This window comes from Miscanthus floridulus, chromosome 11 (genome assembly GCF_019320115.1).
Source record: "Miscanthus floridulus cultivar M001 chromosome 11, ASM1932011v1, whole genome shotgun sequence".
Classification (NCBI taxonomy): Eukaryota; Viridiplantae; Streptophyta; class Magnoliopsida; order Poales; family Poaceae; genus Miscanthus; species Miscanthus floridulus.
This window is the reverse complement of record NC_089590.1, coordinates 52,158,790-52,230,475: the sequence shown is the minus strand read 5'-3', so window position 1 is coordinate 52,230,475 and position 71,686 is coordinate 52,158,790. Positions and strand designations below refer to the sequence as shown.

Genomic DNA, 71,686 nt, shown 5'->3' with positions numbered 1-71,686 from the left:
AGTTACCCTCCAAGTCCCATGGAGATGGCGCCGGCGGCGACCTCTTCGAGTCCGGCGGTGAGGACGAGCGAGGAGGGCGCGCTTGCGCCGGAGAGCCCCGCGGCGAGGGCGAAGGGCACGGTGAGGCCGTCGGACACCCCCATGATGACGTCGCGCACCACCTCCCCCGCCGTGAAGTGCCGCTCCCGGTGGATCAGCCGCTTCTCCAGCATCGGCTGCCCCCGCGTCGCGCCGCCGCCGTCCATAGATTGCCCGACGCCGGTGGAGAGGGAAGCGCGCCCGTGGCGGACGGGGCTCCGCAGTGCACGCTTGTTCGAGTTTCGGGTGGAACGCTGCGTGCGTGGGCGTGGGACTGGTGGTGGTTTCTGAATTCTGAATCTCCGTCTCTTTGTTTATAGTAGGAGTCCATGAAACCGTGGGTTTTTGTTCCTTAGTGGACCTTTGGTTGTGTCACTGGGCCACAGGAAAGATGATGCATTTGCTGTCGGGCCTCAAGCCGGCCGTTCTTTTTAGGGCATCAAGCAACTGATTTGTTCCCGTACGGCCCGCTGCTAGGACTGGGATGCATTCCGGCCGCAGGCGTGCAGAACAGCAGAAGTTACTGCGGCACCAACCACCAGCACAGAAACGGTCTTGCTATCGCCAGAACTCATCAGACAAAGATGTGCCAAGGCCTCCCTTGCCGAAAATTACCGGATTTACTTATATTCATCTAGAGAGCACCAACACCAGTGCTTATTTGATCAGCTGGACTTTATTTCGAAATTCGGTTCACACCAGATTATGTTACCACGAACACAACGAATTAAGAGAGGAAAAGGCTGTTTCCTAGCTCATTTCCACTGCAAGCCCCGGGAACTTCGCAGCTTCAACTTCAAGCGCCTTGGTCTCTGCCTCTGCCTGATCTATGAAACACCCATGGAATCTACCTCCACTACGAACGCTGCTTCTCCAGTTCCTCAATGAATCTGACGAAGTTGAGGATGATTTTCTTGCCTTCAGGGGTGATGATGCTCTCCGGGTGGAATTGGACACCCTGAAAACAGTAACCGTTACCAGTCACTATAATACAAGTCCAGAATTAAGGAGAACATAATCCTCGGTGGGACTCAAAAGGACAGCATATGCATCCAATGGCATGCACAAAACGTTGGGAAATAGGTGTACCTGGATGTGCTTGTACTTCTTGTGGCGAGCAGCCATGATAAGTCCATCTTCAGTCCATGCAGTAGCCTCTAAAGCATCATGTGGGAAGGTTTCTTCCTCAATGACCAAGCTGTGGTACCTCGCGGCTGTAAAAGGGCTGTACATGGAAGCAAAGGGTGGTGTCAACTCGGAAGGTTTACTTGGGAGTACCATAAACTGAATTAAATAACTGGCATTGAATTCTAACAGAGGTTTTATAATAATATAAGTGAAATGGTATATATTACCATCTCCTTCAATAACTCAAGAAAACATTTATTTTAAAGAAATAAGAGGTTAGGAACTTCTCATACATGGCTGAATGACTTATCAATAAAAAGCAGAATGACCCACAGAAACTGAGTTAGTTGCATGGCATGTTGTTATACAAAAGGCACTCCATGAAAACTAGCAATAAATTATGCCAATTTAGAGTCATGAACAGTATAACAAGCCACGAGAATCGGTAAGAATAGTGAACAACAACAAACAAAATAACATTCAGATGATTCAATGGTTCAGAAATTAAACCATATTGAATATTTGCTTTCTTAAAAGCAGAGCAAAACTCTTTTGTTTAAAATAAGGAATTAAATCATACTTTGACAAGCCATTGAATAAGGCCTTTCCTAATTCCTCGTCGTAATAAACTGGAGAGCTTTTCCCATGCATCACTCCAGAAGGAGCACGGATAATCTTTCCTGCATATTCATGTCATAAATGTTTGAGAGACAAAAGCAGAGGGCATTAAAAAACTAGTAACCTGTTATAAAGATAAATGTTACCCCCAAATGCCTCCCCAATGCACTGCAGGCCCATGCAAACTCCAAAAATTGGGATGGTTGGACCTAATTCAAGAACAGTCTGCAATGATATTCCTGAATCTTGTGGTTCACCTAAAGAACAAATACGAAAGTATTTTATTACACTCAGAAGCTAAACACTTGTGATATTCAATAAGATTAAACTTACCAGGCCCTGGAGAAATAAGTATTCCTCTTGGGTTCTTCCTATAATAAATGAAAAGGGACCATGTTCATCAAACTGAGATTAGTTGAAACAAAGTATAACAATATTTTTTTTCTCTTTTTGGTATTGGGGGGAAAATAGAAAGCCGCTATATCAAAATTGAAAATGTTCTCAGAGAACTAAGTATACCTCTTTACATCTTCTATGGTCAGTTCATCATTGCGGTATACTTCAAAGTTCAATCCAAGCTCCCCCATATACTTCATCGTTAAACACAAAATGTCAGCAAAGACATGTTTTGCTCATAGCATATGTTTCTTTTCTTTTCTTTCTCTATATTATGTTTCAATAAAGTGTAATACGAAATTGTGTTTCAAAAAAAGGATAAATAGATGCCACCTATGAGGTACAATAGAAATGCACATTACTTGGCCTAATCGTCATTAATAGAAAGTAAGAATCTCACAAAGCAGTATGTCATCCTACATCACACAAACATTGCAGCATTGCAAAAGCCAAATTAGCTATGCCAAGTGAACTTGTCGGTATTAGCAAAGTCAACATTCGAAACCAAACCATGTCAAGTACCCTGGTAAGTGGTAAGTTACTTGACAAAATAGTAAGGAAAATTTACAGAGGATTCAATAGTTACTGATTTGTCTCACAAAACACACTTCTGAACAAACAAACCAATTGCTTAGAATGACCTCTGCATACATACTTCTTAACAATGTTGTCCTTTTAGTTATTATATAGTGTTCTTCAATTAATGGGCACCACTGCTGACCAGGGACGAAGCCAGGAAAAAAATTAGGAGGGGCTGAACAAAAGAATAGAGGTTTTTTTATCTTCTCTTAACCTTAGCCCCTCCTACCTAATACATACATGCATAAAATTTCAAGGGAGGGCTTAGGGGGGCTCCACGTGCCCAGTATCGGTAGGGGGGGCTAGAGCCCCCCCAGCCCCACCGCTGCCTCCATCGCTGACTGCTGAAGAGCCAAGAGACGCTGAAGCGCCATTTCCAAGCTTTTTACTTCCACACAAAAATGGCATTGTAACACTCAAATGCATACTTGCCCACAACAACAACAATAACAAAGCCTTTAAGTCCCAAACAAGTTGGGGTAGGCTAGAGTTGAAACCCAGCAGAAGCAATCAAGGTTCAAGCACGTGAATAGCTGTCTTCCAAGCACTCCTATCTAAGGCTAAGTCTTTGAGTATATTCCATCATTTCAAGTCTCCTTTATTGCACACTTGCCCACCAAAACAAAAATGCATACTTGCCCACCAAATGCATACTTGCCCACCAAAACAAAAATTATTTTTCAAACAGCATGCCTTTTATAGCTTTATTGCAAAGGAGCAAGCCAATATCAATATTAACGACTGTTTTAAAAGGCCATCTAACCTGACTAACCGCTGGTCGTCAGCCTCCCACCTAGTGCCTAATTGCCACCTATGCATATGGCTCACCCTGATCAGAAACTAGGAGACACTCCATTGGCAACTGGATCCTAACCCTTTCGATATCTAATCCCATGAAAAAATAAATGTACACTAAGGTGTTGTTTGGTTGGCTTGTTTTGTAGCGTGATCCAAATATCCGATCACACCGCTACTCGATTGTGTTAGTTATTGTTTGTTACACGTACGGTGTAACCGGATTGCACGGGAATAGATACGGCCACGTTGATTACGCCCAATCCTGGGCGGTAACCGCTTACGCTCACGTCAGCGTCAAAACAAACTTGCTTTCCGATTGCCGCAACTGGACCAAACAAAAAAAGTAAATTATTGATTCCCTTCCTGTTCCCGCCGTGTAGCCATTCCTTTTACGTTGTCGTTGCCTTTGCAGAAACAAACAGTACCTAAGTTCCAGTACAAAGCTATTCGGCCTGTTCGCTTGGTTGTAAACGATCGTAAATTTTCAGCCAGAATAGTATTTTTCTCTCACACCAAACCAGCCAGTAGTAATAATCCACGATCGTATACGATCGTTTCAGCCCCAGCCGAACACGCTGATTCTCGGCAGAAAAAAAGAAAGGTAGCAAACACTTGAAGATACTCAACAGAAATGAGCACAGAATCTGTTAAGTCGATAGCTACCAAACAAATCTAGTGTTCCTGTTTTAAGTCCAAATTTTGCAATAAAGGAATGTTATAAGCATTCTGTGGAAAAAAGAAACATAATAACACATGATCCACACATCGCCAAGAATAAAGAATGCACTTATGATTCTGGTTTTACCGTTTTAGTATAGACATAAAAGTGCAATTCAAGCAATGTAGATATAAAGTAGAGCTGTGCCTACAAAAGGTTTCTTATACAACTTTGTTTACACTTTACAAAGAGTGACAACATAGTCGTTTAGGACTTTAATGTGACGACAACATAGTCGTTTAGGACTTCAATGTGATGACAACATAGTCGTTTAGGACTTTAATGTGACAGATAGGTATTTCCCGCCAAGTATGGATGCCTACTTAAAGCAGATACGAATTCCATATAAAGGTTCATATAATGTATAACAGCATCATGGAATACATTCCTAGCATCCTTGTGATCATATATTCCATCAGTTGATCTCAGCAAAAGCATAATTGAAAAATGAAAGTCTTGGGATATTGCAATTACAAAACTACAATAAAAAAATCATATCATTATCACGAACAAACAAAATTACTCAAAACACAGACAAATAATTGCATATATATGCATCTTATTATTCTAGAACTAACATCGTGAGCAAACGTGAAAGAAACTATTCCACCTGCACATAGCAATTCATCTTGCAAATATTCTTGAACTAACATCGTGAGAAACATGAAAGCAACTATTCCACCTGGGCATAGGAATTCATCTTGCAATAATCAAACACTATTCAACTCAATGGGAAAATGTTCAAACAATTATCCTGAAAAGCTTGTTACAACTGCAACCAGGGGCATAACCGCAAACAAAAACTATGGTACGTGCGAAGTATGAACCCACCCACAGGCCACAGCCCGCAGGCAGCCGCCACTCATCTCCAGTCGCAAGGATACCGCACACACAGATCACATATAACCAAACAATTCGGAAGGGAACACGCCCCAAAACAACATAGAACGCCAAAATACCTGGCAGAGGTTGTAGGTAAAGCTGTCGTAGTTATCGATGACAATGATGGGCTGCTTCTCCGTGGCCGGGCGGCCGTCCAGGTCGGCCACCGGCGCCGGGGCCGCGGCCGGCCCCGCGGCGCCGACCAACGGAAGAGCCGCCCTGTTTCCCTTAACCGACAAGCCAGCGCTCGCAAAACCTGCGAGCGGGAGAAGCAGACACAGGCAGCCCGTCAACAATGCGGCGAATCAGGCCAGGAAGGGGGGCGGATGAGGTGGAACCGGGTAAGAGCGATTCGTACGAGGCGTCGACCGGAGGCGCGCGAAGGCGGCGGCGGCTGGGGAATGCGCCGGGGAACGAACCAATGCGGCGGCGGGGGAAGAGGCCCCGGCGGAGGCGAGGCGGGAGCAGGCCATCTCGGCGGTGGCGGTGAGAGTCAGGGAGCGAGGGTGGGGTGGAGGCGGAGGTGCCGCGCGGGGGGTGTCACGTGTTGGAGGTGTGGGCGAGGTTTGCTTGCCTCTATATATAGAATTTTATATACAGATCGAAAAAAACATTGTTTTTTGTTTATGTCGTTGGGTCGGACACGGAACGGTACGGAGTACTACTCAGTCCCATTAAAAAAAACGGAAATTCTATACAACACTTATTGTTTCGGTCTATTCTTCTCCATCTCTTCTCCTCTGGCTATAGCGAGCTTACAAAAAGGAATCAGGGGAGGCAGGTTAGGCCGTAGAGACGAGAGAGACAGCGGTGAGGCGGAGGCGGCAATGACACCGCTCGAGCGAGCGGCGAAGTAGGCGACCGAGCTAGGTTAGGATGGAGGCGACCATGGCCATAACGGCGGCGGTGGGAAGGAAAGGAGGAGGTCGAGTGTCCAGCGGCTTTAAAACACTCGATTACTGTGTACTACGTGGACAGTAAGAAATCGCTATGGAAAAATATGCTGGTCAAACTTTTCTTAAATTTAGCTAGGTTTGTAGAAAATATTAACAACATTTATATCTTAAGTAAGTTTATATTATGAAAATATATTCAACGACTATCTAATGATATTAATTACGTACCATATATGTTAACATTTTTAATATATATATTTGGCTAAAGTTAAAGTGTTTGATTTTTTGAAGCGAGAATGATATTTTTTTTATAGGACGTTGAGAGTATTTGGGTAATATTTTCTGACGTAGGAGTAGCAAACAGTGATATCTGGACCTTTATCTAGAGGAGAAAAAGGAGACTGGAAACGGTGGATATGAATGGATGGAATTACTCGTCGTCCGCGCGCGACAGATCGAGTACGAGCCGCGCCGCGTTTCGCCCGTTTTCCACCTCAGGCCCGCGCCGGCGCCGTGCCCGTGCGTGCGTTGGCGTCCGGAACAGAGTCAGCGGCCTACTCGGTCCGGTGCCTTGGCGTCCGCGGTCGACGGCCCCAGCGGCACACAGCGCCCATGGGGGGAGGAAGACGTCGCTCTCAGGTCAGCGCCCAAGCACATGCTCCTCGTGGCGGCGTTGCACTGTTGTACAGGCCACGCCCGGGCTCTGCAACCGGACGCATCACGCGTGTGGTGTGTACCCGCCGGCCGCCGGGAAGAATCCAACGGTGCTGGTGCTGCCTGGAAGGGACCGGTAAACACCTGCGGATCTCTGGTGCTGGTGCTGCGACGTCGCGGTCAAAACGGTACCATGAGCGAGTGATCTCGCGTGAGACGCCGGTCTTGCTCCGCTACACATCTTTATTTGCAACAACGAATGAATGGTGCTGGTAGGTGGCGGGGGCAGAAGGAATGGGATTTGCGTGGTGAGATTCGTGATTGCGGTCCGATTCGGGAACGCACAAGTACGTAGAAGGTCGGGTCAGATGCGTGTATGCATTCATCGATTTCTTTTTAAGCGCGCGTTTAGCTTAAGGAAGTTGGAATTTTGGGTTGCTGTAGCATTTTCGTTTTTATTTGATAATTAGTGTTCAAACATGGACTAATTAGGCTCAAAACGTTCGTCTCGCAATTTTCCACCAAACTGTGCAATTACTTTTTTTTATCTACATTTAATGTTTCATACACGGACCACAAACATTCGATGTAATAACTATTGTTGCACTTTTTAGTATTTTAGGTTGGAAATAGACATGGGCTAAAATGTTCAGGGGGCTGGAATCAATCGATTGTTCATGCGACCTCTATACAATAGTCTGTATCTGGATAATAATTTAGGCCGTTTAGATCCAAAAAATTTTGGATTTTTTTTCTTACTGTAGCACTTTCGGTTTTTATTTGATAATTAGTGTCTAATTATGGACTAATTAGGTTTAAAAGTTTCGTCTCGTGATTTCTCACTTAACTGTGTAATTAGTTTTTGTTTCGTCTACATTTAGTACTCTATACATGCGCCGCAATATTCAATATAATAGGTACTGAGAAAAAAAAATTAGGTTTTGGGACATCTAAACAGGCCTTAGTATCACGTCGGGACCCTTGAAGCAATTATGTCAAGCACTGTACATTTGCAGAGAAACGTGTGGAGAGTATCTCAGCGCGTATTCAGTTACCAAAATTTCAAAAAGTGCTACAGTATCTATCATATTGAATGTTTGCGGCCCGTGCATAGAATATTAAATGTAGACGAAAAAGAAAACTAATTGCACAGTTTGGTGGAAAATTGCGAGACGAATATTTTAAGCCTAATTAGTCCATGTTTAAACACTAATTATCAAATAAAAACGAAAATGCTACGATAGTTCAAAATTCCACCTTCCTGAAACTAATCACGCTCGTCTCGCAAAGTTCGCACGGTAGCATTTTGTTTTTATTTGGTAATAATTATCTAATCGTTGACTAATTAGGCTCAAAACGTTCGTCTCGCAAAGTACAACTAAACTGTGCAATTAATTTTTAATTTCGTCAACATTTAGTACTCCAAGCATATACTATAAATTTGATGTGACGGAGAATCTTCTTTTTGGATGGTGTCAAAGTTAGGAATTCGGTAAAGCCCAGGTTCCCAGGTTCCAACAGGCGCACTGTATGCGAGCAGCTGTCCCGTCACGGACAGGAAAAGCACGTCAGAGATTTTGTGGTGCCAGATGAATGAAAATGACAGAGGAAAGTTCCGCAAGACACAAAAAAACAGAAAGTGCTTGCTTACTTCGTTCGCCGATGAAAAGCAAAAATCTATTCTTCTTCATGCGAGGGTGTTGGTAGCTAGCCTAAAAATTAACACATCTTATGATAATGGAGCTAGCAAAATTCAAGCAGTCGGATCTATCCACCTAATTATTTAATGTATTAGCTCGAAAAAAACTAGTTAACAGCTAAATATTAACTGGATAATAGGTGAGACATTAGTTGACCTATTGATTGATAATCCAAACATGATCTCAGTATTTTTTTATACAACAGCATGATCTCAGTTAAGCTAACTAGTAGCATGAGATAGATCCAAATAAACCCTAAGATTTTTTTACTTATTTATATTAGAGCAATAACATAATCATGTAATGGATTTTTTTTAAAAGCAAAATTATACAGTGTCCGACAAAAATATGCTATTATTTTATTGAATCAATGTTTTACAAGCAACATTTAATACTACCTCAGGTTAGTTTAAAGTTATGATTTCACACAATGAAACAAATTAGAAAACAAGCTACTTCCTCCGTTCCGAAACATATATTCCTAGTTGTATCAAACACATCTCCTTATCCCATAGAGGTGAAAAATAGATGAGATGTTTCACAGAGCTCATGTCAGATTGTAATCTCCATGACTTAGGATATACAAGACTGCCATGGACGTATGACAATAAACAAGGGGGGTCCTAAAAACGTTTAAAGTCGACTTGACAGGGTTGTAGCTTGCCTAACCTAGTCTTTTGGCACTCACAGATGCTTCCACATTCCAGGTTTTCGGTCTGTTCATCTACCTCTCTTGCTCAATTTGTTAAAATCACATGCACATTGGAAGTTTAAGCAATGTTACATATATGAGGCCTTTTGGGAGAGAGAATCAACTCTAGATGATACTAAAATAAGTTTGGCAGAGGAGGGGGTGAGAATCCAGGGCAAATCGCATCAACGCTACAAGGGGTTATGACGTACCTCAAAACCTAGAGTGAAAACACAATAGGGCCAAATCCAAAGAAATTGAACAATTAAAATGACTAGAAGTCCTGGCAACAAAATATGACACCAGCAACCACAAAGAAGCAAAAGGCTCCTAGCTGAGATGGAGGAATTGCTATACAGAAAAAGAAATTTTATGGCAACAACACTCTAGAGCCCTATGGCTTAAAGGAAGGAGATAGAAACACCTGATGTTTCTGTTGCGAGTAATTGCAAGTAGAATGTAAACAGAGACAAGAGGAATGACAAATGAACTCGTAGTTTATTCCATTGATCATAGGTGCTATTTATACATAGTCAGGGAGAGGTTACGAGGAGGAAACTCTCCCGTCAAGCAACCACGACGCACGTCCCATGGTGGTGGGGAGTTTCCCGTTTGCATGCGGTCAAGACGGGGAGAAGCTCCCATGTACGAGAAGAACGTGCGGTTGGGCTTTGACGAGGGGAATCCCAGGAGGCGGTTGAGATCACCCCTACGTGAAGATATTTGTAACACTCCCCCTTGATCGAATCTGTCCTTGAGATCAATGAATGGTATTGTTCCTACAAAAATTGATGTAGGATAAAAATGAGGAATAATACAGGTAGATATGCCATTAAAACTCCTTAAAACCCAGTGGAAAAACAAGGAGAAAGATATAGCATATAATGATTATTGCCTCATTGTAAACTTATACGAGAAAACCTTTTCAGGAGAAAACTCGTGTATAGTTTAGAGGACAATATATGTCTTTGATATCCCTTAAAAAACCCTATAGGGAAAAACAAGGAATATGACATATGCTTATGTTAATATTGCCTCATTAAAAACTTTATATGAGAAACCTTGTGAGGAAAAACTCATAAAAGAAAAAGTGCAACATGATGCTTTAGACAAGCTAACATCTAGGAGATTTCTCCCCCTGAACCTTGCAAATCTCTACATCGTCGCATACCAATTCTTTTAACACATTTCTCAAATGAGGAAGCTGGTAGGGACTTAGTGAACAAATCAACGAGATTATCACATGATTTGGTTTGCAAGATATTTATTTCTCATTTCTGTTGTAATTCATGAGGATAAAAACAATTTAGTAGAAATTTGCTTGGTGATGTTGCTTTTGATATAACATATCTCCATCTGTGTAACACAAGCCGCATTATCTTCATAGATAATGGTTGGTGAATCGATGACACCAATACCACAAGACTCTTGTATGTGGTTAATCATTCTGCGAAACCAAACACATTCACATGAGGCCTCATATAGTGCAACTATTTCAGAATGATTTGTGGATGTAGTCACAAAAGTTTGTTTGGAAGACTTCCACAAAATGGTTGTTCCATTGTGTAAAAACACAAAACCTGTTTGTGATCTGCCATTGTGGAGATCAGATAAGTATCCAGCTTCAGTGTATCCCACCATATCAGAATTTGGGTCCCTTTTGAAAAATAGTCCAAGATCTCTTATGCCATTAACATATCTGAGGATAATTTTTACTCCTATCCAATGTCATTTGGTAGGAGCAGTGCTATGTCGAGCTAGCAAGTTCACTACAAATGCAATATTAGGCCTAGTGCAATTTGCAAGATACATGAGTGCTCCAACGGCACTAAGATATGGAACATAAGGTCCCAGAATTTCCTCCCCCTCATCCTGTGGTCTGAATTGGTCAATCTCCATTTCTAAAGACCGAACGACCATGGGGGTTTTGGATGGATATGATTTGTCCATATTGAATTTCTCCAATACTTTCTGGATATAGGCATATTGATGCACAAAAATCCAGTCAGAAGGTGCTCAAGCTATAGGCCTAAGCAAAATTTGGTGTGACCTAGATCCTTCAACTCGAACTCCATCTTTAGATGATTGCATGCATCATCAATATCTTGTTGGTTGCCAATGATATTTAAATCATCAACATACATAGATATAATGCAAAATCCTATTTGGGACTTTTTGATGAAGACACATGGATAATCATCATTGTTAGTGTATCCCTTCTGTAGAAGGTATTCACTAAGTCAATTGTACCACATCCTTCCCGACTGCTTTAAGCCATAGAGTGACTTTTGAAGCTTTACACAATACATGTTGCGACTTGCGTTTTGATTTGGTATAGAGATTTTGTCAGGAACCTTCATATATATGTCCGAATCAAGTGACCCATAAAGATATACAGTTACTACGTCCATCAATTGCATAGATAGATGATTTTGTACTGCTAGAGATATAAGATATTAGAATGTTATTCCACTCATAACTGGAGAATATGTCTCACTGAAATCAATGTCGGGTCTCTACGTGAACCCTTATGCTACAAGCCTCGCTTTGTATCTCACCACCTCATTGTTCTCGTTCTATTTTTGGATGAAAACCCATTTGAATCCCATAGGGAACACTCTTAGAGGTGTAGGTATTGCTTGAGAGAATACCTTCCTTTTAGAGAGCGAGGATACTTCTGCTTGGATTGCATCCTTCCATTGATTCTAGTCCGAGCGCTTTTTGCACTCTACCATGGTCTTAGGATCTGGATCATTTTGAAGGAGTTTAGCAACCATTGCGGAGAAATAAATGTCGACAATTGTAGTCTTTCGGTCATATGAGTCTCCAAACTCGAGACAATTTATGGAAATTTCATGTACACTTTCTGATGCATCGTCATCTCCCAAAATGGTTGCATTAGGGCATTTTGATGTCCCAACATCAGTAATTGAGTGCACTGTTGACGCAGGATGTGAAGGTTGAACCTCCACAGGGTGTCTCTCAACTTGAGGTTGAGTTGCATTTACTGGGTTGGAAGATTTGTTCTTCTTTTTCCTTTGCTTGCTAGAAGCTGCATCCGTGGAAATAGCCGTACTTCTCCCCCTCTTACTTGAGAGTTGAGTAGTTTTATTTGGTACCTCTACTCTTTTTGACGCATTTCTCATAGGATTATAGGATTTTGTAACACCCCTATAATCACTAAATGCATTTGGCGTATTATTTGCAATGTGTTGCAAATTAATGATTTTCTAAACTTGGAGTTCAGTCTCTGAAGTATGTGGATTAGAGTTGGAGATGTCTGTGGCATCGCAATTAATTTCCTGGCATTCTTTGTGGTTGTTGAATTCTCCCCTTGATACCGAGAAATGATCTTCATTGAAGATACAATCAGCGTACTAGGCCATGAATAGGTCCCCTATGGTGGGCTCCAGGTATTTTATGATCGATGGAGATTGATATCCCATATAGATCCCCAATTTCCTATGTGGGCCCATAGTTGTACGCTGCGGTGGTGAGATCGGTACGTATGTAGCGCAATCGAACTTTCGTAGATGGGAAATGCTTGGGGGATTTCCATGTACTAGTTGCAATGGCGAGGTTGCATGGTATGCAGTTGGACACAATTGAATCAAGTCAGCAGCATGTAAGACTATGTGACCCCAACATGAGATTGGTAGATTGCAATTCTGTAGTAATGGTCTTGTAATAAGTTTAATTCTCTTGATGAGAGATTCAGCCAACCCATTTTGAGTATGGACATATGGGACTGAGTGCTGAACTTGAATTCCTAAGGCCATACAATAATCATTGAAGGCATGAGAGGAAAATTCAGTGGCATTATCCATTTGAATTGACTGGATTTGATGTTCAAGATGCTGCGCTTTAAGTTTGATAACTTGAGCGATAATTTTAGCAAATGCATGGTTCCGTGTGGAAAGAAGGCACATATGAGACCATCGTGTGGATGCATCTATTAGAACCATAAAGTACTTGAATGGTCTAGACAAAGGTTGAATGGGACCACATATGTCTCATTGAATGTGTTCAAGGAACTTGAGCGGTTCGGCTTGAATTTTGAGGTAAGAGGGCCTCAAAATTAATTTCCTAGAGGCACATGCGGTGCACGTAAAATCCGAAGATTGAAGAAATTTGGCATCACTTAGAGTGTGACCAACAAAATTGTTTATAATTTTCCGCATCATCCCTATACCAGAGTGACCAAGGCGATCACGCCAAGTTTGGAATGCATTGACATTCTGGAAAATTACTTTGTACGCAACATGTTGTACGTGTTTAATATATGTATAGTACAATCCAGACGAGAGTGAGGGAACTTTTTCAAGTGTCTCTTTGCCATATCCGTTGTCCTTTGTAATGAGAAGGGACTCCTCATTATTGTCATAATGAGTTTCAATATGGAACCCATTTTCCGGATATCTCTATAACTCAATAGGGTACAAGTTGAATCGGGATACAAGAGTGCATCCTCAATTGTAATCGATGTACCCATAGGGAGCATAATAGTGGCCCTTCTAGAGCCTACTATTACAGCATCACGTCTAGCGATTGTTAAAACATTTCCTTTATTCTTTGTAAGAATTTGGAAATATTTTATTTCCCTGAGTATAGAGTTAGTGGTACCACTGTCTACTAGGCACATTTTCTCCTCCATCGGATTGACTCCCGTACAATCTTAGTAGCAGATCAACCTCGGTTTCCTAAGAAGGATGCTCTAATTCTTCCCATGGGAAGAAGAAGGCGAAGAACAAAGTGCTGATAATGTGTTGTGAGCAATTGCGAGTAGAATGTAAACAGAGACAAGAGGAATGGCAAATGAACTCGTAGTTTATTCCATTGATCACATGTGCTATTTATACATAGTCAGGGAGAGGTTACAAGGAGGAAACTCTCCTGTCAAGCAACCACGACACACGTCCCATGGTGGTGGGGAGTTTCCCATTTGCATGCAGCCAAGATGGGGAGAAGCTCCTGCGTACGAGAAGAACGTGCGGTTGGGCTTTGACGAGGGGAATCCCAGTAGGTGGTTGAGATCACCCCTACGTGAAGATATTTGTAATAGTTTCCACGGGAAGGCTTCCTGGAGGCTAAAAATAGGATTTTTAGCCTACAAGATAGTAATGACCATATGGTGACAAATGAAGAACAAATGGAAAGCGTACAAATGGCCTCTTCCCAAAGTTGTACATGAAAGATGACTCAATAATACCCCATTTAATTATTGAACACCCGTAGATGAAAGTAAATGCAAACATCAACATAAATCTCTACAAGAGTTTCTCCAATGAGGAAATAAGTGATGCTCGATTCCAAATAGGACTTCTAAAAGCCCTAGGTTCTGATGGTTTTTGAACTAGATGTTTCTAAAGAAATTAGGATTGTCGGGTTCATAAACCCAGGGTCCCTTATGGACTGGCTTCCCAACAAAGGCTCGGCCCAGCAGACAACATTGCGAGCAACGCATAACTCATGGGCCAGCCCAAATACCTAGATGATAGGTCAGAAGGATGATTCAATCTCTGACCGGAAGGCCTGGCCAAGAAGGAACGGCACCGCTTCCGACTCTGGCCCACCTCTCCGATCGGAGCGCTCGCTTCAATCTCCAACCCGCCTTCGGACGACCTCTCCAACTGGAAGCCCTGGCCAAAACACCACTTCCTACTCCGACCCGCTGAAAGCTCTAGTTTGGTTTTGGTGAATTGATGAAACCCTAAGTGCTAACCTAGTTTATCAAGTGATCATAACATAGGTAGCACACTTCAAGTAGAGAAGCTAATGAAGATCATAGCATGACAATGGTGATGGCATGGCGATGATCAAGAGCTTAAACTTGAAATGAAGAAAGAGAAAAAACAAAAAGCTCAAGGCAAAGGTATAAACCATAGGAGCTATTTTGTTTTGGTGATCAAGACACTTTGAGAGTGTGATCACATTTAGGTTTGATAGCCATACTATTAAGAGGGGTGAAACTCGTATCAGAATACGGTTATCAAAGTGCCACTAGATGCTCTAACTCATTGCATATGCATTTAGGATCTAGTGGAGTGCTAACACCCTTGAAAATGTTTGTGAAAATATGCTAACACATGTGCACAAGGTGTTTGCAAGGCGGGAGGGAGAGAGGGACCCAAACCCATCTCAACCCTGCAAACACCTTATGCACATGTGCACAATAGAAAATAGACATTTCATTTTTCCGAAAGCTCCGAATCTCGCCTCGCAAGCTCGGCGGGATTCAGAGCTTTCGGAAAAATGAAATGTCTATTTTCTATTGCGCCGGATGCAAAATTCTTGGTGGTTGGCACATTTGAGCAAGGGTGAAGAAGTTATAGTTGAAATGGAGTTGGTTGAAATGATGCTGGCGTCGGTCTACTGACCGGACGCTGGGTCACTCAGCGACCGGACGCTGAAAGACTATGTCCGGTCGAGCTGTCAGACGGCACAGTGGGTAGGGTTGAGCACCGAACGCTGGTCTGCGTCTGGTCAAGGTGGACTGGACGTGTCCGGTCAAAAAAACATGCCTCGGGGAGCTTACTGGAAACGACCGGACGCTGGGGCTTCAGCGTCCGGTTAGTTTTGACCGGAGCGTCCGGTCAGCTTCGTAGTCGTTGGAATCTGACGAACAGCGTTTGAAGCTGATGACGCGTGGCGTCCATCGGGCGACCGGACGCTGAGGGCCAACGTCCGATCAGTATGACCGGAGCGTCCGGTCAGAGCGCATTTTGCCTAGTGAAGGAGTATAACGGCTCTATTTGATTGGGGCTCTATTTATAGCCCCATGGCCGGCTGTGGCTCAAATCTTTGGCCATTTTCATTGACATAGCAACCTTGTGAGCTAAGCCAAAGCCCTCCCACTCATCTACATCCTTGATTCATCATCATAGTGAGATTGGGAGTGATCCAAGTGTATTGCTTGAGTGATTGCATCTAGAGGCACTTAGTGATCGTGGTTCGCTGCGGATTTCGCTTGTTACTCTTGGTGGTTGCCGCGCACCTAGATGGCTTGGAGCAGCGAGGATTGTCGAGCGGGGGTGGTGATTGTCTCCGGCTCCGATCGTGGTGATTGTGAGGGGTTCTTGACCTTTCCCTGGTGGAGCGCCAAAAGGTACTCTAGTGGATTGCTCATGGCTTGTGTGATCCTCATCTTGTGTTGGTTGTGTGGCACCCTATTGAGGGTTTGGCGTGTGAAGCCAATTAGCGCGTGAACCTCCAAGTGAGTGAATCGCCACAACGAGGACTAGCTTGCCGGCAAGCAAGTGAACCTCAAAAAAAAATTATTGTCTTCATCATTGATTCTGAGGTGATTGGTCATCATTGTTATTCATCTTCGTGATTGATTGGTTCATTCATCTACACGGCGGTATAACCCTCTTGATTACTCTCTTTACTTTACCGCAAACTAGTTGACAAGCTCTTTAGTGTAGCTAGTTATGAGAGCTTGCATGCTTGGTTGGTGTGGCTCTTTAGTTAGCCTTTGAGAGCACACTAACATAGGGTAGTGTCATTGCTCTTATGTGAATTGACACTATCTAAACTAGAATTGTGGTAGGTGGCTTGCATTTTGAGTAGGCTAGCACAACACTCTCTTCGCCTCATAATTGTCTAACCATTTGGTTAAGTGTTGTTGTAGAAATTTTTATTAGGCTATTCACCCCCCCCTCTAGACATTAGGACCTTTCACCCGCTTCTCTGACCAGGAATGCGCCAAACCCCTGCTTACAACTCCTCTCTGACTAGCGCTATCAGAGCCAACTAGGACCAACCGACCAAGGACACTCGCTCGGTAAGGACCAAGAAACAGACTGAGAAAGTAAGGTAGCGCACTCAAGTCAACCGCAATACCGAGGAAGTACCCTGTGACCTCCCTGATATGATAGGACCCAAGCAGTATTGTAGGCGCCGACATTTTCCCCTATATTGTTGTGGGCGCCATCAACTCCCATACAGACAAATACGATAAGGCTCCCCACATGCCTCTGAGGCATCGATAGTGTTGTGGGCACCGACATTTACCGTACCAGGCGAACATGGTAAACTCCCTTACATGCCTCTGGGTATCAACAGTGTGGTAGGCACCGATATCTACCATACCTAAAGAAGATGACACAACCTCCCATGTGCATCTAACATTAAACAGTATTATGGGCGCCTACCATCATCTTGTACCCACCGACGTGGGCAGCAAGACTTAGTAGCATACGTACTCTCTCCCTCTCACTTGTAAGGCCATCCCCTTCATCTATAAAAGGGGATACGCTCTCTCCCAAAAGATGATTCATTCAGATCGATCAAGTTCACTAGTACACAACAACAGAACCAACAAGTTCAAACCTCGAGCACACACTCGAACACACAACACATAGCAGAGCTCCCATCACTCTCGGCCCTTCTGACCAGAGTTTGATTGGACCTCTTATACCCCCCATCTTTCTCCTTCTCATTTATAACCCCACTGCAAACTTCGAGCACCTGGGCTCAGGAATAAAGTCACCGACCAACTCAAACTAGGCATAGGGCACGTTGCCTAAACCAGTATAAACCCTATGTCATTGAGTACTAGGCCACCTCCGATCATAATGTATAGCAAAACTACAAATATTTACGTATTGGTCACTTTCTACACAGACAGTTGGCGCCGTCCGTAGGGAAGACGTTATACGTTCAACATTTTTTGGTCATCGGATGGCCCACTTTTCTGCCACCTTCTCCATGGCGGGCTAAAGTGATGCGACTCGCTTCGGCTCACTAGAGTTTCCCGCAACCCCACCTGTTGGGATGTGGGTTCCACCCATCTTCAAGCCATCCCAGGCATTTCTCTTTGGAAGCCTGGACTTCGTCGCCGACTGGCTCAGCGTACTATACCTCCATGAGGAGGCACTCATTCTAGTGTCCATTGGAGGGGCACCCTCCATCGGCTCTGGGATGCACGACGACTTCAATGATGAGGCATCTGTGCTTCATTCTAAGCAAACTCTCTGCTCAAATCCCGCTGTGAGTAATGTGCATACTGTTATTTACTCTCTATTTACTATCTTCCACCGATTATCCGGAGGGACCATATTGTTCGCACCGCAAACACCATACGACTGGTTCCCCTACTTCCTCGCGTCTCCCATGGACGCGTGTGCTCAAGGGCTCCGAAGGACACTGGCGCCGCCCCCTCTCACATCCGAATTCGTGGGAATGGCGAGCTATGCTCCCACCACTCTCCAAGAACTCCTGGATGATGCGGTTGAGAGCGATGGCTCTAGCATCAGCGACATGGTGCCTAGCCACCGTCCGTCTCGGGAGTGTGCTATGGCGGACGCCCCGAGGCAGCCGTCAGTGGTTGCGAAGTCTATGTAGACTCACACCCCTCTAGACCTACATGCGGGGCCCTAACACTTGTGTAAGAGCATGCCGAGGAACTACGACGACGATGGCAGAACCAGCCACTGCCTGCGCCGGCTCGCTTGGTGCAGCACGTTGCGCCCCATACGCATGACCCAGCGGGCGGTGCCTGAGGTCACGCCCGCCAGGTCCAACACGACATCATGAATGAGGGGAACAGCCCCCCATAGTTTACTTGGGCTAGCCAGAACATCGCCGCTGTGGCAATGCTTCTACGCGGCGTTCCCGAGCCCATCGACCCTAGGAGCGGGCAGTCTACCGGAACCTCCGAGAGCTAGTAGAAGCCGTCGCCATTCAATAGGTGGAAAGCTCTACATCGTGACTCCAACATGCGCCCTCTCTCCCCACTAGGGATGTGGGGACACACTAGATAGATCGCTCCATCCACTCACCACTACAGTTGCCAAGCGTGGCTTGGGAGGCAGCGGCTGCGCCGCGGTCCGACCTAGCGCTTGCTTCACACCAACTGTTAGTACGTGAATGGCCCAGTTTGCACCAAGATGCTCACAGCGTCATCAGCAACCGGCATCAGGCTCAGCATGATGATGACAACCATCGACGGCGATGAGGGCAGGCGACACGGGTCCCAGCTGAACCACCGAGGGGAGTGATGAAACATGGCCCAGGCATGGTTGCCAGCCAGATGACCAGAGTCCCAGCCCTGAGGGCCCGAGACCATGGGCCTTTGGCCGTCATGTCCGGAGAGCACCGTTCCCACAGTATTTTCGACCGCCCACCAACATCGCCAAGTACACCGGGGTGACGAACCCTGGTATTTGGCTCAAAGATTTTCAGCTCGCCTACCGAGCCGGAGGGGTGGATGACGACCTTTTCATCATTCAATATCTCCCCATCAGCATGGGGGAACATATTCAGGCGTGGCTTGAATTCCTCCCGCACGACAATATCCGTGACTAGGCGAACCTCAAGAGGGTATTCATTGGAAATTTCTAGGGGACGTATGTCCGCCCTGGTAACTCCTGGGACCTCAAGAGTTGCCAGCAGAAGCCCAGTGAGTCCCTGTGGGATTACATCCGTAGGTTCTCCCAACAATGCAACTCCCTCCCTGATGTCATCGATGCGAACGTCATCAGCGCGTTCCTCTCTAGGATGACCTACGAGTCCTTGATCCACAAGCTTGGCTATCTGAAGCCCCATACCACCGGCGACCTGCTCGACATCACCACTAACCACGCCTCCGGTGAGGAGGCGATTGGAGTGGTCTTCAATGAAGGCCAAGACAAAGGCAAGGCCAAGCACCTGGACCAAGACGTGGGCCCTTCCACATAGAGGGGCAAGAAGAACAAAAAGGATCGGCGCCGACCGGACAACACCATGTTGGTCGCCGCAGCTGATCGCATGGGTAAGCAGCCCTAACAGGGCCTGCCTAACCATTTCAACAAGCTCATGGATAGCCCATGCATCAACCACGTCTACCCCGTCAAACACCTCTACAAGGACTATGAGTTCCTCAAACGTTTCCTCTGACAGGCCGGTGGGCCAAAAGAAGATAGCAAAGAGGCGGTAGCCAAGAAAGGAGGTACGACGGACAAGGATGGAGATGGCTTCCCCAACCCTAAGGAATGCATCATGATCTTTGTCGGATCCAACGCCATCTAGTCTAAATGTCAGCACAAGGTGTGCTATAGGGAGGCATGCGCTGCCGAGACGGCCGTCTCCTCCTTCCTTAGCTAGTCGAAATCTTCGATCACCTTCGATAAGAGGGACCATCCCCCCCATGTCATGAGACCGGGATGCTACTCGCTCATCATCGACCCCATCATCCATAAAAAGCGCCTCACCAAGGTGCTGATGGACAGAGACAGTGGCCTCAACATCCTCTACGTCGACACCCTCGATGTCGTGCGCATCCCTGGTCGGAACTCCACCTAGCGGGCTCTCCCTTCCATGGGGTGATCCCAGGAGTGCAGGCATACCCACTCAGGCAGATCGACCTACCCGTCACATTTGGCAACTGAGCCAACTTCCACTCAGAGGTCCTCACCTTCAAAGTGGTGGACTTCCTAGGGTCCTACCACACCATCTTGGGGTGGCCATGCTACGCCAAATTCATGGCAATCCCCAACTACACCTACCTCAAGCTGAAGATGCTGGGACCAAATGACATCATCATTGTGAGCAGTGCCTTCTCGCACGCCTTCATGTGTGACCCCGAGCATTTCGAGCTCACCACCGTGGACATCAACTCATCTGAGCTCCCACGGCTCGGGGAGTCGTCGACCCCAGCAGTCCTAGACTGCAACAAACCAACCTCCTCGATGGCCTTCTGCCCGCTCGAGGAAACCAAGGCAATGAAAATCGACCCCACCGACCCAACCAAGACGGTGTGGATCGGGACCTAGCTCCTAGCCAAATAGGAATGTGAGCTCGTTGACTTCCTGCACGCCAATCGCGATGTCTTCATATGGAAGCCATCTGACATGCTGGGCATACCACGAGATGTCGCCGAGCACACACTACACCTCATTCCAGGCTCAAAGCCCGCTAAGCAACGCCTGCACCGCTTCAACGACGAGAGGTGCAGGCCATAGGCGAAGAGATCACCAAACTCCTAGCAGCTGGATTCATCAGAGAGGTATTCCACTCTGACTAGCTTGACAATCCTATTCTTGTTAAAAAGAAAATTGGGAAATGGAGAATGTGCATTGATTATACTGGCCTCAACAAAGCGTGTCCAAAGGATCACTTCCCTTTGCCGCGCATAGACCAGATAGTCGACTCCACCTCGGGTGGCAAGATCCTCTCCTTTTTGGATGCCTAGTCAGGCTATCACCAGATCATGATGAAAGAGTTTGATCAGCTCACAACCTCGTTCATCACCTCGTATGGTATGTACTGCTACATAACCATGCCTTTTGGCTTGAAGAACATTGGCGCCACCTACCAAAGGTGCATGCAGTAATGCTTTGCTGACCAAATTGACCCACTCGATCAGCCTGATCAAGCCGAGCGGTCGAAACCAACAATCGCCGTCTATGTTGATGACATAGTGGTCAAAACGGCTCAAGCATGTGACCTGATCGCAAACTTAGCCGCAACGTTCGCGAACCTCCGAAGGTTCAACATCAGATTGAATCCCAAGAAATATGTTTTTGGGGTTTCAAAGGAGAAGCTGCTAGGATACATTATGTCTAAGCGTGGCATCGAGGCCAACCCTGAAAAGTTCACGGCCATTTCCAACATGGGCCCCATACACAACATCAAGGGCGTGTAAAGGCTCACCGGCTGTCTGGCCGCTCTGAGCTGGTTCATCTCTCGGCTCGGCAAATGGGGGATGCCACTCTACAAGCTCCTCAAAAAGACGGATGCCTTTGTCTGGACTGAGGAAGATTAGTAGGCTCTAGAGAGCCTCAAAGCATCCCTGATGTCGACCCCAATCCTTGTCGCTCCCAAATGGGGTGAACCCCTCCTCCTCTACATCGCGACCAGCAACCATGTGGTAAGCGCCACCCTAGTCATCGAAAGGGAGGAGCCAGGACACCACCTTAAGGTCCAGCGGCCCGTATACTGCATCGAAGAGGTACTCACTGACCCTAAGGTCTGGTACCCCTAGGTGTAGAAACTCCTATACGCTATGTTGATGGCGACCCAAAAGCTCCTGCACTACTTCACCGACCACGAAGTTGCGATCGTCACTTCATACTAGCTCGGGGACATCATCCACAACCACAATGCCATGGGACAGATCTCCAAGTGGGCACTTGAACTCATGGCCATGACATCAGGTATATCCCTCGTATCGCCATTAAGTCTCAAGCTCTCGTGGATTTCGTTGTCGAATGGATAGAGGTCCAGCTATCGACCCCAGACGTCACTCACGAGTATTGGACAATGTACTTCGATGGGTCTATCATGGTGCCTGGCTCAAGGGCTAGAGTGGCTCTGATCTCCCTAGATAGGAGTAGGCTCCACTACGCCATCCGCCTCCTCTTTTCAGCATCAAACAATGCCACGAAGTACGAGGCCTTAATCAACGGACTCTGCATCGCCATCAAGCTCGGAGCAACGTGACTCTATGTCCATAGCAACTCAGAGTTGGTCGTTGACCAGGTCATGAAGGAGTCCTCCTGCAAAAGCCCCCTCATGGTAGCATACTGCCAAGAGGTGCGCAAGCTCGAGGACAAATTCTAGGGAATCGAGCTGCATCATGTCCCTCGAAAGGACAATGATGCTGTCGATTTCCTCACAATATTGGCCGCCAGGCGAGATCCATTTCCAAGCGGGGTCTTCATCAACGATCTCCATGAGCCATCTACCCGCATCCTGGAAGGTCTAATCCAGACACACCCCGACGCCAAGCCGGCGTCTAGGGGCTCTGACCCCGACACCAAGCCGATGCTCGGGGGCTCTGACCCTAGTGCTTCTATGATGATGTCACCCACTGATGTCACCGTATTGGCACTCGATCAAACCGACTGATGAGCATCGCTACTCGCCTACCTCCTCGAGGAGGTTCTCCCGCCTGAAAGGATTAAAGCCTGACGGATCGCTCGACTCGCTAAGACCTTCATCGTGCTTGGTGACGAACTCTACAAATGGAGTCCATCGGGGGCGTTCATGAAGTGCATCCCCACCAACCAGGGGAAGCAGGTCCTCCTTAAGGTCCATGCTGAGATCTATGGACATCACGTGGCCCTGAGGTCGCTACTCAGAAAAGCCTTTCGCCAAGGTTTTTACTGGCCCACCGCACTACGAGATGCAGAGGAGGTCGTCCGTAGGTGTGAGGGATGCCAATTCTATGCTCGACAAACTTATTTGCTAGCACAGGAGCTTCAAACCATCTCTATCACCTGGCCATTCATGGTCTGGGGCCTCGACATGGTAGGACCCCTCAAAAAGGGCTCGGGCGGCTTCACTGACCTACTCGTAGAAGTCGACAAGTTCACCAAGTGGATAGAGGCCAAGCCCATCACCAACATCCGCTCGGAAGAGGCGGTCAAATTCTTCCTCGACATTATCTACCGGTTCGACGTTCCTAACTGCATCATCGCTGACCATGGGACTAACTTCACCGAGAAGAAGTTCCTAGGCTTCAGTGATGGATATGGCATTAGAATTGACTGGGCCTTGGTCGGACACCCATGTACTAACGGTCAGGTCGAGCGTGCCAATGGCATAATCCTCTAAGGACTTAAGACACGCATCTTCGACTGACTCAACAAGTATGTCGAGCAATGGGTTGTAGAGGTCCCAGCAATCCTCTAGAGCCTGAGAATGACCCCGAACCGATCCATAGGGTTCACACCCTTCTTCCTAGCCTATAGAGCTGAAGTAGTGCTGCCCTCCGACCTTGACCACAACGCCCCAAGAGTGAAGGCTTTCGACCGTGACCTAGCCACGGAGGCTCAGCAAGACATAGTTGACCTGCTCGAGGAGGCCCGTGAGACGACCATCATCCGCTCCGCTTGCTACCAACAAACTCTCCACAGGTACCACAAAAGGAAGATCAGGGGGAGGATCCTCAAAGTTGATGATCTCGTGCTTCGAAGGACCCAATAAACGATGGAAAAACACAAACTCTCTCTGCCATAGGAAGGACCCTATACGGTAACCAAAGTGATCCAATCAGGCACCTACTGACAGGAGGACAACAACAGCAACGTTCTCATCAACACTTAGAACATTGATCAGCTACGTCATTTTTCCCCTAAATTCAGCCTTACCGCTTTTATTGAATACTTGCTCCTATAAAGCACCCTAGCCCGAACACTTTTAGCCCAGGTCGCTCGGGGGCTCCATGAGGGTACAATACTAAATACTACCTCTCTTTTTTACTATCACATGGTAAAAACTTTGTCCCCTATTCCATTCCTTTGATTACCCTACGTGACTTTGTTCTTACTCCTAACCGAACGCACCCCGCCATGACCTACGGTTACGAGCAGTCGAGCCCCACGGGCCATGCCCAGGTTCTTAAAAGCTACAGCCCATGGAACGAATGGGTAGGTGCGAAAAAGAAAGTATAAAAATGAAGCTATGCTAGGATAAAAAACAAGGAACGGATAGTGATTCTATCACAAAAATAGAACTGATGTATTCATTGATACAAAAACTATTCACATGGGGACTCCTCCACAAACTTAAACGATTACATTTGCTGACTACTTCTACTCCAAATACTACTATAGCCGCTCGGTGGCATCAGCTGATGCCAAAGGAGAAGCCATGGGCCCTACCCGGTTCCGCTCCCTTGACTTCAGCAAACGTAATGGATACCTCAAGGACCCCGCCCGGTTCCGCTCCCTCGACTTTGGCAAGTGCAACGGGTACCTCAAGGACATCGCTCACATAGATGCTCTACAGAAGATCATGGAGCCCCTGACCTTCTCATGCAGTTGAGGTAGCTCCTGGGCAGGGACGCTGCCCATCGAGGTATCACGACCGTGGCTAGAAGATATCTTATCAAACTTTATGAACTGGCCAACCTGAGCAACTATAGGCATGAAACCCTCCACTAGCACGATCCTGGGCAACTTCCCCTCTGACAAGGCTTGCTCGGTGAAGATCCATTAGAAAGAGTCCATGCACGGCTCCATCCCAAAAAAGGCCTCGTAGATGAATCCGGCACGCCACCTCCTTCGACAGAAGCCGCCCCTTCTCAGGCAAAGATGACCAACACCGCCTCGGGCAGCCTCCAGCTCAAAATTGCGCTCTAGATTCATGAAGGGATCTATGAGTTCTCCCCTTGCTTACCCTCTCTCTCACTTAGTAACCGCCACGGCATACAGACACTCTTGGTGAGAAGGAAGAAGGAGGAGAGGCAATAGTTGGATAATAGGCAAAGGACTATGATGAGAAACCCTCTCCCTTCCCCTATTTAAGGAGGAAATGCAGCAGCTGAAGCAGGGCAAAGGATCAGGGTGATAAACTCTCTCCCTTCCCCCATTCAATGCGGATGAGAAATGATGGGACGCACCCTGATCGATGGGACGCGCACTGACCGACGGAACAGCGCCCGGTCAGAATGAGACGTGGCCTGGGTATGGCCCGCCTCTACTGCATGTTGGGCGCAAGAACTAAAGCGCCACCACGCGCAGGCGGCCCTCCACCTTCCTAGGCAGGACTTGGAAAAGCCCAACTATGGGATCTCCACCCAAGAGAGACCATTGGGCTTCCTAAGTCAATCGAACAACTCAGGAAAATGCCAAGAGATAGGTAAGGAGCAAAGGGACGCCCCATGTGGGCCATGCTGACTCCATCATGAACGACGAGCACGGGTCCTGGTCAAACATTTCCGATTGAAGATCTTCAAACCTTGTCGCTCGAGTCATCAAGGTAACGTTATCGACCCCCGCTCTTTCTTTATAATCATTTATACATCCATACATGCATTCATTCCATACGCCCGCGCCCCCCGAACGATTCTACCCGAATCGTTCAGGGGCTCGAGAACTAAGGCATCACACATGCGGCTAAATGCATCACAACGCTCTGTGTTGTGTCACGAAGCGGCAGTTGTCTCATTCAACATGAGCAACGACCGACCGGGGTACTAAGGCTAGCCCACGAAGGGCTCAAGGTCGCCTCACGTTAAACAGAGCCAGGGGAGAAAAACACAGATAAGCCACGTGCGGCCCTTGCCCAGTCTGCCCCAAAACAGATAGGGTCATCTCAACATTCTCGTTCGATCCTAAACCTCTGCCAAACCCACAAAATCTCCATCGAGGGGAGGCCAGCGAGCCACCCGGGTCGGTCTCTGGAATGACCCAGACATCTACCGGGTTGTAGGTAAAGGAGCAGTAGAATGTCACAAGAGGGCTATGTCGACCCTATCATGAACAACAGACCCAGATTCCACTCGGTCATACCCGTTAGCGAGCTTACCGAGCGCATCACTTGAGCCCAAGCGATCGAGGCAAGCGACAAAGCTTAGCCCCTCCAGTTGTGAGAAACCAAGGACGGGGTAACGCACAAAACACAAAACCGACCCCTACCATGACCAACGGGGCACAAGGGCTCAAGACACCCAAAACTAACTGCCTCGACTGCACGAGCTGCACTAACGCCAGGATTCATGAGCTTCGTCTCGCCTGATCCCAAAACTAAATGCCTCGACTACACGGGCTGCACTAATGCTGGGATCCACGAGATCTATCTCGCTTGATCCCTAAAACTAACTGCCTCAGCTGCGCAGACTGCACCGATGCCAGGATCCACAAGCTTCGTCTTGCCTGATCCCTAAAACTAACTGCCTCGGCTATGTGGGCTGCACCGACGTCAGGATCCACGAGCTCTGGCTTGCCCGATCCCTAAACTAACTATCTTGACTAAAATGCACGCACACACGTCCGCTGATAAAAACCCCCAGGCGATCCTGCCCGAATCGCCTGGGGGCTCAGGGCTATACCCGTGGGTGCGCTCGCGCGCACTCGCTGACAAAACGAAAACTCCCCCCACTGGCAAACACAAAAAAAACCTAGACAATTCTGCCCGAATCGCCTGGGGGCTCGGGGCGCTCGCCCGCACCCGCCGTCGAGACAAAAATCCCCCAAACAATTCTACCCGAATCGTCTAGGGGCTCGAGGGCTCCTGTCGAGTTTATAAACCTGGGGTCCCTCATGGACCAGCTTCCCAACAAAGGCTCAGCCCAACAGACAACATTGCGAGCAACACGCAACTCATGGGCCGACCTAAATACCTAGACGACAGGCCAGAAGGATGATCCAATCTCCGACCGAAAGGTCTGGCCGAGAAGGAACGACATCGCTTCCGACTCCGGCCCACCTCTCCGACCGGAGCGCTCGCTTCGGTCTCCAGCCCGCCTTCGGACGGCCTCTCTGACCGGAAGGCCTGGCCAAAACACCACTTTTGACTCTGACCCGCTTCTCCGACTGAAAATGCGTCGAACCTCTGCTTACAGCTCCTCTCCGACTAGCGCTATCAGAGCCGACTGGGACCAATCGACCGAGGACGCCCGCTCGGTAAGGACCAGGAAACAGACGGAGAAAGTAAGGCAACGCACTCAAGTCAACCGCAATACCGAGGATCGTACCCTGTACACCTGTAGCTAAGTACCCTGCGACCTCCCTGACATGACAGAACCCAAGCAGTATTGTAGGCGCTGATATTTTTCCCTATAGTGTTGTGGGCGCCATCAACTCCCATACCAGACAAATACGATAAGGCTCCCCCACGTGCCTCTGAGGCGTCGACAGTGTTGTGGGCGCCGGTATTTACCGTACTAGGCGAATATGGTAAACCCCCTTACATGCCTCTGTGTATCAACAGTGTGACAGGCACCGACATCTGCCATACCTGAAGAAGACGATGCAACCTCCCACGTGTATCTGACATTAAACAGTATTGTGGTCGCCTACCATCATCTCGTACGCGCCGGCGTGGGTAGTAAGACTTAGCAGCATACATATTCTCTCCCTCTCACTTGTAAGGCCATCCCCTTCATCTATAAAAGGGGATACGCTCTCTCCCAAAAGACAGTTCATTCAGATCGATCAAGTTCACTAGTACACAACAACAGAACCATCAGGTTCAAACCTCGAGCACACGCTCGAACACACAACACATAGCGGAGCTCTCGTCACTCTCGGCCTCTCTGACCAGAGTCCGATCGGACCTCTTGCACCCCCATTTTTCTCCTTCTCGTTTGTAACCCCACTGCAAACTTCGAGCACCTGAGCTCAGGAATAAAGTTACCGACCGACTCAAACTAAACGTAGGGCACGTTGCCAAAACCAGTATAAATCCTATATTATTGAGTGCTAGGGCACCTCCGATCATAACATACGGCAAAACTATAAATATTTACATGTTGGTCACTTTCTGCAGCGACAAGGATCTTCTAAAAGATGTGATCAAAGGGATCAAATAATTCTTCTCTTCCACTCATATATATGAAGGTGTAAACGACACAGTTATTGTGCTAATTCCAAAAAAACAAAGATTACAGACCAATATGAGCATGAGAGGTGAGTTTAATTCAAAGACAATGAACCAATTAAGACTCTTATCTCTAATTTATTATGTACGGCTATTTTATTATTGTAAAACCGGCTTGAACTCTTGTACTCCCAAGAATAGCGTAACACTTTGGAAGAGATTGCAATGGATGAAAATTTGAAGGAAAAAAATCACTTTTTAATATTGGATATAGATAATGCATAGATGATGTTAACTAGTCTATCATTTAGAGCAGTCCCAATAAAAAAAACTAGTAGTTTCTATAACATAGGATACCGTATCAAAAAAGTACTGCTTTCCAACCCATGGTTTCTATGAGTAATAACTATTTTTTCTTTCTCTCTCCCAACTCTATCTTTTTCTCCAATGGGAGTGCGACACGAGCTCCCTAGAAACTGGTGGTTTCTCCCCAATAGCGATTTCATGGTTTCTTGGTGCATTGGGTCAAGAGTAGACCTGGTTTCTTCATGAAGAAACCATTTCTATGATTTTTGCTCTCTTTCTTCATTAATTACGTTACCATGTCAGCATTTTACCTACGTGGCAAGTCATTTAATGAGAATAGAAACCATCGTCAATAATGCGAGTGCCCTTAGCGCTAATGTTTTCTTTTACCGCTGCGTTCTTTCTCAGTAGCGTCGTACGAATTTATGCATTCGCCACTCCCAACATCTTGCAATCTGACCTTATCTCGTTCCTGGTCCTTTTTTTTTCGTGGCTTCAATTTGGATTTCTCCGTTCCAAACAGAAACAGCCAATTCCAATTTCCAAACAGGCACCCTCGTGTCTAGTCGAATCGTGATTAGCAAAACCGCCCGTTTGGCTGGGGACAGATTACGGGTACCGAACAGCCGGGTTCCACCACCAACCCAACCGCGGGGGAAAGGGGGAAACCCTAGGGCCCGGAGCAGCGCTTGGGAACCGCGGCACGCGCGGCGTCGACGCCGTTGAGCTCGAGGCGACCGGCGGCTCGCGGCCCCGCCGCTGCGGCTTCTTCTGGTTCCTGCGGGCTCAGCGCGGAGGTAACTACAACTTGCTCCCACCTTTGCCTTGTCCCTGCTCTTGCGGCCCCCGCCGTTTAGGTCGCCTTCCGGTCGGGTTTGAATCCGCTGGGACTACATTCAGGTGGGTTAGTGCGACTCGATCCGGTGAGTCTCCGGATTCGACGCGGTGATGCTGATAAGCGTTTGCTGTCGAAGCGGACGCTAGCTCTGTGCTCGTTGGTGATGTCGAATCTGTGGTTGCTGGATGTGGTTTTGTTTGCGCGGCATATACAACTTGTTCGATTAGCTTCGTCTCGGGCTTATGAATTGGACGCGTCTGTTCATGTGGATCTCTCTCTGTTGCTGATCAGTAGCAGGTGGAGTAAGATTTGTGCTTGGACGCTTCCAACGCATTGCTATGCCGCTCGACTCTGTTCGTTCCTGTGATCTGAATTTCTGTCTTACTGAAACTTAATCTTCTTAAGAAAGCAGCAATACTTGCTTATATCTCTTTTTTGGTTGGGGTCTTGAGTGTCTTGGTGAGTATATCAGCTCGTACGCACTCACGAATGAAATGGAAGCGAGTATCAATGTGCTTATGTGTTCATCAATCATCAGAACACTAGAATTTTCATCTATTCTATGGTCGATTTGTTGGCAGCATAGTACAGAGCAACTTGCTCAAGCTTCCCTCCTATCAACATACTAGCTAGTCCTTGCAGCCACATGGCTTGTCGTGCTGCTGCCGTAGCTTCCATAAACCCAGCATCGCATGATGGAAGTGCGTCCTTTTAGGTTTAACTTTCCATAGCATCATGCAGGCAATGCTAAATGTATGGTCTATAGAATGTTAGTAGGTTCTGGATGAGACATCAGTTGAAGATAACCTTTTCTTTTGTACATTTTTGTTCACCGTATGTAAATGTATGGCATGGGAAAAGATATGCTAACATCACACTCTGTCATGCACTCATGCTTCCTTCGCTTTTAGCATGAATGAATAGTTATATTTGTATGTTTCTTTCTCTGCTAGAGAATACTGTTAGGTTCTGGTTTATATGTTAGCTGTCTTGGTACCAATAGAACTGACTTATTCCAACAAGAATGCCATGTAACCAGCCATTGACTTGATATAGAAGTGTTACGGTTCAATTGTGCTTGTGTTAGAATTTCAGTACTGAATTGAATGTGGATCTTTGCTTTGTCTTTAGCATTTTATCCATTTTAGTTTTAGCTCCCTCATGGCCTTGTCAGAGAAATACAATAGATGTTTTCTGACCTATTGCACTTTTCTTTATAGGCCTATTGCAGGGTTAAATGGCAAATAGAGCAAGATGGATGATGAAGTACGAAAAGGGTCTTGTTGATATACTTCATGAGAACAATAATTCACATTATCGTACCCCAAACGGTTGGAGAACAGAGGGGTGGAGGAAAATTGTTAGGGAGTTCACTGTAAGGTACCCTGAAGCAAAGTTTAGTAAATCGCAAATCCAGGAACATGAGACTCAATTGAAGAAAGACTATAAGGTGATAAAATCTGTCCTCCAACGTGATGGTGTCTCATGGGACCAGAGTGCATCCATGGTTAGAACAACAGATGAAATCTGGGATGAGATAATTGAGGTGAGGGCTTAGTTCTTCTACTCTTATCACATATATATGCAACTGAGGTAACTTAAAATTCTTTTAAATTTTGTAGGATATGCCCAAGGCACGGAAGTACCAAAGCAAGAGCTTTCCATTGCTTGACTCACTTGAGCTGTTATTTGATGGTGAACACTTCCATCCACCTCATCGGGCACACATGCATAACCACACTACCTACAGCTGGAAAAGGCTGAGGAGAAGAACTGTGCTATACACTGATACCTTTTGTTTTACTAAAATAAATATGTTACTGTGATAGGTCCTATTCCTGAAGGGGGACAGAAATCGCCTTCCAGCATACCTCAGAATGTTGGTGGAAATGTTGACGATGGAGGCAACAATATCAGCACAGTCCCAGGCTTGTCTGAAAGACCTAGTGGTAACACTAGCGTTAATGAGGCATGGAATAATATCAGCCTACTTCAGCAAACAGCATTAGGACCCCAAGGTATAGACGATCTCGACATGCTGCAAAATCGTGATGAAGAGGTGCTGGAACGACTACAGCATGGTGCGGACCCAAGGCCACAAAGAGCAGATGAACAGGCACAGTCAAGTTCTTGTGTAGAACTGCAGAGAGACAGGCGCAAGAAGCGGAAGGTCCCAGACATCCAGCAGATCATGGAGACCTATTTGAATTTCAGAATGAAGCAAGCTCGCGTCAAAGAACAAAGAGCAAAGGATGCTGATCAGTTCACGATTTCAAGCTGTATCAAGGCTCTGCACACCATGGCCGATGTGTCAGACGAGGTCAAGGTATTAGCCTCTGATGTTTTCAAGGATGCTGAGAACAGGGAGATCTTTCTCTCCTATGAACCCAGGCTGCGCACCTTGTGGCTCAAGAGGGAAGTTGGCAAGCTACTCTCCTGATAGTGGTCTTAGGTTGGTCCGTTGGTGTCGAGAAGTGGCAGCGCTTGCTTGTTCTTGTTTGTTGTGTCAGTCAGAATTCGATTCTGAAGGGAGCCATTGAAGGCATAGGCTTCATTAACAAACTCTATTAGTAACTTTTACTTGTGCCATGTGCAGTACGTCACTATGCTTCCTGAGATGTAGTCATTCAAGACCAATGATGTGCTTGCGCCGTGTAGTGCTTCCAAAACTTTGCATCTGTGCCAATACACTGTTGAAAAATGCGACATAGTGCTTGTTTCTTGACAGCAGAGATTTGGGATTGCTCTCCCATTTTACTCGAGAAAAGAACCAAGGAATTATGTCCCAGAACGATAACTGAGCGTCACTAGGAGTAGGAGAGGTAAAACCACCATGATACCTGACAGATAACAATGCAGATTAATGGACCGCAAACCATTCGCCCAAGATTTGCATTTTGAAGCTCATATGAATGAGAACAAGATTGCAAGAACAGGCGGGCGATGGCAATAATATTTTTGCCCACATGCTCTTTAGGCCCCCTTTAGGTCCTGTTTGTATGTAAAATATTTTTATAGTATTGAAGAAATGCTACGATTTTACAAAGCACTTTGGTTTTCAAATGCTACAGGGTGTTTTAGATATAACAAATCTTGTTAGTCTCTAAACCCATAGTTTTGTCAAAACTAGTCTTTTAAAAGTTGTAAAAACTCCACCCGTGACCTTTTTTTTTTAAAAATAAAATCATAGCTTTGTATCTCTTTAGCTTATAAAACCATAGTTCTGTGATACCACAATCTGTAGAGCCACTCACTACAATATCTTTCTCAAGCACAAAGATGATTAGCCAATTTAATCGGATCTGCTGAGACGAGAGCCATTCCATCATTCTAACAAATTGCTGCAAGGTCTGTCCGATCTACCTTGAGAAACGCAGGTGCCCACTCAGTTCATACCCGCATCAAGGAAAACACACCTGATAAAAATGGTTCAAGATTTGCAATGAATGAAAGAACCAATAGGTTACTCCCTCCATCCCAAATTATAAGTAATTCCAACTTTTTTGAAGAGTCAAAGTATCTCAAGTTTGACCAAAATTACATCAAATAGTGTCGGAATGACTTATAATTTGGGACGAAGAAAGTACTTCACTGTTGGCAGCAACCAGGATTCCAGGACAAGCAGACACAAACATTCACAAACGAGACACGGCCCAGGGTGATGATACTTGAAAGAAACAGAGCCAACACATGTGTTCATAAAATTTTTAAGACACTTTTCACTCAATACAAACATAGTTAAGGCTAAATTTAAGTCTTATATAATATCTTCAAGATAAAACACTTTTCACTCAGTACAAAAACCATAGCTAGGTTTGGGACTTAAAGGCTTTGTTGTTGTTGTTATCAAAACCATAGCTAGGGCTAAATTGAAGGCTTCTATGTCATTCACTAAACTAGAATCTCTTCTCCAGCTAAATCAAATGGCCATGACAGCACCAAGCAAAGCTTTGAACTTTGAAGGTTTGTACCTCAAATCATGTGAGTCCACCAAACAAATTCTAGGTCTGCCAAATAAGTCAACAATTCAACATACAGGGACACTAGGTTTGATAGACACTGAATACAAAAAAATTGAAAAGCACAATTAGAAATTTATAATGCATATATGTAGCTGAACATGAATTATGGTGTCCAGACACAAAATCTCCATGCACACAAGGGCAAGCTAAAAAGAGTCAGACCAGGGGGGGACGTCCACCTGATTTTGCCCTTAAGTTTGTGCCAGCCTTCGAACCTGGACTGGTATGACAGGGGTTTCTCAATACCCAGACTTCAACATATACCCGGACTTCAACAGACTTCAACAGTCTAACCAGTGTAACTCGGGAGAAGTTGGCAATGGCAACACCATGCCAAGCTCACATGTAGAAAGCTTGAACTGACAGTGTAATATGAGGTTAACAGGTAACAAGTTCCTTTGATTGCCCTTCAGTCAGAAATAATCACTTTGTTGTTGTTGTCCTCAGTCAGCAATTTTAAGATTTGGTTGCATATTACTTTTTATAAGTTCAAATATTTTGAAATGATGCACACAGATTTGTTCTGAAATTTAGTTTAGAAGAAGTATAAAAAAAGGGCGTACCCAGTGCAGAGAGCTCCCGCTCCGTGCGGGGTCTGGGGAAGGGTGTTAGTGGCAAGCCTTACCCTTGCCTGTGCAATGCGAGGAGACCGCGACTCGAACCCGGGACCTTCCGGTCACAGGCGGTAAGACTCTACCGCTTGCACCAGGCCCGCCCTTCTTTAGAAGTATACTGTTGCTATATTCAACATATTAATGCAACAGGAAGTACTAGTCAAAGCTGAATTCTGGAGACCATGTTGATACCCAAAGTCACTAGTCAAATGGATAAGACATAAGGTTCATGGTTAGATACATGGATATACACAAAATACACAATGAACTAGAAGATCAGGCTAAGGAAGAAAAGACATAATATAATACCAACTTACAATATGATTTCATCCCTTCTTGCCTTTAGCAGAATAATAAGAACACGAAGACTGGTAAGTAGCAGTGAAATGTCAACTAAGATCAGCTCCATTTTAATGCTATGTGCAAAAGATCAGGCCCATAGTAAAAGTAGAGAAGCCCAACAAACAAACAATGCACAGTACTAGAACGTACACTCAGCAGATCAAATCAAGTACAACCAACAGATAAAGAGCATAGATAATAAATCCAAAACAAAGAATGAGATTGCAAATACCTAAATTTAATGTCTACCATTAAATAAACAACAGTTACCGCTCAAGTGCTCATATACTTATAGATATAAGGACATAACAGTCACCTTATATGGCATATATTATCTCACAAACTGTAAGCAACAAACAGTCCTCTCCAGCAACATATGCATCACATGCAACGGGAACAGTCTAAAAAAGCTGAGTTTCTGGACAAGTCTATATGGATTCAGCACCTATTCCAATATTCACATTTCTTTATATCAAAAGCAGACGATACGCAAAAAACGAGCATATCTGACAGTAACATGCAATGGGTAGAGCTACAACATAGAACTAGTATAACCCTGGCAGTCTAGTAACTTGGACCCATGCTACAAGAACGGGATAGCCGCTTTTCCATCTCTCGTCCAGTCCCAACTGCTGCTTTTGCGCCACCTCCACCGCCTTCTGCTGCAGAAACTGTGTTGTATTGCTTCCTGCAACCTGGGCAGCGCCCATCTTCCAACTTGATCCTGTTGTGGCAGAAGAGGCACATGTGAAACCCACAAGGGCAGGGGCAGAAGCTCGAATCCGTCGGGTCAAGATCATCGCAGCAAATGGGGCATGACAGCGGCAATGAAAGAATTCCCTGCTGTACAGCACTCATTCCCATCTCCGGCCAGCGGTTACCAATGCTTGCTGGGAAGCTGGCCTGCTTGGATATGCTGGGTAAGCTCTGTGGTCGAAATATGTCATCTGGTGCCCAAGCCCTTGTCTTGCTTCGAATCGGTTCTGGTCTTGCTGCATGGGCAGGTGCTGCAGTGGTCAGAGCTGGTGGGGGTGTCGGCGTGGGACCTGAACTCTGGTTACAAGAACTGTCTTCGACATAAAGCGCATCAGCAGCCATTTCCCAATCATCGAAGACCTCACTCTCATCCTCAGGGCCGCCTGAATCCTCCTCAGCATCACTCACACTCCTTGAGCTGGACCATACACTGCTTCCACTGCTGAGGCTGCGGCCACCGCCATTGCCAGAGAACCCCTTCCTCTGAGGGCAGTCACCACCTTGGGACTTGTCTGAGCCTGGGGAGTCAAGGCCACTGCCGTCTACCTCAAGGCCAGCAGCACCAGCCTCCTCCCTGTCGTCCGGATCACTACCCCTTGATCTGGAATCAACCCGGCGACGAGGAAGTGGAGGGTGCGGGGAAGCAAGGATGGGTGAGCCAGCATTTGAACCTGCTCCTGTTGGCGAAGTTGCAACCTTGGCATCATTGCCTGGACCAATCCAAAACGAAAGAATATATCAGATTTTAAACGAATCCACAACAAAAACACAAACTTAACTTTACAGCTAAATCACCCCAATCAACAAAAAGATATATATCATTCAGAAGCAGCACCTGAAAAACAAAAAAAATCCAGAACTATGTCTCAGAGAAGATCATAACGTACTTCTCACAGAACAGATCATAACTTGTATATAAAACCTTGATCCGACACATGGAGAGATCAACGACGCATGGAGAGATCAACTCCCGCATACACACCACTGCCACTGCCACTGCCACTGCCACTGACGAATCCCCAATACAAAGACCGAAATCCCCAAAATCACAAACACATATTAATACAACGCACAGACCAGGCATGAGATCAGACCTTGCCCCTTGGACAGAAACTGCCCGCGGCGCGTCTCGCGCTTGCTCTGCTTCAGCTTCGCCGCCGAGCGGTTCCCCTGCAAGGCGCACCCCGGAGAAAAAAAACACAGAACTCAGATCAGATCAGCAAGCGGCGGAATCAAATCAAATCCAAACCAACCGGGAACCCCTCGCCCCGAATCGAACCAGAGAGATCATCCCGACCCCAACCCCAAAGGCCAACAACCCCTCTTACCCTCTTCTTCTTGGCGTCGCGCGTGGCGGCCGCCGATGCGGGCGATGCGGCGTCGCTGTTCCCCATCACGCCTTTGTGGTGAGTGGCGGCGGCGGAGTGCTGCGCGGCTGCCGGCCGGGACGGGCTCGTCGACGCGCGTGCGCTAGAGGGGAGCGAGGGGACGGGGGAGCAGGAGGAGCGAGAAAACCCTAAAAAGCGATGCGGCGGGCGGCGAAAGGGAGGCGGAACGATGGGTGGATAGATAACACGCACACGAGGGCGGGGCGGAGTTAATGGAGAGAGAGGACGAAAGGGAGACGAAATCTGTTGGGCCTTTTCGTTTGGCGTCCATTGCAGTTTTATTGATCCACAGCGGCGCCAGGCAAATGACGGGATTACCCTCCGCTAAGGGTTCCAACAAAAACCCTCAAATTTTGTCTCCCTATATTCCTTCAAATTCTCCCTATATTGACCATATGTCATCCTCTGTTTCTCGGCGCGCTCTAACCAATCTTCTAAATTTTACCTACTTTACACTTTGTTGCCACGAGCTCTGTTCATTGTTCCTATTTGTCAGCTTTATAAAAAAGAGAGAAAGGAGTAGAGGGAAGGATGAGGAGCTCCTACATCTAAGGTTCATAAGAGAGAAATGAGAGTCCCTCATCCATCAGAGCTTGAATAGTGACTTGATTGGAGAGATTTTTCATGTGTTTGAGTTCAAAAAAATAGGACAAAGGCTCAAGTAGGAGCTTAGTTGGAGTTGCTTTGAGGCCTTATTCGTTTCATCCCTAAAACCAGAGAATCGGTTTGGGTTAGAGGGGATTGGAAACGATTTTGACGAGTAGGGGATTTAACCTCTCAACCCCCTGTCTTGAGAGAAAACGAACAAAGGGACGGTGGCGTCGGATCGAGTCCATCAAATCTATGAGTGTTGAGTTTCAAAAAAATTCTATAAGTGCTGCTGCATTTTTTTAATCTTTACTGGCAGATGTACACGCGCGTTGCAATGGAATCTAATACTATAAAAGTTAGACTCTGTATCATCCCTAGACGTGAGTTTTCAGCGTAGTTCATGAGTTCTGGTCACGTACGAGATACAAAGGGCGTGACCCAATAATATTGGAAATGGATCTTATATCTATCATCGCTAGTCGCAAGTTATTCTAACTCATATGAGTATGGGTCATAAGTTCGGATCAAATAAAAAGACGGGACGAAAGAAAATCTCCACTTAGGTAGAGGTGGATGAAAAAATGGAATGAAATATTGGCTAAGACAGAAAAAACTCTCTATTATTAAGATAACTAGGGGAAGGTGGATGAAAAAAGATAAAATTTTAGGTCTTAAATATTATAGTTATAGATATCTATCTATCTATATCTCTTATAATCCTAAATCCCACTAACAATCTATCTTCACATGCAAGCTATCCACTTAAGCAGTCCACTAACATATATAATATAACTCACTAACACATATATTTATGATATCCATGTCATCGAGACAAATCATCCTTGTGACTTACGTTTAGCATATATAATACAACTCACTAACACATATATTCAGCATGCCACGTCATTCCTTTATATAAGTAGTTGTATATAGTCTAATTTTATTCTAAGTCATCTAAACTTCTCGTACCAACACACGGCATATGCTTCAAGATTACTCTTTTGTGTTGGCTCGTGGTGAACCCTGTTTTTCTCGTTGTTTTTATGAGAAAAAAGGCGTGGTAACGTGCGCCGCGATTGCGACGTCGCGGGCCGTTGCGACCATCCGTTGGTAGATGGCTGGCGCCGAGGATTTTGAGAAGAGCATCGATTCCGAAGGGGACGTGAGTCGGAGAAGGTGCTAGAAGGTTCAGGTCCTGCTCCACACGTGATTAAGCGACGTCAGAGCTTATATCTGATATTTTTTTTAAACGTAAAGAGCTTATATCTGAATATAGGAGGAGAAAAGGACTAAAGGAGTAGCAGATATTTTTGTTCTGTTGATGAAGGGTTATCTTTTCCTATGGTCAAGAAAGATGGAGATGCAGGCTTCTCGAGCAAGGTTTGTGAAGATACACTGTGCCTGTCATGATGAACATGAATATGAATATCTTTTTTTTTTTGAACACATGAATATGAATATCTGAAAGTACAAGATGCCATTTGTAATCTATAAGGTGTCAGCTTGCATTTATATTCTTTCAGGCCCGCACGACGAGTCCAGACGTGCTCAGTCAGCCATACGTCATCAACAGACAGTTTAAAAGAACGACAAGTTGGTCAGAGATTTTCAGTTTGTGTTGCTGTTGCCACGGGTACCCGAGTGGAGCCAGTTACGGATCGACCGCGTTCATGAGTCATGACTTCATCTCACCCTCATCGAGTGGCCCCGTTTGCCACGGCTTCTACCGGCTCCGGTTTATCTGACATAACACTGTAGTAAGAAGCCGGTTTCCTTTCTCCATCCTTTCTGTCTCACTGTAGCGCGAGTACCGTAGCCAGCCTTACCCTCGCCTGTGTAATGCGAGGAGACCGCGACTCGAACCTGAGACCTTCCGGTCACAGGCGGTAAGACTCTACCGCTTGCACCAGGCCCGCCCTTCTGCCCATAAATAGTGTAAATAGTAAAAAAAAACTTGAACTTATTCAGCGCTACTTTTCAGCCATGGAACAGTATTTTCCTCTCACAACATTTCAGCATAAGCATCAGCATAAGCCAAATTTCAGCATAAGCGAACAGGATGAATGAAACAGATAAGGAAGCTATCAGGGTTACAGACAGAATATTAAAAAAATTAGACCCACGGGCAGAACGAAGTTACCTTATCATAAGCAATCGTGTACACAATTTCAGATATGTGTCATTCTTTTGCAACTGACAACTGTAGCAACATAATACTAGCTCAGTACTTCTTGCAGAAAACTGCAATAGTGACACTGGCACCATAATCATGACAAAAATGTAGCAATCAGTACTTCTTACAGCAAACTGCAATAGTGACACTGACACTATGATCATGGCCAAATAATATCGACCAGTGTGCTTCTTCAGCCTGCATCATAGCGAAATCTACTACCTTGCATCTACTATGCCACAGCCAGCCTGGCACACAGGTCTATTATGTGCACAATCACAACTTTAACCGAGCAATTTCCACTTCTATTTAAATTAGCAGTTTGTGCATTCTCCAAAATGCAGAACGGTCACCTGTTTTATGGCCTTATAATGTAAGCATTCACATATTTTGCTTCCGAGACAGTTAGCCATTTGGCCTCAAATCCCGACAATCTTACTTTATGCCATTCAAATCATCCATATGCCCAGATCTTCCAAGCATTTACCTAAGATTAGTGCTAACAAACAAATAGTTTCATCCATCAGCAAATTTGTACTTCTGTCTATGAGACCACTATCTGTTTTGCAAAAGAATGTAATTATGAGTACAGAAAGAGCATAACTGAAATTGAAGTCACCCACAATAATCAACTGCACTCCAACCTACACCTTTTTGAACTCCATGATTCTTCATCGTTTCTCTTAGTTTCTCTATCTCATCCCATTTTTTAGCACTGCCATAAGAATTAGATATTAAAATGTAATATCCCTCATTTTCTGGGTCAGAAGCAAATGCCTTTTTTGCAATCCTTAAACCCATCTCAAAGTTGTCATGCAATTTGCAGGCACTAAGCAAAGTTCCCCATATCCCGCCATAGGTTCTACTGGCATGGCTAAAACCATATCTTCTGCTTCTTGGAGATGCCCAGATTTCCCAAGGAGATCCACCATGCAGGCGTAATGCTTCAGGTTAGGCTCAAGTGAGTATTTTCCCATTCTTGTGAACAGCTTCCTGCCCTCCTCAAGAAGCCCTGAATGGCAGCAAGCAGATAGAATAGCAAGAAAGGTGACACCATTAGGCTTAATACTTCCTCCTTCCATCTTACCAAATAATTCTAATGCTTGTTTTGCTTCCCCATGCATCCCGTACCCTGATATCATAACATTCCATGCAACAACATCATGTTGAAGCATAGAATCAAAAATCCTTCTTGCAATTCCAAGCTGCCCACATTTAGCATACATGTCCATAAGTGCTGTGTTGATTGATACATTGTAGTCCCACCCCATTTCTTTAACGTAAGAATGTATCTTCTCTCCACGTTCCAATGCAACCAAGTTTGCACAAGCTGAAATGACAGTGATCAAGGTTGTTGAGTTGGGTGTCAAGCCTTCAGTGAGTATTTGATCATACAGTGACACCGCAGCATTTGAATGTCCCAGATGAGCATAGCAAGATATCAGTGTATTCCATGTGACAACATCCCCCTTCAGTTTGGCCAGGCCAAATATTTTGCATGCATGATCAAACTTTCCGCACCTCCCATACATGCCAATTAAAACATTTGCAACTGATGAATCCTCATCAAGCAAGTGCTTGATTGAATAACAGTGTGCTGATCGACCTAGTCTTAGTTCCACTAGCCGTGAGCAAGAAGAGATTGCAGAAACCAAGCTGTTGATACCACACAGGAATTCATACTTATCTCTGAACTGCATCTCACGATACAGCTCCAAGCATTTGACATCACATCCAGCTTTGCAATATGCTACAATCATCAAGTTCCATGAGTCCACATCTTGTTGACGCAACAATCTAAAAACTCTGCCTGCATTGTCCACCAATTCAAATTTTCCATACATTGATATCAAAGCATTTCCAACCAAAACACTATCTCCAAAGTTTCTCTTGGTTATAACCGCATGGAATGCCTTCCCTCCGTGTACATTGCCACTGTTACCCAACCCAGAGAGCAGACAACTAACGAGAACCTCATCTGGCTGCAATCCTGACTCCCTCATCTCCTGGAACAACTCCATAGCCTCCCTAATAAGCCCTCTCCCGCAGTATATTCCAATCAAACTTGTCCAGGAAACCACGTCTTTCTCTGGCAATAAAGTGCATGCACCCTCAGTGCTTTGACACTTCGAGTACATAGAGAAGAGGGCAGAAATTACCAAGGGGGAATCGCCAACCCCGACCTTCACTACATACCCGTGCAAGCATCCACCAGAGTTCAGCTCATCTAGCACCCCGCACGCCACCAAGCCACTCTCCATCGTCCGTGAGTTTGGCCTCGCCTCGCCATCACCTGCAAGCCTGACCATCTCTACCAGGTAGCGCAACCCATCCCCACTCTCCCCGTTCCGCAGACACCCTGATACCACCGCGGTCCACGCGACCACATCCCTCTCGGCCATTTCCTTGAACACCTTCACGGCGTCTCCGACGACGCCGCACCTAGCGTACATGTACACCAGAGAAGATGCGACGGCGAAGGGAACCGCCATCGCCTACGAGGAGGCCGTACCTGACGCAGTACGCGTGCACGGAGGCGCCGACGCCGAGCGCGCCGAGCTCGGAGGCGGCGAGCGGCGCGGTGAAGGGGGAAGGACGCGCGCCAGAGGCGAGCATGCGGCGGTGGGCGGCGAGCGCGGCCACGAAGTCGGAGGCGCAGTGGTGGGTGCGGATGAGGGAGTTCCAGAGGAATGCGTCGGGACGAGGAGAAGCCGAGAAGGCGAGCGCCGCGAGCCCGGGGCGCCCCGCGGAGGAGTAGGCGGAGACGAGCTTTGCGGCGAGGTCGGGGCGTTGGTAGAGGCCCGAGGTGACGGCGAGCGCGTGGACGCGAAGTAGCTCGGGCACCGGCGAGGGAGACGGCGACGAGAGGAAGCGGTAGAGGATGGCAAGAGGGGTCGCGGCTTGGGGCGGCGGCATTTGATCGCGCGTTCGAATAGTTCAGCCGCCGTGCACACTGCACTTTAGCCAGAATTCAGAAACTGGTGCTCAGCCTCAGATAAGAAAAAGAATTCGGAAACGAGTCACGTACTCACAATGACATAGTCTACTCATACGTGGACTTCGATTCAAAGTAATGTATTTTGATAATTTGATAGCGTCCGGACGTCTGGAGAGAAGCGCCCGTGCGGACACACGCACCTCCTCTGTCACGTGCCTGACCCCATCCCCGGCCCTGGCTCGCCACGCCTCATCCCTGTGCCGCATGACTCTCTATCTCAGAGATATGAAATAGGTGGATGTAACGTACGGCTCAATCAAATGAAACATACACTTAAAAATATGTGTGTGAAACATATGCAAAATTTAGATAAAACACTTACGGCTTGCAAACATGAAAACATTTATAGCAACGTACCTTAGTTGTTTACCCTGTTATCATGTTTAGTTCTGTGTCGTTGTGTAAGCATGTTAGGCCAGTTCATCTGGTTAGGTTTGTGAGTCCTCTGCTTCCTCTGGTCCCCTTGTACCTCTAGTTCGGTTTGTAATTCTTGTTTTAGAATGAATCACAATCAAATGCGCTTCGCTTACTCCATGCTCTCCTGGAACGTTCGTGGCCTCGGCCAATCTGAAAAATGTGATGCTGTCCGTGATGTAATCTCAATCTCGCACCCTCACATTGTGTCTTCAGGAAACGAAGCTTGACACCCTGACCCCCGTCAAGAGCAGATTTTTCCTTCCTCCCCCCTCTTACCGATTTCCTCACTGTCCCAGCAACAGGATCCCATGGCGGCTTGATCATCGCCTGGAACCCTCCTGTCCTCTCCGTAGGGACACCTCTGCTGGGCACCTACACCCTCACCATCCCCTTCTCTTCTACCACCACTAACTACACCTTCCGTCTGACCAATGTCTATGCCCCCTCTAACCACAGCGAAACTGGCGCCTTCCTATCTGAACTCAGACACATCCATCCTCCCCAGGAATACGCCTGGGTGACCATTGGAGACTACAACCTGACCCGCTCCCCCGCTGATAAGAACACACGGGTTTCAATTGGTCGTTGGCCAACAGGTTCAATGGTCTCATCGATGAGCTCGGCCTTGTTGAACTCCCCCTGCTCGACAGGCTTTACACTTGGAGTAGCAAGAGGGACTCTCCTACCCTGGCTCGTCTGGATAGAGCGTTCGTTAACACTGAGTTCTGCTCTAGGTTTCCCAACACCTCCCTCTCCTCGCGCCTAGGCAACCCCTCCGATCATATCCCCCTCTTGGTGACCGTTCCCACCTCCATCCCTAAGGCTCACCTTTTCCGTTTCGAGAACGCTTGGCTGAAAAACCCTGCCTTCCTCCCCTCGGTCCTGCCTGCCTGGTCGCATTGTTGGACGAATGCTACTGACGTTGCCGGTGCCCTGGTGGCACGGATCAAAGCGGTCAGACATGCAGCTAAACTCTGGGCACGCAAACACCGCAGTCCATCTGATATTTTCCACAACTGCTCGTTTCTAATCCTACTCTTTGATATGTTCGAAGAGTGGAGAAATCTTTCTGCAGGTGAACGATGTCTTCGTCAGCTTTGCCGCGACCGCCTAGCGCTGTTCATCAACCAACGCTCTGCCTACTGGAAACAGCGCGGGAAGTTTCGCGCCCTCTAGGAAGGCGATGCAAACACCGAGTTTTTCTAGGCGAGGGCAACAACAAAAGCGCGGTGCAGTCAAATACACCACCTGGAGATCAACGGTGCGACGCTGATTGCACACAGCGACAAGACGACGGCTCTCACAGATTACTACACCACCATCCTGGGGAGAGTCACCGTCAGCTCCTGGGGTTTCAACCTCTAGACGCTCTACTCTCATGTTGATCAGGCCGAGGAGGCTCCACTGATCGCCCCCTTCTCTAAAGGCGAGGCGAAACAAGCGATCCGCAACATGAACTCTACCAGCGCCCCGAGACCGGATGGCCTTGGTCCCAGCTTCTATGCTGCTACCTGGGACACAACCAAAAGGGCTATGATGGAGTTCTTACAGGCTTTCTACTGTAGAGCCGTGGACCTGGAGCGCATCAACAGGGAAGTGATCGTCCTCGTACCCAAAACAACCCCAGCACTCACCCTCAACGCTTTTCGACCGATGTCATTATAGAATTGTCCAGTGAAGATTCTAACCAAGATCCTGACCACTAGACTGTAGAACCAAGTGCCCAAGCTGATTGATATTGATCAAACAGGGTTCATCAATGGGAGATCCATCTCTGAGAACTTCGTCTATGCAACCGAGCTGGTACAGTGCTGCTACAAAAGGAAAGCCCCTACACTCGTCATCAAGCTGGACTTCGCCAAAGCATTTGATTCTGTCAACTGGGATAGTCTAGATGCAGTTCTCCATGCCCGGGGTTCCCTGTTTTGTGGAGAAGATGGATGCAGCAACTACTGGCGAGTTCACGGTCTGCTGTGACGGTCAATGGGATTCCTGGTCCATGGATACAATGCCGCCGAGGCCTCCGTCAAGGTGACGCCCTTTCCCCATATTTATTCTTGTTAATGGCTGATGTTCTTCAGAAATTGATCAAGGCAGAAGGCAACATCAGACACCCGCTCATGGAAGGGCCCTGCCTGGTCTTACAGTATGCGGATGACACTATCATCCTCATATGGGGCGACTTGGAGGACGCAGCCAAGCTGAAGCAGACACTGGACCTATTCTCGGCAGCGACAGGCCTTGCTATCAATTTCCACAAAAGCACTGTCACCCCTATGCATATACAGAGAGAAGCACTTCAGGATATGATGCAGGTCCTCCAACGCCAGGAGGGCTCTTTCCCTCAGGTTTACCTTGGCCTACCCTTGTCCAATGTTAACCTGCGGCTTTCGGCTTTTGCCCCCTGATTGCCAAAGCAGATCGGTACCTCACAGGATGGAAGGCCACTGTAACACCCTCGGTGTTACGCCCTAAATAAATTACTAAACAATGTCATGACTCATGAGTATCATGTTTATGTGATAATGCATTTGATGGAATATGTGGATAAAATTTTTGGAACCTAAGATGATCAATAAAAATGCTAAATAAGAGGCTATTCCATAACCCATATATATTAAGTAGGGTTTAAAACCATTTTTTATTGAACAAAAATACTATAGAACATATATGTAGCATTTAAATAAAGTTTGGAATATGAATTTTGTAGACGACAATGAAAGCCTTGTTGTAGAAAAATAGCATCGTTAGCTAATATTTTGATAGCCTAAAAATGGAACTAGAAATCAAAATTCAAGACAGCAAAACAATGCTATGTTTGGGAATTTATTTTGTGAAATCGAGTTAAGAAGTGGTGTCGTGTTTTAGCTCGAGTTGGTAGCCTGATAAGCCCTCTGGAGCATGGTGAAGGTGGTTTTATTCCTAGAACAACCGTTTAGTTTTTATAGACGCTTTAAAATTCATGCACGACATGTTTTCGGGCTGGTTCGTCGGGTGAGCGCGATCATCACGCCTGGTCGCACGGCGTCACGTGCTGGTCGCGCGCGCTGCCGCGCGTGGCTGGCCGCGGCTGCTCTGGCCTGGCTATGGCCCGGCCGCCACTGGCCTCTGGTGCGCGGAGCCGCCGCCGCCGCTGCTTGCGCAGCCAAACGGTACTACCGCCGGCCCCGCCATGCTGCCGCACTGCCAACCCGCCCCGCGCCGCGACGCAGCCACTGTCGGTGCCATCGCCTCACCGACACGTCCGTGCTTCTCTCTGCACCTCAGCGCCGCCGCTGGCCCGGCTCGAGGCCGCCACTGCCGCGCGCACGTGGCCGAGCTCGCCGTCGCCTTGCCGCCCTGTCGGTCGTGGACGCGCGTGCTTGTCCGTAGCGTCTGCGTGCGTGCCTCCACGATCACGCTGACTGTGTCCCGCCAAGGCGAGCCCAAGCTGAGCCCACCTATCACGCCTTGTCTCTCTCTCTGCTGCCGCCGTCAAGGCGCGCCATCAAATTAAGCATCGAGCGACCACCTACATTCAATTCAGCGCATCCACGGCTTCATCATCAAGTTCTCTCGCTGCCTGACCCCACCCGGCCTTAAACCGTGCACGGCCAAGCTTCAATTTGGAACTTTCTCCGCCGCTGTGCCGATAAGGCCGCGCTCGGCCATGGCCGAGGGCAGCCCTCACTTCACCCTGAGCTAATTCCTGTGCACCACTAGATTCGCCTTCATCTCCTCTTCGCCCTGCACGCCATAACCGAACATCTACCACCTCCCCGTCGTTGCTGACGTGACCGTGTCACCGCGGTGCGCCGCCACATGGCTCGGCCACACGTGGCCAGCCCTTCTCCGTCATCCTCCACTCCAACCGTCATCTCGGCCTGGTCCACAGTAGCCTTCTGATGCTCGCGCGCTAACCAATTAGGTCTATAGCTGTCCCAGTTCGTCGAAATAGTGGCACCGCCGTTGCGGATGGCCGCGCACTGCTGCAGCCTTCCCCAGCAAGTCATGTCACCCCGTACCACTGCTTAGCGTAGCCGCTCGGGTCAAAAATGGTGACCGATCCATTAGGAGGGTCGGCGTAGGTCCCTGGTGGCTGACGCGGCCGCGCTGTGTCACCGCCCGCCGCGCCGCCGTGCGCTGAGTCATTGGGGGTGCACGCGGGGGAATTCCAGGAAAGTTAGTGGTTAAGTGATAAGGTTTCAGAGAGGGGAAAATAACGTTAGTACTTAGTTGTAATTTGGAAGAAGTACGAGGTCTATTTTGCAAAAAGCGCCAGCGCGCGTGGGATTCCCCGCCGTGGGTCGTCTCGCGCGCGGGCCGTTGTCACATGGGCCACTTCAGCGGGCCGCTGCGCGCGCTGCGTCGTGCGGGCCGCACGGGAGATTCATTTTTCTTTTACCTAGGAAATTAGTAATGGTTTTCTAATTTATTTTTTGAGCTGATCTTTGGTAATTGATATAAAATCATGTAGGTGTCCAAAAATTATGAAACAAATTTTGTTAGGTTCCTAAAATTATAGTCTATCTGTTGGTATATTTAGTTCATACTTATATGTGTTGATACTCGGGGCTATTAAATCGTTTGAGAATGCTTAATATTATTAAGTTAATCATTGTAGGAATTTTTGTGGTAAATTGGTGATAACTTTAGTCATGAAATTTTTATAGTAGCTTCATTGTATTATTATGTGCTCACTATAATTTTTGTAGCCTTAGAATAGACTAAGCATTAGGGTAGTTAAATGCTCTTTGTTTCAATATACATTAAATCCTTAGTAGAGCTAAAGACATACCCTTGAATTGTAAAGCTACGTGTTTGTTAGTTGAACCCAACACTTTGCTTGATGAAGATGATAGCTTAGTATCTTAGTCATTAGAGCTAGCTTAGTAGCTTGGTATATGTATCCTTATTTTAAGAGTTGTTGTTGCCTAAATGCTAAATGGTTGCATCATCATCGTATGCATGTAGAGAACGAGTTGGTGGAGATAGTGATCACAGATGATCATGAGTTCGAGGAGATCATTGAGGAATACGAGGAGGAGGTCCTCATGAGGGAGGAGGTCCTAGAGCCACCGACTGACTCGGCTGACATCGCACATGCCCAAGGCAAGCCCCGGTGCATAACTCTTATTTTTGATAATCACTATATGTATATATGTGATGTGCATTTACGTTACAGGAATTTTATGAAAACCACACGCATAGATATATCTATCCTATGAGTCTTACTAGTGTAGTTTCGAGTAGCTGCTATGCTTAGGTTTTTGGTAGTGTGAGTAACCTACCGTTACTCACAATATGTGATTATTATAATTACTCTCATGATAAAAATGATAAAAGGAAAATAGAGACCGAGCAGGGATATGGTATGGGTATTGGTGGGTGTAACGAGTTGTGTCCTACGGCCATGGGGCTAGGCTTGGTTACACTATTTTCCCTGCCTGTGTCGATTGAGGACCGTCCATTGCTGTGGATGGTAGTCAGGTCATAGACTTATTATCCTGAGCACATACTTGCTTATGAGAGCGGGAAAGCTCATTGCGCTCTTGTTGTGGGTTCTGGCTCTTTCCGGACAGACTGATTGGAGGTGCGGAAAGGTGGAGGTCTAAGCACCATATTGAGATCGGGTCTTAAGTGTAGGGGCTTGGAGTCCAAGTTTGGATGGGGACCTGGACCCCGTGATAGGAGTAAAATGGGTTGGTCTTGTTTGTGCTTGGGGTACAAATAGGGTATGTGTTTCGGGGTATCCAGCTGGGATACATTGGTTCATGAATCGTTGTTTATGTGAGACGGTACAACTTGGCTATGGTCTAGCACCGTAGTAAGAACTGGAATATAAAAGATGGTAAAATGGTTCTGATTGCTCAACCCTTGCTTGAAAGTAGAACATGTGCTCACCTAGAATGGTTAGCTAATGAATTAATCATGACTGCTAATTAAACTTGATCTTACGGACGTACTTCTAGTAATGCTTTTCACAAATGAAAAGAAAACAACAAACACATATTGCCTATCATACCCCTTGGAGTTGGTAAACTATTCCCACTAGTCGGGTAAGTCTTGTGGGTACATTATGTACTCAGGGTTTATTTTACCCTATTGTAGGTGCAGCTTGAGGAGTAGCTCTTGTGTGGAGGATTCTTCTGGTGGGCACAGACGAATCCTTATATCATTTCTACTAGATGTTTATTTTCATTATGCTATTTAATTATCGCACTCTGAACCCTGGTATTGTAATAAATAATTTACAAGACTCTATGTTGTATGAAATGGACTAAGTATTGTAAGCTCATACTCATCATTGGATTCTAGATGTAAAAGGTGGATTGTTTTGAGTTCTTCTGTGGGGTGTGCTCGACGGAACTGTCCGGTATAGTCCACTTTTGTGGTGCTTAGTGTCTAGTGAAAGACGAGTGCTTCCAAAAGTATGTTATTCTAGGCAGTTCTACCACACCACCTTGCTCAGTACAGCTGGTCGAGTGGTGCTCATAAATTTTGTACTCGATGGTCTACCCACATATGCCATGGGGGCGCTGATGCTCCCTCCTGGGATCAAAGAGGCGTTAGATGCAAGGCGACGAGCTTTCCTTTGGACGACCTCAGACAAAGTTAATGGGGCGCAGTGTCCAGTGGCGTGGGAGCAGGTCCGCAAACCAAAGGAAGATGGAGGCTTGGGGATCAAACAATTGGACACCCAAAATGCGAGCTTGCTCCTTAAGCTGATACAAAGGTTGCACCATTCTAAAGGGTCGACATGGGCGACCTGGGTGAAGTCACAAACTCACCTACATAGCCTACAAGGAGACTTAGTGTAATACCCCTGGTGTTACGAGCTTGCTTAGCACCGAGATTTAGGTTCGAGAAGGATTAGCCTAACAAGTTTCTGGGTTATAAAAATTTATAACGCACGTGAGGCGAAAAACAATTTCTATGAACAAGGATCAAACATAACTTGTATTTAGTACTTAAATAAAAATTGAAGTACAAGTTTAGTAGATGGAATTGCAACTTTAACTTTTGGAAAATAGATGTTGTTAACTAGTGTTTTGGGAGCTCAAAAATCAAATTTGACGTTAAGATAAGATCTTTTCGTTAAGTCGGCAAACACTTGAACTATTGTGTAAAATATCATTTTTGGTGAATTATATTAAGCAAAATAGTTAAATGGTGCTTAAAAAATTTGCTCCTATGGGTTAGTATAAGTTATGGACTATTGTATGAAATACTTATTGGTAGCAGTTAATAGGGTTTAGGTCTTTTAAAAATTATAACAAAAGTGTTAATGGCTGTTAGTTTGAATTGAACCCTAACTTTTCTAAGTATGGGAAAAGTAGTAAGACCATGCTATCTTGACATTTAAATTCTAGCTTAAATGTTTAAACACTAGCTACATGTTTTGGTATTATTGATTGCATCGAAGTGAGTACTTTAGCATGGTGAAGTCCACGGATGAGTTGGAGTTGTAGTGGCATCGCAGAAATTGCCCTAACTTTGTTTGAACGCATTGTCAATCTTGTTTCAGGCTTTGGTCCTGAACTAGTGTTCAGTGCGACGAGCTCCTATTGGCAGCTCTCTATCTCCCTCGATGCTCACTCTTCGGCCATGCTCGTTGCTCGGACAAGAAGCACATAGTGGCTACTAGAATCTTGAACTCTTGTTTTAATCTCAACTAGGCTCTAAGTGGTTGGTTTTGATGCTTTCAAATTCGTGCTTCACATGTGGTTCGGTCGTTCGGGCCCGGGGATGCTATCACCGCGTCTAATGTCGTGCCGTCGTGGGCTACCTGCACCATTGTTGGCCGCTGCTCCCACGCGCTATGTCATGCGTTGGGCTGGCATACTCTATGGCCATGACCACTGTCCCGCTGATAAGCTGTGTGGCATTGGCTGCCTGTCGGGCCAGGCTTAGCCACAGCCGCTCTCCACCGTGCGTGGGACACTACCGACCATGGTGTTGTCCAAGCGCACCTATAGGGCTATGCCTTGTCCTCTTATTATTTTGGTTACTACAGCGCTCGCCCTCAACCGCACAACCCACCTCCCGAGCCCGAGCTCGACGTCATACATAGTTTATTGCATCGCGACACTATGCTGCTATGTGCGCATGGCCGCACGCGGGCACACCTTCAATGACTTTGTCCAAGTGCTAACTGACGTGCCACCTATCCTTCGCTCGAGTGGTCATATCCCCATGCCGCCGTGCCTCGTCGTGTCATGGCCTGGCCATCTCTGGTGGGGCCGCTTTTCATGATGTGGCGGTGGCAGTGCACCGCTGTCCCTCTCCCTTTCTTAATCAATAGCCGAGGCTTCCTAGTCCAATTCCTCGCACTGGTGGGTAGCTAAGCAAGTTAGCTAGGTGTCGCATTCTCATCGTGCCTAGCCGTGGTCTGTGTCGCACCCAATTTTGCAAAGCAAAACCAAGTACTCATATATGTGCGCCCAGGATGTCCAAACACACACATATATCACAAATTGCGGTAGTATCAAAGTAAAGTACTTATTACATCGCATATCTCATCATAAAGTTAAATACAAAGTTTGCTCGAAGGCAATATTATTACAAACACAGCGGAAAAACTAGCCCAACTGCCACAGGGACTCCAACTGGCGAACGTCTTCCTAGTAGTCCTGGACATCCGCCGGAAACTCTTCATATCCATTATCTGTTACCCATCCAGGATTTTCGTTTGATGTAAAGCAAGTGTAAGCTCACCATGCTTAGCAAGTATAACAAAGGGATCTATGAGGCTCAAATAGGCTTGACACTGTTTGACTGCGGTTCGCAATTTTAGTTGGTCAATTTTTAGCAACCTGAATTACTACTTTAATGAACAGACCCAATTCCCAAGTGGTATTAAAGTATCATCCAGCTTTGTCTCAATTCCCAACCATCCATCATCCACAGTAACCACTAATCTCAAAGGATCCAGACCGCTTGTATCCGTGAGCACTACTGTTATAACAGGTTAATTATTTCTACAGAAATTGTACATCTTTACCCATCGAGCCGTGATTCCCAATGCCGGGGTTCACGAGACCCACTACACCTCTTCCCAGGAAGTGTGGCAGAGTTTCACTATGAAACCCTTAGCTAGTTGCACTAACAAATCGTAGCTACAAAGGAATGGCACACGTGGGCATCACAGCACGGTGCACACCCTAACAGAAAAAGGAAAGATACCCTCTTACCCCTTACTGGAGCTACAGGCGAGCTAGTACAAACTAGATAATAGGTTAAAGTCAGAGCCATTTGACACTCGGGGTTGTACGGTCCCTCCTGGGTTGCCGCTTCAGGATAAAGTCCTTATGGAGAGGCACTAGAGTACTCAACCCCGTACTCCAGCCCCCTATCTGTTGCTAAAAAGTTCCATTTTATCACATTGCATATAGTCTTTAAATATGTTTAACAATTACTTCATGTTAAGCGCTGCAGCATCTATCCAAAATGCCTACCCAATAAACCCAGGTATCAAGGATATGTGGTACAATGAATCATCTAGGTAAAGTCCTTAAAGGTAATTCAAATTAAACTCATGCATGAATGTAAGTGGTAGTAGTTCATAGGTAACAAGGGGCCTTTGGTACACTTGCCTTTCTCAAAGTCATCCTAGGAGTACTGCTGATCCTGCTGGGGGTCCTCAGTCACCTCGAATGGCTCACCCTCTAATCGTGATCCAATCATCAATCAAGCATCATTCCAATCATTACATGCATACAAGATAGAACTCTATTAGAACAGTACACCAAATAGTGAAAACATATGTTGAAAAGCTTATAGATCTGTTCTACGCATTTCTACGAACACATGAGCGAAAGAATCACTCAAATCGGACTTAAAACGTGAAAGTTATGCATGAAATAAGATGTAATGGCAATTCTGTAAATAAACTAACCTATTTTCGAATTAAAATAATTAAAAATCTGAATTTAAATGAAATCTGGACCGGGCTTACTATTTCTGGAAACTTTAGGGACTTGAATGAATAAAAACAGGACTAAATAAAAATTAGTTTGAACTGGACTGGACCGCGGATTGATTTCTGGAAAAAGCAGGGGCTTTTCTGCAAAACGTGCTTGGTTGACTGGGGTTTGACCCGACGGCTGACCGGGCTGCTGACTCATCGACACACGGTGGCTGTTCATTGGGCGCGGTGCACCACGCGGGCCTGGGCGCGCTGACGTGGGCGCTGACGCGGCCACGGTGGACTGAGTCCACGGTCCGCTGTGGACCGAACCGGTACCAGCTAATCTGGACCATTCCTTGATGATCTGACGGCGCAGGGTGAGTGCGGGGCAGCAGGTCGCCAGGGAAGAAGGACCCGACGGCGGTGCCATGGCCGGCGTGAACTGGAATCACCGGAACGGTGCTCCACGGTGTGAAACTGAGAATGGAAGGTACAGGGAGGGTCGCGAGCTCACCGTGAGTCAGATGGGGGCGTTCTCGGCGTTCGGGACGAGCTCCAGACGCGATGTCGACGACGGCGGGGCTCTGGAGAGAGAAATGCACGTGGGTGAGTTCGAATCTGGGGTTTTCGTGACCAAAGTGACACGACAAGGGTACCTTCGGCTGCGGGAAAGGACGGTGGAGCTCCGAGTCGCGTCGGTGACGAGCTTTGAGGCACGGGTGTGGGAGAACCGCGGCGGCGGTGATTCTCGGCTGTGAGCAGAGGATGGGGAGAGAAGGCGGGGTCGGCTCAGGGTTTTATAGGCTAGGTGGTGCGTGGAATAAGGAAGGGGAGCAAGTGGATTCGGTCACCTGCCATGCAGGGGCGACGGCGGTGGCCTTCCCTGCATGGCCGCGCCATCGGTGGCCGAAGAAAGGAAAACACCGGGGGAAAAGAAAGGAAGCTCGGGGAAGAAGAAAGGAAAGAAGGAAAGGGCGCTGACCGGTGGGGCCGGAGCACAGCGAGAGAGAAAGAGAGGGCGAGCGACACGGTGGCTTCGGGTGATGAAGGTCGAGCGGTGGGCCGAGCTAGCGGGCGCTTGGCCGCGTGCTGCGGGAAAAGCCGAGCAGGCCGGGGCACCAAACTGGGCCACGCACGGTGCGGGCCGGTGCGGGAAGGGAGCAGCGGGCCCAAGCGAGTAGGCCGTGCGATGCAGTTGGAGGCAGGTCGCCGGGACAGGCCGCCGAAGCAGGCCAGCACGGGAAAAAGAAAAGGAAAAGGGGCTGGGCTGGTTTGGTTGGGCCAAAATGGAAGAAGATGAATTTTTCAAAGTCAAATCATTTTCCAAATCTATTTCCTCTATTTCCCAGATTTAAGTCAAATTCAAATGTGATTTGAATTCAACTTCAATTCATCTAACCCTACACTCATCCAAAACCAATATGCACCAGCATGAATGCAGCAAACAAGTTTCTAAACCTTATAGTTTATTTTATTTATCCACTATTTATTATTTGGCCTAAGTTAAAATACCTAGAAAATGTATTAAAGGATAAGAATAAATTGCTAATTTGTGGTAAAAATTTTGGGTGTTACAAACCTACCCCCCTTAAGATGAATCTCATCCTCGAGATTCGGATGGTTCAAAGAGATTGGGATAGTCAGTTCTCAGATCTTCCTCTCTTTCCCAAGTTGCCTCATCCACAGAGTGTTTATTCCACCAAACCTTGCACATTCTTATTATCTTGCTCCTTGTGATTCTCTCCACTGTTTCCAAGATTCTTACTGGATATTCTTTGTATGATAGATCCCCTCGGATATCTAGTTCTTCCAAAGGTAGTTGTTCCTCAGGTACTCTCAAACATTTCTTAAGTTGCGACACATGGAAGACATCATGAACACCTGAGAGCTGCTCTGGTAATTCTAGCTGGTAAGCAACTTCTCCTCTCCTGTTAATGATCTTGAATGGTCCCACATACCTAGGTGATAACTTTCCCTTGGTATGAAATCTCTTTACTCCTTTCATGGGTGAAACTTTGAGATAGACAAAGTCACCAATTTCAAATGCCAAATCTCTTCTTCTCGTATCCGCATAGCTTTTCTGTCGGGACTGTGCAACCTTTAGGTTTTGCCTTATTGTTTGCACTTGTTTTTCTACTAGTTGCAAAACATCTGGTCCAAAGATTTGGCTTTCCCCCATTTGATTCCAAAACAATGGTGTCCTGCACTTCCTACCATACAATGCCTCAAACGGTGCCATTTTAAGACTCTTTTGGTAGCTATTATTGTAGGAGAATTTGGCATAAGGTAAACTCTTATCCCAACTTGTCCCATACTGCAGAGCACAAGCTCTTAGCATATCCTCTAAGATCTGATTTGTCCTTTCGGTCTGTCCATCTGTTTGAGGATGGTAAGCTGAGCTGAAGTTCAACTTCGTATCCATTGACTCATGCAATTTCTGCCAAAAATGTGATGTGAACTGTGTACCCCTATCCAAAACAATCTTCTTTGGTACACCATGTAAACATACAATCCTTTCCATATATAACTCTGCTAACTTTGCACTCGATTAAGTTACCTTGACCGGAATGAAATGGGCCACTTTTGTCAATCGGTCAACAATCACCCAGATAGAGTCAAATCCTCTCTGTGTACGGGGTAATCCAACTATAAAGTCCATTCCAACTTCTTCCCATTTCCACTCGGGTATCTTCATAGGCTGTAGTAAACCTGCTGGCCTCTGATGTTCTGCTTTCACTCTTTGGCACGTGTCACATATAGCCACATGTTCTGCTACATCTCTCTTTAGTCCATACCACCAGTACCTCTCTTTAAGATCAAGATACATTTTAGTACTTCCTGGGTGTATGGAATAGGCTGAGTCATGAGCTTCCCTCAAGATAGACTCCCTAATAGATTTTACTTCTGGCACACAAATCCTTTTACCGAACCATACTGTCCCTTGATCATCCATATGGAATCCTAGGGCTTTACCAATCACTATACGCTCTGCAATATCCTTGATCCTCTCATCACCCATCTGTCCTTTACGAATCTCTTGTTCCAGAGTGGATTCTACCTCTAACTCCATGGTGTTGGCCACAATACCCAATTTCAAGTATTTGAACTCCTCACACAACTCTTCAGGTAGTTGAGTTGTATAGGCCATGTTCACATAACTCCTTCTACTCAAGGCATCTGCTACAACATTAGCCTTTCCCAGGTGATAGTGGATATCCAAATCATAATCCTTGATTAACTCGAGCCATCTATGCTGCCTCAGATTCAGATCTGACTGCGTGAATATATACTTTAGACTCTTATGGTCCGTGTAAATCTCGCACTTATGACCAATCAAGTAGTGCCTCCAAATCTTAAGAGCATGCACCACAGCTGCCAATTCCAGATCATGAGTCGGATAATTTAGCTCATGTTTTCTCAGCTGTCTAGATGCGTAGGCAACAACTCTGCCTTCTTGCATAAGAACACCTCCTAGACCTTGCCATGAGGCATCACAATAGATAGAGAAACTTTTGGTGAGATTAGGTAAGATGAGCACTGGAGCAGAAGTCAGTCTCTTCTTCAACTCCTCAAAACTGTCCTGGCATTGTTTAGTCCATACAAATTTAGCATTCTTCTCCAACAACGCAGTCATGGGCTTGGCTAACTTAGAGAATCCCTCGATGAACCTCCTATAATACCCAGCCATACCCAGGAAACTCCGAATCTCACTAACATCCTTAGGTGGCTTCCAACTCAACACATCTCTAACCTTCTTGGGATCTACTGCTACTCCTCCATTAGAGATTATGTGACCAAGGAAAGATACTTCTTTTAACCAGAACTCACATTTGCTGAACTTGGCATAAAGTTGATGTTCTCTAAGCTTTTGCAACACCAATCTCAAATGTCCTTCATGTTCTTCCTCATTCTTAGAATACACTAGTATGTCATCAATGAACACGACAACAAACTTATCAAGGTACTCCATGAATACTTTGTTCATCAAATACATGAAGTAGGCAGGTGCATTAGTCAGACCAAAAGACATGACTATGAACTCATACAGTCCATAGCGGGTCACAAAGGCGGTCTTGGGGATGTTAGTATGCCTTATCCTCAACTGATGGTATCCAGATCGAAGATCAATCTTGGAAAACACACAAGCCCCTTTTAATTGGTCAAATAGGTCATCAATTCTAGGCAATGGGTACTTGTTCTTAATTGTGACCTCATTAAGTGACATGTAGTCTATGCACATCCTTTGTGTACCATCCTTCTTTTCTACAAACAGTACTGGTGCACCCCATGGTGATGAACTAGGTTGAACATAACCCTTATCTAGCAATTCCCTTAGTTGTTTCTTAAGTTTTGCTAATTCATTCACTCCCATTCTATAGGGTCTCTTAGCTATGGGTGCAGTTCTAGGTAAAAGTTCAATTATAAACTCGATGTCTCGGTCAGGTGGCATACCTGGCAATTCCTCAGGAAAGACATCCGGGTACTCATTTGCTATCCTTATATCTTCTAAGGTTGTGCCCTCCAACTGATTAACCCGACAGATTTCTGTAGCAGACTAAGTTGCCACAAACACCACTTCTTCTCCAGTTGAAATGATAAGATTCACCGAGCTATTACCACAATTAATAACTGCTTTCTGCAACCTTAGCCAATCCATACCCAAGATGACATCAATACCGGTGGAATTTATGACTACAAGATTTGCTTGAAATTCTACCCCCCTTATGATGAGACTAGCAGCTAAGCATATCCACTCTACTTTCATTACCCCACCAGGTGAGCTTACTAACATGTGTTTCTTCATAACACTTACTGGAATACCATGCTTCTTTATGAATGTATATGTTATGAAGGAATGCGAAGCACCAGAATCAAAAAGTACTGTAGCTGAGTTTGAGTTGACCGGAAATGTACCGATCACCACATCCGGTGCCTCCTGAGCTATTTCAGCAGTAACATGGTTCACCTTTCCTTGAACGTAGTTCTGCTGTGAGTTAGTCTTCTTGGAGCATCTATTAGAGTAATGTCCTGGCTCTCCACAATTGAAGCACTTGTTGTCATTAACTGCATTTGGTGCTTTTGGTGCGCCATTCCTCTATGGAGCATTAGGGGCATTATTCCTCACTGGTACATTGTTGGGTTGCTGCTGGCACTGAGCTGGTGCCTTGTACTGCTGTTGCTGCTGCTGTGCATGCTGCTGCTGCTGGTTGCGGTTGAGACCTATCTGACCTTGATAGCGCTGCTGAGGTTGAGTTTGTTGAGGGTTGGTACGGAAGCGAGAGTTGCTCCTAGATTGTTGTCCTTGAAATTTTCTCTTCTTGTCCTCCATCTGGCGACGCTTGTTCTCAATCACTAAAGCTTTGTCCACTAGCTGCTGGAAGTTAGCAAAGGTATGGGACAACAGCTGGTACTAGAGACCATCATTCAAGCCCTCCATAAACAGCTCTTGCCTCTTTCCATCCTCGTCTACCTCAGTAGGTGCATACCATGACAATTGTATAAACTTGTTACGATATTCAGCAACAGTCATGCCCCCCTGCTTGAGAGCCAAGAACTCCTTCTTCTTCAGCTTCATCAGTCCTGCAGGCACGTGATGAGTGCGAAAGGCACTACGGAACTCAGCCCAAGTGATGGGATTAGCTTCGGTGCGGCCGAAGTGGAATGAGTCTCACCAATCCTGTGCAGCTCCCTGCAACTGTCCAGAAGCATATAAAACTTTCTCCCTATCATCACATTGGGCAATCTCCAGTTGCCTCTCTATGGCACGTAGCCAGTCATCAGCTTGGAGTGGATCGGCAGAGTGCTTGAATACAGGTGGGTGCCCTTTCAGAAACTCTCCCCTCTTATCCCTGACATGAGGGGGTGCATTTCCATTCCCTTGACCCATGTTCTGCATGTTCTGGGCCATCTGCTGAAGCAACTGGGTCTGCATCATCATCAGCTGCTCCATGGAGACTGGGGGTGGTGGTGGCGGTTCCTCGCCTCCCTGGTTGTTTCTCCTGGTGTTCACCATCTGTAGAGGCATCATATAAGTCTCACATATCCAAGCATATAACTCTTACAAGATACTGGTGTAACAAGAGTAGGTGTAGACAAGAGATATATGTAGGGTATGCAAGAAGATATTTGTTCTGAATTTTTTTTTCCAGCGAGTTGGATAGCAGCAGTGCTGTAAAACGAGCATATCTCAGTCTCTGTTTATCATATGATTGCGTAGCATACCTTTTTGGAAAGCTTATGAAATTCTCTACAGCTTTCGTTTAGAACACTTTTTCAGATTTCAACGTTTACTTAGTCAAATTCAGACGATAAGAAGTACTGTTCTGGAATCCTGACAGCACAGAAACCTCGACTTACAACAGTTGTATCTCACAATTTATAATAGCTATTGAGGTGATTCCAGAGCCAGAAGAAAGATGTTGAAGTATACTTATCTCCATAAAAATTTCATGACCTTTGATTATCTAGATTATGAGATATGAACTGATAAAGACAGACTGTTCCGAAAGATACAGAATGGACAGCATGATAAAACGAAACCCAACTATTTATTCATAATATTCCTAAACCTTAACCTTAACTAAATGACCGTGGACATGCCCACAAGTCATCACAATCATATCAAAGATCCAAATCAAACATTATTCATAATGATAAACATCCAACCATGCAACTAACACTTGTCCAACCATTAAAAGAAAGAAACTAAATACTCTCTCGCGTAGCTACGCGTGCTTATTACATATTTTTAAGACTCTCCTATGGGTACGGGTCGATGGTGGTGCTGGTGCTGGGGTCTCCAGACTCTCCTCTGGTCCTCGAGGGTGACTGAGCGGGTACTCCTGAATCTTCCACATCTGGACCTCCTAGCTGCTGCTTCAGTGTAGCGTTCTCACGAGCCAGCTGCATGTAGGCCCTCCCCATGACATCGAGCTCATCCAGGGCCTGATCCAAGTCAGTGTGGGTCTCAGCCAAGCACAACAGGGTAGGCCTCAGCCTCAGGTTCACCTCTCTAAGTGGTGTAGCGATGTTGCACATAGACTGTCCGCTCCGACGGCGGGGAAGATAGCGGTCATCCTCCCAGGCGATGTCGTCGAAGTGACGGTCGCGGTTGACCATCAATGCCTGTCGAGCTGCATCCCTGATGACGGCCGCACGTGTGAGCCGTGCAGTGGTGGCGCAGTGGATGTAGCGCACCCGAGTCCCCTCTCGGATGTACACTTCTATCTCCCAGAAGCCGGTGTAGTCGGGGTGGGTCCAATGGTCCGTCCTGTACTGAACAGTGCCTCCAGGGTGGTAGCAATGCACAAGTGCGAGAAGCCTAGGGTGGTAGTAGCCATCACCCTCCAAGTCGTAGTGGATCTCCGCAGTCCATCCCTGTGCCAATGGTGCATTGTGATCATCATCACTGTCATCACCCCCATTTCCACCATCTCCTCCATCATCTCCACCATCTCCACCATCATCATCTCCATCAGCATCAGAACCATCAGGGTCATCTCCATCGTTGGGGTCACCAGCTCCCTCCTGGCCACCTTGTTCATGCTCCTCCATAGGATCCTCCTCAGAATCCTCGATCTCGATGGGCTCCTCGAACATAGGCACCTCTTCTGTTTCTTCATCCATTGGATCCTCCAGCAAGTCCTCCAGAGGTTCCCCCATGGGCACCTCCACAGGTGGTTCCTCCTCCTGGTTCCTCAGAGCTTCCACCAGTTGTGCCAGGACACGCTTGCCCAAAGTGAACCTGGTCCTCCTAGTGGGCATCGGAATGGTCCTCTTGCGCGCGGTCAGCTTGGTACGTGCCATCTATAAGAATGAAAAGATTGAGTATTAGAACAAAATAATTTTTGGCAATAGATAAAGAACATAATATAAGCAAAAATTTTATAGCAAATTAAAGTAGTAAAATAAAGATAATGTGATCCTAGAAACGTCCATTTCTAACTAGGTTGTTCGTCCTACAGTCAGTTATAGCTTTGATACAAATTTGTCGCACCCAATTTTGCAAAGCAAAACCAAGTACTCATATATGTGCGCCCAGGATGTCCAAACACACACATATATCACAAATTGCAGTAGTATCAAAGTAAAGTACTTATTACATCGCATAATACAAAGTTTGCTCGAAGGCAATATTATTACAAACACAGCGGAAAAACTAGCCCAACTGCCACAGGGACTCCAACTGGCGAACGTCTTCCTAGTAGTCCTAGACATCCTCCAGAAACTCTTCATATCCATTATCTGTTATCCATCCGGGATTTTTGTTTGATGTAAAGCAAGTGTAAGCTCACCATGCTTAGCAAGTATAACAAAGGGATCTATGAGGCTCAAATAGGCTTGACACTATTTGACTACGGTTCGCAATTTTAGTTGGTCAATTTTTAGCAACCTAAATTACTACTTTAATGAACAGACCCAATTCCCAAGTGGTATTAAAGTATCATCCAGCTTTGTCTCAATTCCCAACCATCCATCATCCACAGTAACCACTAATCTCGAAGGATCCAGACCGCTCGTATCCGTGAGCACGGCTGTTATAACAGGTTAATTATTTCTGCAGAAATTGTACATCTTTACCCACCGAGCCGTGATTCCTAATGCCGGGGTTCGCGAGACCCACTACACCTCTTCCCAGGAAGTGTGGTAGAGTTTCACTATGAAACCCTTAGCTAGTTGCACTAACAAATTATAGCTACAAAGGAATGGCACACGTGGGCATCGCAGCACGGTGCACACCCTAACAGAAAAAGGAAAGATACCCTCTTACCCCTTACTGGAGCTACAGACGAGCTAGTACAAACTAGATAAAAGGTTAAAGTCAGAGCCATTTGACACTCTGGGTTGTACGGTCCCTCCTGGGTTGCCGCTTCAGGATAAAGTCCTTATGGAGAGGCACTAGAGTACTCAACCCCATACTCCAGCCCCCTATCTGTTGCTAAAAAGTTCCATTTTATCACATTGCATATAGTCTTTAAATATGTTTAACAATTACTTCATGTTAAGCGCTGCAGCATCTATCCAAAATGCCTACCCAATAAACCCAGGTATCAAGGATATGTGGTACAATGAATCATCTAGGTAAAGTCCTTAAAGGCAATTCAAATTAAACTCATGCATGAATGTAAGTGGTAGTAGTTCATAGGTAACAAGGGGCCTTTGGTACACTTGCCTTCCTCAAAGTCATCCTGGGAGTACTGCTGATCCTGCTGGGGGTCCTCAGTCACCTCGAATGGCTCACCCTCTAATCGTGATCCAATCATCAATCAAGCATCATTCTAATCATTACATGCATACAAGATAGAACTCTATTAGAACAGTACACCAAATAGTGAAAACATATGTTGAAAAGCTTATAGATCTGTTCTACGCATTTCTACGAACACATGAGCGAAAGAATCACTCAAATCGGACTTAAAACATGAAAGTTATGCATGAAATAAGATGTAATGGCAATTCTATAAATAAACTAACCTATTTTCGAATTAAAATAATTAAAAATCTGAATTTAAATGAAATCTGGACCAGACTTACTATTTCTAGAAACTTCAGGGACTTGAATGAATAAAAACAGGACTAAATAAAAATTAGTTTGAACTGGACTGGACCGCGGATTGATTTCTGGAAAAAGCGGGGGCTTTTCTGCAAAACGCGCTTGGTTGACTGGGGTTTGACCCGATGGCTGACCGGGCTGCTGACTCATCGACACACGGCGGCTGTTCATTGGGCGCGGTGCACCACGCGGGCCTAGGCGCGCTGACGCGGCCACGGTGGACTAAGTCCACGGTCCGCTGTGGACCGAACCGGTACCAGCTAATCTGGACCGTTCCTTGATGATCTGATGGCGCAGGGTGAGTGCGGGGTAGCAGGTCGCCGGGGAAGAAGGACCCAACGGCGGCGCCATGGCCGGCGTGAACTGGAATCACCGGAACGGTGCTCCATGGCGTGAAACCGAGAATGGAAGGTATAGGGAGGGTCGCGAGCTCACCGTGAGTCAGATGGGGGCATTCTCAGCGTTTGGGATGAGCTCCAGACGCGATGTCAATGACGGCGGGGCTCTGGAGAGAGAAATGCACGCGGGTGAGTTTGAATCCAGGGTTTTCATGACCAAAGTGACGCGACAAGGGTACCTTCGGCTGCGGGAAAGGATGGCGGAGCTCCGAGTCGCGTCGGTGACGAGCTTTGAGGCGCGGGTGTGGGAGAACCGCGGCGGCGATGATTCTCGGCTGCGAGCAGAGGATGGGGAGAGAAGGCGGGGTCGGCTCGGGGTTTTATAGGTCGGGTGGTGCGCGGAATAAGGAAGGGGAGCAAGTGGATTCGGTCACCTGCCATGCGGGGGCGACGGCGGTGGCCTTCCCTGCATGGCCGCGCCATCGGCGGCCGAAGAAAGGAAAACGCCGGGGGAAAAGAAAGGAAGCTCGGGGAAGAAGAAAGGAAAGAAGGAAAGGGCGCTGACCGGTGGGGCCGGAGCGCAGCGAGAGAGAAAGAGAGAGGGCGAGCGACGCGGTGGCTTCGGGTGATGAAGGCCGAGCGGTGGGCCAAGCTAGCGGGCGCTTGGCCGCGTGCTGTGGGAAAAGCCGAGCAGGCCGGGGCACCAAACTGGGCCACGCGCGGTGCGGGCCGGTGCGGGAAGGGAGTAGCGGGCCCAAGCGAGCAGGCCGCACGGTGCAGTTGCGGGCAGGCCACCGGGACAGGCCGCCGAAGCAGGCCAGCGCGGGAAAAAGAAAAGGAAAAGGGGCTGGGCTGGTTTGGTTGGGCCAAAATGGAAGAAGATGAATTTTTCAAAGTCAAATCATTTTCCAAATCTATTTCCTCTATTTCCCAGATTTAAGTCAAATTCAAATGTGATTTGAATTCAACTTCAATTCATCTAACCCTACACTCATCCAAAACCAATATGCACCAGCATGAATGCAGCAAACAAGTTTCTAAACCTTATAGTTTATTTTATTTATCCACTATTTATTATTTGGCCTAAGTTAAAATACCTAGAAAATATATTAAAGGATAAGAATAAATTGCTAATTTGTGGTAAAAATTTTGGGTGTTACAGTCTGTCAATGATCAACTTCGGTTTCTCCTCACCGTCGGTCATGTGCGCCGCCGTGACTAGAGGGTTGGGGGTAAGTCCTGTAGGAGTGGTAACGATTCAATTGCTTGTAACCCTAAGTTCGCCTTGACTCCCTCCATTCGTTGCTCACATTATTTTGGCCAGGGTGCTTGTCGTCGGTGGGGTGACGCGCCGGTGTCCATCGCAAAGCGCCGCTACCTCGCTCGGTCACACGTGGCCAGACCATCGCAGTGCTCCCCTGCTTCAACCGTCAGTAGGGCGTACCCCATGGTGATCCATTAATGCTTATCCACCACTTCTACTCTGCTAAGTGTACGTAGGATCGCTGAAATAGTTGCATCACCACCGTGGATAGCCGCTCGCCGCTATAGCCCATGACAGTGCGCCTCCAAGTCTCTAACCGCCACCCATCCTTGCGTGGTTAGCTGTAGATGGTGGTCAGCCCTTAATTCCATCGTAGAGAGCCTAGTTTGCCTGGCGTAACCACCTTGTGCCATCGACTACCGTGCCGACGCGCGCGGGGATCCCAAGGACCTCCCCGTGGTAAAGGTAAAAACATCTGAGGGTATAGTTACAAGATTACTGACGGTAGGAATAGTGCTCATAGTAGTCATGTTCTTATCTAAAAGCACGAGGGCTTTTCTATAAAGCCACCGTCGGGCGCGGGCGCCCCAGCCTTGGGCCGTGCTGGGCCACCGCGCCGCGCGTGTAGCCGCGCCGCGCTGGGATGCCGGGCCTATGGGGGTTGCTGCCGGCCCTTTTCTTTTTTCTAATGCAATTTTAATTTAGTTTCTAAGGTAAACTTGTAAATTCAGTATAAAATTATGTAGTTAACCAAAAATTATGAAACTAATTTTGTTAGGTTCCTAAAATCATGATCTGTCTGCTAGTATATTTTGTTCACATAGTTTTATAATATTTTTAAGAGTTATATAATTAATTTGAGATGTTTAATATTGTAAGATATAAACTTGAAGGATTTTTTGTGATAAATTAGTGATAGTGTTGGCTCTGAAATTTTTACAGTAAATCCCTAACATTATTAGGTGCTCACTGTAATTTTTATAGCTTTATAATAATTAGTTTGCTAAGGTAGCTAAATGAGCCCTAGTTCAAAAATATATGTTTAATCAATAAAATGCCAAAATACCTTGGGATTTTAGAACTAAAACATTTTTCTGGAGACAAAGCCTTACTTGATGACTTGGATACATAGACCAGTATGTTACTCATTAAATCTAGCTCGTTAGCTTGCGGAGCGTAATCGTATATTTAGAAGTTGCGGTTACCGTTGATTAATTGCGTCTCTACGTTGTATCCATGTAAATTATAATAGGAACAACGATGGATCATGGAGTCGACTGAAGTAGTGGAAAAGATGATGCCTTGATGATCGTGTCACTATGATGGAATGCTAAGTTTTGGTTATATCTTACCCAGCCAAGCCCCGGTGCATAACCCCTATTATTATGCACTTTATTTTATGCTTATGCATTAAGTTTTAAGGAGTTGAATGAAACCCACTTGCATATATATATCCTTATCCTATGAGTCCTACTAGTATGTTAGGATCATGTAGATTGCTATGCTATAGGACCCGGTAGAAGTCGAGTGATTACCTATCACTCGTGAGAGATATGAAAGATATTATTATTGTTATTACATTACTATCACATGGAATATATATGAATGTTAATTGAAGACTGGGTGGAATAGTTCTTTGGATCTAGACTTGGTTAGGCATTCGAGCGAGGCTCGAATTACACTTGTTCCACCTGTGTTGATTGAGGACCGTCCGTTGCTGTCGATGGTAGTCAGGTCACAGACTTATTATCCTGAGTACATACTTACTTATGGGAGCGGAAAGGCTCACTACGCTCTTGTCGTGGGTTTCGATTCTTTCCAGACCGACTAATTGGAGGTGAGGAAAGGTGGAGGTCTAAGCACCATACTGAGACTGGGTCTCAAGTGTGGGGGCTTGGAGTCCCAGTTTGGATGGAGACCTGGACCCTGTGATAGGAGTGGAATGGGTTGGTCTTGTTTGTGCCTCGGGTACAAGCGAGGCGTGTGTTTCGAGATACCCAGCTGAGATACATTGATTCATGAATCACTGTTTCTATGAGATAGTATGACTTGGCTATGGTCTAGCACCGTAGTAAGAACTAGAACTTGAAAGGTGATAAAATGGTTGTGATTGCTTACCACCTGCTTGAAAGTAGCATATGTGCTTACATAGAATAGTTAGTTAATGAACTAATAATGACTGCTAATAAAATTGAATATAAGGACGCACATTTAGTAATGCTTCCACAGATGCAATAACCCACAAGCCAGATAGCCTTGTATATCCTTGGAGTCTTTTATTTTCCTCCTATCAGGGAAGTCTTGCTGAGTATAATCGAGTACTCATGGTTTTATTCTCCCGTTGCAGGTGATCGAAGGATACTTAGAGCTGACTCTTGTGTGTGGAAACCTTCTGGTGGGCTCAGAGAGGATTCCTTTCACGCTACGACCGTAGTGTTTATTTATAACCATCACGAAAGGTTTTTATATGTAAAATCTGCTAACATCTCTTATATAAAAATGTACACTATGTTAATGCTCCATTATGCCATTAAATTAATCCTACTTCCTCTGTAACTCTGATAACATTGTTATATTCTGTTATTATAATAAATTGAGGTAATATTTTGGTACTGTAATTAAGTGATGTAAGAAATGACTTAAGAATGTTGTAAGCTCTATTCTCTCATTTGTGATCTTGATAGAAAAATATGAATTTTTGAGTTCTCCCTTAGGGTGTGCTCGATGGAACTGCGTAGTTTAGTGTCCTCTCTTGAGTACTTAGTGTCTAATGGAAGACAAGTACTCCTGTGAGATATTAGATTATGTGGTTCTGCCACACTTAGGTAGCACACATTGGGAGGTACTATGGGAGCTCCTGCCAGCATTCCGCAAGATTACCAGGTTTTTTTTTTGCCTCTCATCTTAAGTACAGCTGTAGAATCTGTTCGGATACAGACACACACCACCACACACACCTCACACACACGGTATATAAACAACCCTACAACTATACCTAGACAACGAACGCAGCTGAGAGATCCTCGAAGAACACCAGACTCCGAGTGTGACGGGCACGTCACTTGACCATTGTGGCACATCTGTGCGAGAGGCAACTGAAATTATTCAGGGAACTACTATTCCCGATGAGACATCAGCGTCGAAGCCAGGCTTCGAACGCTGGCGGGCAGAACGCACACCAGCGATCCTTGCCATCTGAGCTACCGCTCAGTTCTCGCAAGATTACCAGGGTTGATGTCGGAGATGGACGTAACACAACATTCTGGGATGACGTGTGGTTGGGAGACTGTCCAGTAGCTGAGAGCCTACTAGTCTTGCATAGCTGGTATAGAGCAAGGGGGCTCAGTCCAGGAAATGCTGTCAGGATCTCTGCCCTCGCAGTTCCAAAGGCGTCTGAGCCAGCAGGCAATAGAAGAGTTGTAGAAGATGGAATCCATGTTACAGGAAGTCTCTCTTGACAACAGCAGTGATAGAAGAACGTGTTTCTTTGCTGACAACAACCAGCGGCTAAGGCTAAAAAAAAAAACAACCAGCGGCTAATCTCATATTTGATTTACAGAGCTTCTATGAGGAATAACAATGTTTGCCCAGCTTATCAGTTTGTCTGGAAGAATATAGCCACTCCCCGGGTTGATTTTGCTCAGATCGTTCCAGCCTGCTGTGTGTCAGGCGTATCGCCACGTTTTTGCGCTGACATGTGTTTTGGTACGCTCGGTGGGACAACAATCGTCATGGTAACTCACAACAACAGGGACATTCTTATGGTGCCTTATGAAGACTTACCTGATGAGGATAAAGATGTCATTAGTAAAGCTATAGAGGAGTTTCAGAAAGTGTTTGTTGTCCTACACCAAGACACGTGATAATAAAGTTGTTCAGAAATATCCACTACCAAAAGTTTTGATACATGGGCAGTCAGATATAGATAAAGCTGATGATAGACGTTTCTTTGTAGATGCAGTCAATAAGTCTGTTCATGACGCCATGTTGAATCATAATACAACTTTCTTTAACACATTTCACAATACCATGAAGGAGGTGTTTTATGGATATCCAATTGATCAGATTAGATTGGCTTATTACAACATTCCACATCCATCTACTCAGGGGACTAATCAAGTCGATAGTACCCATCAAGAAGTAGCACTAGCTGGCAATTATAATGTTCAGGCAGTTCAGAGCTCATCTGAGCAAGTTTAAGGTACTACTACTAATCAAATACAGTATAATCATGGATCATCAGTGCAGCATGTGCAACAGCCGACAGGGCAAGTTCAGAATCAAATGGTTAATTTTGGCACATCAGGCCAAATACCGCCACCGGAGCAAAAAATAGCACCATCAGTTCAGAGGATTCGTAGAGATACAGATCTCAACATTTATAATCAGAGACTTCAAGCAGTAAATCAGCAAAGGACTCAACAGATAGAGATTCCACAAGGATATTATTATGGCATAGATTATAATACCCTTCATATGATTCCAAATCTAGGGTAACAAGGTACCCAAAACTTTAATCCGTAGATGGGTCAGCAATTGCAAAGAAATCCAAATTCAAATGCTGATGAGTTGTTGCTGAGAGTAACTGAAATGATGAAGAATCAGTTTAGTTTAAAACCAAAAGGGCAGACCTTTTCGTACAAACGTCCATATACAGAGTGGTATGATTTGGTTGCTCTTCCTACAAATTACAGGCTTTCAAAATTTGCTAAGTTCACTGGTCAAGATAGTACAACTACAATAGAACATATCAGTCGGTATCTTACTCAATTGGGTATCCATTGAAGAAGCTCATCGAGTTTGTTTCTTCTCTTTATCCCTGTCAGGACCAGCTTTCACCTGGTTTTCATCATTACCAATTAATTCTATTGCCAATTGGACTGACCTGGAGAAGAAATTTCATACATATTTCTATACTGGGTCAGGAGAAAAGAAAATCACAGATTTAACGACCTTAAGGCAAAGAACTAATGAATCGGGTGCTGAGCTTCTTCAGAGGTTCCAAGAAACAAGAAATTTGTGCTTTTCATTGAATCAGACTGATGATCAGCTAGCTGCTTTGGCTATTCAAGGAATGTTGCCAACATGGAGAGAAAAACTACTTGGGCAAAGAGTTTGACAATTAGGTCAGTTGTCTCAATGGGTGGTAGCACTCAATAGCCAATTCTATAATATGCGCAGAGATACCTGATTCCAGAAGAATGTCGCAATTGCTGAAGCTTATAATCCATATTTAGTTGATGATGATGGTGAGGATGATGAAGAAGAGGAGTGTGGCAGAACCACCTAAAATAACGTATCTACGGAGGCGCTTGTCTTCCACTGACACTAAGCACCCCGAGAGCGAGCTACATTGGGCGGGTTCCGTCGAGCACACCCCAAGGGAGAGCCCGAATAATCCACATTTTTTTCCAAGGATCCAATAATGAGAACGAGTTACAATACTTAGTCAATTTCATACAACCAAAGTTCTTAGAAATGTATTATTACATTACTAAATTCAGAGTGCAGAATATTAAACAGCGGAATGAAAATAAACATCTATCGATAATAAACAAGGATCCATCTGTGTCCACCAGAAGAAGCCTTCACATAATGGCTACTCCTCAAGCTACACCTGCAACAGGGGTAAATAAACCCTGAGTACATAGTGTACTCGCAAGACTTATCCGACCGGTGGGAATAATTTCCTAACTCCAAGGGATATGATAAGCTTTATGGTTTGCTGATTTCCTTTTTACAGAAAGCAATACTAATAGTGAATCCTTGTTTATGTTATTATTAGCAGTCATAATTATTTCATCATCTAGCCATTCTATGTAAGCACTTGTTCTACTTTCAAGCAAGAGTTTGAATAAACAGTTCCATTTCACCACCTTTCATCTTTCAGTTCTTACTATAGTGCTAGACTATAGACAAGCCATACCGGAATGCCGGCAATTCGTGAATCAATGTGCCCAGCTGGGTACCCTAAAATACACGCCCCGCTTGTACCCTAGGCATAAGCAGGACCAACCCACCACTCTCCTGTCATGGGGTCTAGGTCCTCGTCCAAACTTGGACTCCAAGCCCCCGCTCCTGAGTCCCGGACTCATGCAGTGCTTAGACCTCCACCATCCCCGCCTCTAATCAGTTGGTCTGGAAAGAGCCAAAAACCATGGCAAGAGAGCGACAAGCCTTCTCTACGCCCATACATAGGTATGTGCTCGGGATAATAAGTTTGTGACTTGCCTAGAATTCAATGCAACGGCCGGTCCTTAACCGACACAGACAGGGAAAAAGTGTAACCAAACTATGCCCTGTTGGCCATAGGACACAACCTCTTACACCCACCAATACCCAAACCATATCCCAACCTGGTCTCTATTTTCCTTTCTGTCATTTTATCATGAGTGATCATAATTATCACCTATTGTGAGTAACAGTAGGTTACTCACGCTACCGCAACCCTGAGCATAGCAGCTACTCGACCTATACTAGTAGGACTCATAGGTAAGTATATCTATGCATATAGTTTTCATAAAATACCTGTAACATAAATGCACATCATATATATATTCGGTGATCATTCAAAATAAGGGTTATGCACCGGGGCTTGCTCCTGAACGAGAATGTCCTCCTCGTACTCTTCAATGATCTCCTCATACTCCTGTTTGTCCGTAGGCACGAACTCTACCAACTCGTTATCTACATGCATGAAATGATGATGCAACACTTAGTAATACGACAACATCAACTCTTAAAATACGAATACACCTATCAAGCTACTAAGCTAGTTCTATCGACTAAGGTGCTAAGTTACCTATTGTTACCACTACAGGTATGAAACTTGGTATGTATTATCTTAGCAACTAACGACATTCTTACTCTTAATACCAATTTACTATATATATACTAAAACAAGGAGTACTAGCTATTCTATTTATCAACCTACTCAAGGGCTACAAAAATTACAGTGAGCACCTAATAATTCTATAAAAATTTCATGGCTAAAGCTATCACCAATTTGCCACAAAAATTCCTACAAATATTAAGCTAAATAATACTAAACTTTCCTAAATGAATTAATGAATCTATCATTATCATAGATAACTATAAAATAGTTACACCAACAGATAGATAGCATTTTTGTGAACCTAATAAATTTTATTTTACTATTTTTGGATACCTACATAATTTACTATAATTTTACAAAGATCAGTTCAAAACTAAATTGAATATACTTTTATTAATTCACTAGAAAAAAGGAAAACTAAATCCACCGCGTGGCTCGCGAGCGAGCAGCACGGCCCACTCCCGCGCATCGCGCGCGTGCACGCGACCCACCAGCGCGGCCCACGCGGGTGCTGCCCAACCACGCGATGACGGCCCATGATGGGGAGGCCCGCGCGCACCTGTCATTTAGCAAAAATGATCTTGAGCTGATACTGAATCCAGACGTAATCCACAACACTATTCCTATAGTCTGGACTTCAGCAATCTAACCCTCGGAACATTCTATCTTCACAACAACTAGGTCCTCGAGCACACCCCGCGTGCACTGGCACGGCGGCGACGACACTGGGCCACCACACCGGCCTTCCTGGCCTCTCCCTGCCCCTGCTAACGAGCCGAGCAATACCCTCATCCCAAGCGCCTACCCTAGCCGAAGTTACAGGGGCAGCGGAGCTCGCGGAAGCGGTGGCCACGGCGCGTGACCAAGCGTGTCGGCGACACGACCACATTGGCCACCCAAAACCACCATGGGATGAGATAGCTAACTCTAAAGCACCCCTAGCGTACCCTTGTTGCTGTTGTGGTGGTGATTTGGC

General features: G+C 46.0%; 3 protein-coding genes and 1 pseudogene across 4 annotated transcripts; 1 reads left to right on the top strand and 3 right to left on the bottom strand.

Annotated features, from left to right (window-relative positions):
• Positions 1–898: 898 nt before the first annotated feature.
• Positions 899–5,761, bottom strand: LOC136493097 (anthranilate synthase beta subunit 1, chloroplastic-like). The gene is made up of 8 exons (XM_066489141.1): positions 5,556–5,761; positions 5,275–5,453; positions 2,344–2,414; positions 2,158–2,195; positions 1,971–2,081; positions 1,787–1,886; positions 1,168–1,303; positions 899–1,036 (listed from the first exon to the last, which is right to left on the bottom strand). The coding sequence occupies exons 1-8, from the start codon at positions 5,668–5,670 to the stop codon at positions 935–937; spliced, it is 852 nt and encodes a 283-aa protein (XP_066345238.1). The 5' UTR covers positions 5,671–5,761; the 3' UTR covers positions 899–934.
• A 23,514-nt stretch (positions 5,762–29,275) lies between these two features.
• Positions 29,276–32,229, top strand: LOC136493304 (uncharacterized). The gene is made up of 4 exons (XM_066489372.1): positions 29,276–29,489; positions 30,751–31,076; positions 31,153–31,225; positions 31,360–32,229. Exons 2-4 carry the CDS (start codon positions 30,768–30,770, stop codon positions 31,968–31,970), a joined length of 993 nt encoding a protein of 330 aa, XP_066345469.1. The 5' UTR covers positions 29,276–29,489; positions 30,751–30,767; the 3' UTR covers positions 31,971–32,229.
• A 2,578-nt stretch (positions 32,230–34,807) lies between these two features.
• Positions 34,808–36,885, bottom strand: LOC136493096 (uncharacterized). Of its 2 annotated transcripts, XM_066489139.1 has the most exons (3): positions 36,593–36,885; positions 36,359–36,434; positions 34,808–35,974 (listed from the first exon to the last, which is right to left on the bottom strand). In XM_066489139.1, the coding sequence occupies exons 1-3, from the start codon at positions 36,656–36,658 to the stop codon at positions 35,073–35,075; spliced, it is 1,044 nt and encodes a 347-aa protein (XP_066345236.1). In that variant the 5' UTR covers positions 36,659–36,885; the 3' UTR covers positions 34,808–35,072. The 2 variants fall into 2 exon arrangements, with proteins under 2 accessions (XP_066345236.1, XP_066345237.1); XM_066489140.1 differs by lacking the exons at positions 36,359–36,434; positions 36,593–36,885 and adding an exon at positions 36,152–36,332.
• Positions 36,886–39,021: 2,136 nt separating this feature from the next.
• On the bottom strand, positions 39,022–42,332 carry LOC136494641 (pentatricopeptide repeat-containing protein At4g39952, mitochondrial-like; annotated as a pseudogene).
• Positions 42,333–71,686: the final 29,354 nt, after the last annotated feature.

What these genes read in the sequence shown, in the direction of transcription:
- LOC136493097 (XM_066489141.1), bottom strand. Translation starts at nt 5,670, where the DNA reads ATGGCCTGCTCCCGCCTCGCCTCCGCCGGGGCCTCTTCCCCCGCCGCC. An exon ending in TTACCTACAACCTCTGCCAG is followed by an intron (nt 2,415 to 5,274) that starts GTATTTTGGCGT and finishes TTAACGATGAAG; the next exon opens with TATATGGGGGAGCTTGGATT. An exon ending in ACCATAGAAGATGTAAAGAG is followed by an intron (nt 2,196 to 2,343) that starts GTATACTTAGTT and finishes CATTTATTATAG; the next exon opens with GAAGAACCCAAGAGGAATAC.
- LOC136493304 (XM_066489372.1), top strand. Translation starts at nt 30,768, where the DNA reads ATGGCAAATAGAGCAAGATGGATGATGAAGTACGAAAAGGGTCTTGTT. An exon ending in TCTGGGATGAGATAATTGAG is followed by an intron (nt 31,077 to 31,152) that starts GTGAGGGCTTAG and finishes TAAATTTTGTAG; the next exon opens with GATATGCCCAAGGCACGGAA. An exon ending in ACTTGAGCTGTTATTTGATG is followed by an intron (nt 31,226 to 31,359) that starts GTGAACACTTCC and finishes TTACTGTGATAG; the next exon opens with GTCCTATTCCTGAAGGGGGA.
- LOC136493096 (XM_066489139.1), bottom strand. Translation starts at nt 36,658, where the DNA reads ATGGGGAACAGCGACGCCGCATCGCCCGCATCGGCGGCCGCCACGCGC. An exon ending in GCGACGCCAAGAAGAAGAGG is followed by an intron (nt 36,435 to 36,592) that starts GTAAGAGGGGTT and finishes TGCGCCTTGCAG; the next exon opens with GGGAACCGCTCGGCGGCGAA. An exon ending in GTTTCTGTCCAAGGGGCAAG is followed by an intron (nt 35,975 to 36,358) that starts GTCTGATCTCAT and finishes GGATTGGTCCAG; the next exon opens with GCAATGATGCCAAGGTTGCA.